This window comes from Sorex araneus, chromosome 6 (genome assembly GCF_027595985.1).
Source record: "Sorex araneus isolate mSorAra2 chromosome 6, mSorAra2.pri, whole genome shotgun sequence".
Lineage (NCBI taxonomy): Eukaryota > Metazoa > Chordata > Mammalia > Eulipotyphla > Soricidae > Sorex > Sorex araneus.
In genome coordinates this window covers 19217616-19288891 of record NC_073307.1, presented here as the reverse complement: position 1 = coordinate 19288891, position 71276 = coordinate 19217616, and the positions used below count along the sequence as shown (strand labels likewise).

Here is a 71276-nt window from a genome sequence, read left to right as displayed (position 1 = left end):
TTTGATGGTAAAGAGAGAGGGAAGCACAGCCATTGTGAGAGCCAGGGCTGCGGCTCAGAGGCAGGATACTTGCTTCGAATCTGTGAAGCTCCCAGCACTGCCATAATTCTCTGTCATGTGGAGAACTGTCTGTGTTGATCAGGGCTAGGTTGTATTATTGCATTAAAAAAATACCGTAGGAATGTAGTCTTCTCGGGACAGCTGGGAACCCCAAAGAAGCTCTTAAGGTTGTGCAGGATTGAGGATATTAGATGAAGAGAAAACACTGAATCTAACAGGTAGAGGAATTAGGGCGAGAAGCAGAGGGGATATATTTTGCTGGAGATGTAGTATCTAAAATGATGACGTGGGGTGGGGGGAACACGTAGAATGGGGATGAAAACCAAGGCCTGCCTGATTCTGAAGCCCCTGTTGTAAAGGCTTGGGTTTGTATGAGTTTTAAAGTATGGTTAAAATATGTGTGTTTGGAATCGAATGAGTCGTTCTTTTTGATAGCTTTTACACAGCAATAACACATATTACTGAATGAGCACTTACTGGGTGATTTTCTCTGTATTGATGATCTCATTTGGAAAATGACTTTTGTGCGTTTTGTAAAAGTCATTTCTTTTTTTTTTCTTTTTGGGTTATACCTGGCGATGCTCAGGGGTTACTCCTTGTTCATGCACTCAGGAATTACTCCTGGCGGTGCTCGGTCGACCATATGGGATACTGGGAATCGAACCCGGATCAGCCTCGTGCAAGGCAAATACTTTTCCTGCTGTACTATCCCTCCAGCCCTCATAAAAGTCATTTCTAATCATTGTAAAAAAAATTAACCTCCTCCTTCTCACCCCAACAAATAGACCTAGGAAGTATAAAAAAGAATTACAAAGACAAAAGGAAATCTCTAGAAGTCCCTTTTTCCAGGGAAAACCAAGGTGAACATTTTGTTAAATATCTTTCCCAGATATCTCCCTTTGAAGATTTATGTAGAAGAGATGTGTTTAATACACAGCGGGAACAGCCATATGTTTTCCTGTAGACATAAATTGTCGCAGCTAATCATCTGAACCACCCTATGGGGGAGGCTCATTATCTCCATTTTATAGGCTTAGAACTGGAGGTGACGTGCCCCTAGACACACAGTTAACAAGTGGGCAAATGAGGCTGGTTTCAATTTTACCTGAATGGATCTCACCCCAATTCCCTGGCAGAATTAGAACAGTCAAAGCAAAGGAGTCTCCATGGAGAATTATATGTGTGCTTGGACTTTTGCACGCAGGCACATGTGTGTGTGTGTGTGTGTATTATAATGTGGCATACATGATGGTCCTGCTAGTAAGACATGTCTAGCTTGATGCATTTAACAACTGTAGCCAGTGAAATAAAGCACTTTCAGTGCTCTAAGGCCACTGAGCTGTTGTTGGCTGGAGTCTCTGGGTGTTGATGTCACCCAGGGTGATACCTCTTGGGCTCTTCACAGTGACTGAGTCTTTTAGAACTGTCCATGTTTGCCACTTTACTTCACTGCAAGTCATCTTCCTTGCAGGCCTTTGTAAGTAATTTCTTCCAGGCTATACGCCACCCCCCACCAGCCCCAGATCTGTGTGTGCTTTGCTTGCTAGACGTATTTGCCAGCTGTTGCAGACCAAGCTGAATAATCTTTGGAGCTGCAGGATTTTAAATAAATTCTTTTTTTTTAAGGTGTATTTTTTTTTTCTTTTTGGGCCACAGCTAGCAATGTTCAGAAGTTACTCCTGGCTCTGCACTCAGGAATTACTCCTGGCGGTGCTCAAGGGACCATATGGGATGCCAGTGATCAAACCTGGGTTGGCTGTGTCCCAGGCAAATGCCCTACCTGCTGTACTATTGCTCTGGCTCTGTTGTTGTGGTTTCTTTCCCTTTGGGAAGAGTAAATTTTGAAAACATGCATGTGTAGATCTGGAGAGATGGGACATGAGATAGGGCACTTGCCGTGCCTGTGGCTGATAACCCTGGTTCAAATCCCTAGTATCACCTATGGTCCCCTGAGCACTGCCATGGATCACTACTGAGCACAGAGCCAGGAGTATCCCCTGAGCATTGCTGAGTATGGCTCAGAACACACACAAAATAAATATGTGCGTGCGCACACACACACAAACATACACACACAGTACTGCTAGAACCATTTAAAAACTATTCATAAGAGGCCGGAGCGATAGCACAGTGGGTAGGGCATTTGCCTTGCACGCGGCTGACCCGGGTTCGATCCCCGGCATCCCATATGGTCCCCCAAGCACTGCCAGGAGTAATTCCTGAGTGCAAAAGCCAGGAGTAACCCTTGAGCATCGCTGGGTATGACCCAAAAAGAAAAAAAAAACTATTCATAAATAATAGTTGTTATCATCAGGAGGGAAGAAACAAATTATTGCTTGCTATTTTATACTTAAAATTTCAGACTATATACATGTAATTGTGATTCCAATAACAAATAGCAAATTCCAATTTGTTATTATCTAATTTTATGGGAATGATCTGAATAAGGAGATTGTGGGTCAAGGGTTTTTTTTTTTCCACTGGACCTTTCAATGCTTAAAATATAATAAGGACCAGAGAGATGGGCAACAAGGTGCATGCAGGCAACCATGTGGCTCAGGTTGGATCCCTGGTACTGCCTGGTTCCAAAGCACTGCCACAAGCAGCTGGTTGGTATGACCCAAAAACCAGGGGGAAAAAAGCCCCCACACAATACCAGTTATTTATTTATTTATTTTGGTGAGGCTCAGCAGTGACTCGTGCCTCTGCACTCAGGAGTTATGCCTGGGGATGCTCAGGGGCCATATGGGATGCTGGGGACCAAACCCAGGCCAGCATCATTCAAGACAAATGCTCTCCCCCCTGAACTATCGCTCCAGACTTTGTTCTTGTTTTTCAATTCCCTTATCTTCGATTGCCTGTCTTCACTGCTTATTTTCCCAGCTCTGCGATTCAGTGTGACTCCTGATGGTGCCACTGCATCTGTTTCTGGGATGGAGCCGGGGTCGGCTGTGTGTGAGGGTTCCGTCCTGTACGGTTTCTCTTGCCCTTTATTGTCTTGTATACTGTGGTTGACCAGAGACTGGTCTGGAGCTGTGTTGCTTGTGAGGGGCCGGGGGGATGCACCTCTTTTTATGGTGCTCACACACTCCTGGCTGTGGCGTGCCACAGATGGAGCGTGGCCCCTGCAACAGCAGAAGTGCCAGGATCTGGCCGGGAGTGGTAAGGGCACCACAGGGCTTGAGCTCTTAAGCATTTGCTCTCGGACACATTGTTCTTCCTCCAAGCTCTGTAACTGTGTGTCTTTTAAAATGGTTTTCTGGGGCTGGAGCGATAGCACAGCAGGTAGGGCATTTGCCTTGCATGCGGCCAACCCGGGTTCGATTCCCAGCATCCCATGTGGTCCCCTGGGCACCACCAGGAGCAATTCCTGATCACAGAGCCAGGAGTAACCCCTGTGCATCTCCGGGTGTGACCCAAAAAGCAAAAAAAAAAAAAAATTAAAATGGTTTTCTGGGAGAATTTCTTTCTCCTTAAAAAAAAATAATAATAAGGGGTTGCCCGCCTGACTCCACCGTCTCAGGACGGACCTCACCAAGATATAACCTGCTGAAAATTTTCACTGGGGGACTAAGCAGTACCTCATCCTTCAGCCATGGCCCAGTCCAATTGGCTGAAACTCTCTAGGAGGGGCCCTAAAAAGAGGAGATGGGGTAGATTTCTGGTGTTGAGAGATTTCATGGAGCCTCCCTACATGGACAGGGCATGCCATCTGGGCACCAGAGCAACTGAATCCCACAGGGGCACAGATTGATTAATCCATTCTAATTCTTGGAATCGATCAGGCAGGAGTGCCAAATAGCGCCAATGAGGATCAATCACAGAGGCTGGTTGCACCCAGAACCACCCAAAAAGTCGTTTCAGGGCTGTGCTGTGTTGGGCACTCAGGTTATAACTTCTCCCTACCCTACAGTGGGGCCTCCCCCCTCCCCCCAGCATGCCTGCTCATCATATGCCCCCCATATGCTTCAGTATCCCAAAGGGGGAAACAAGTACTTATGGAAGCTAAGAGAACATGAAACCTGACAGGGCATGAAATTACCAGTGAATGCAGGAAACTGAATTCGCAGCATATCTGTTCCTGGACAGGCTGACACAATCTTTTCATTGGAATAGGAGCGAAAAAACGTGCATGCGTGTGTGTGTGTGTGTGTGTGTGTGTGTGTGTGTGCTTGCGTACCCACCCTGCCCATCAAAAAGCCCATCCTGCCTTTTCAGGTGGCCTCAGAGTCCCCCACTGACCTGGGGGTTTAGAGCCTGCTGGGCACCACGGCAAGGTCAGCTCAAGGTCATTGTGAGGCACCAAGGAAGATTAGCGAGTGGTGCAAAGGTACCTCTGCAAGTGTGAACTTTTACAAAGACAGGGAGAGAAGGTATCGCCTGTGGTGCATCTCAAGATTTAACTAACTGGGAAAAAGGGCCTTCTCCCAAACATAATTACCCCAAAGCAGAATGACCCAAATGTCTATCCACTGATGAACAGATAAACTCAGTGTGACCTCCACACTATGGGAGTGTCAACAATGAAAGAAGCTCATGTGCACCTTAGTGTGGATAAACTTAGAAAATGCTCTGGTAAGTGAAGGAAACCAGACCCCAAAGTGCAGATATCGTCTGAATCTATTTATCTGAAATGTCTAGACGAGGCAAATTCTGACAGATAGAGAAGGTGATCAGTGGTTGGCTTGGGGGGACGGGGGCGAGGTGGGAGAATGCAGAATGGCTGGTGCAGTCAGTTCAGAGTTTACTTCGGGAGTGATAAAATGTTTTGGAAGTAGATATGGGTGATGGTTGCACAACATAATGAAGGTAGTAAATGCCACTGGGTCATATACTGCAGAAAGGTTCATTTCATGTTACATGAATCTTATCTCAAATTTTCCTTTGGGAGAGAGAACTTTGGGTGGCACTGGTAGTATTGGGGCAACTTCTGGCTCTGTGCTTGGGGGTCACTCCTGGGAAGATTCCTCAGGGGATCATTCGGTTCCAGGGAAGGATCTGAGGTTCAATCTTATCCAAGGCAAGCACCTTAATTCCTGGGCTGTCTTTCTGTCCCATGTCTTGCCTCAACTTATAAACAGAAATTAAGGAGAATTTAAAGTATGGGAAGCTTTGAAAACACTCTGTTCAGTGAAGGAAGCCAGACATGAGACTACATACTGTCTGATGAACTTTCCAGAATGGGGAAATCTCTGTAAACTAAACTAAATAAATAAATAAATGAGCAACTTCTGAGAGTAGGGGAATTAGGAAATGGTGAAAGACTGCTAACGGTATGTGGTTTCTTTTGGGATGATGACAATGTTCTAAAATTTATTGTGGTGAAAGTTGCGTGCTGCAAATATAGTGAAAAACGCTGAATCAAATAATCCAACTGAATGAATTGTATGGTAAGAAAGTTATCTGTCAGTAATGCTGTCATCTATTAAAAAAAGATATATTCAGATTTAAGCTCTTGAAAAATTGAGTAATTTCAGTTAGGGCAGCTTGCTAACTGCAGCCTACAGAATTCTTTGTCCTTAGTTAATCAAATGTATATGTTTAGGTGATCGTAAATCAATTTTCTAAAATAGTAGGACTCCCAATAAATGTGAACAGATGATTAAAAAAAGAATTGGGTATCTGGAAATAACTACAAAGCATATGAGAAGATTTATACTTAATAAAGAAGACTTCTAAAATGATACTCAACAAATGGCATGATATCAAGCTAGCCATTAAAAAAATAGTTTTCTTACTCTGTTCCTTACCCCACTATATTGCAACTTGATCAAATATATCTATGTAAGAAAGAAAACCACAAAATATAGAAAGCAGATGCAAAAATATATTTTCATATCTTGGGGGTTGAAAAAGGCTTTTCTAAATTAAAGTCATTTTTCAAAAAAGACAGATTTGACTACATTTATTTTAAACAAAAGCACAGCATAGCAAATAGTCTTCCTCTCCTCTATTCACCCACTGTCTCCAGAATTGAGCTATCCTTTGGGACACAGCTAAATTTATCCTTCTTGGTGTCTTCCCCCCAACTACTCCAGCAGATGGATATTTCTCCCTCTCCTGAACTTCAATTGAAATTCGTAAAAAGTTTTCGGATGGAAAGAGGACCTGGAAAGATCATGTTTTAGCTGCCAGTTTTAGCTTACTGTTTAGACTGTTTAGCACTGGTGTATGGGGAAGGACTCTTGCTGTTTCATCAGGCATGTGGTTGTCGATTATTGCTGTCTGTGCTGGGCACAGGATAGGCCGCATAAGTGACACGCATTTTCCCCTGCCTTTGGAAATTCCATTTTAAGTGTTGAAAGACCAGATACCAAATCTTATACTTCTTATTCTTTTTGATATATGTATTTGTGTTGTTCTTGTTTTAATATCCCCCAGAATGTGTCATAAAGCTAGGCATATGAGTGCCCCATTCATACTATAATGATACAGCTTAAAAATAAGATTAGGGGCCAGAGCAACAGTACAGCAAGTAGGGTGTTTGCCTTGCATGCAGCCAACAAGTGTTCAATCCCAGGCATCCCCGATGGTCCCCTGAGCACCGCCAGGAGTAATTCTTGAGTGCAGAGCCATTAGTAACCCCTGAGCATCATCGGACTGGGTGCGACGTCCCAAAAGACAAACAAAAAGAGCAACAAAACCCATATACCCACATTAAAAGTCACTGATGGGACTGGTATCTGAGCACAGAGCCAGGAGTAAACCCTGACCACTGGGTGCCGCCCCAAAACAAAACAAGCAAAATAAATAAACAAAGAAAAGAAAATGTACTATTGCATTCTGAAAACAATGCCTTCCAGCGATGCAAGGGTTTTCAGGAAAAAAGTAAAAATACTTCCACAAACTGATGTCTAGTTTATGGTAGGGGGAGTGAGATTGGCAGGGAGTAGAGAGTGACATGAAAATAAGAACATCTCTAGATTTTGGGTTTTACTTTTTGTGTGTGATTTTTGGACCACACCTGGATAGTGTGGCTCAGGGGCTACTCCTGGTTCTCTGCTCAGGTGAGGGTCACTCCAGTTGGTACTCAGAGGACCAGCTGTAGTTCCAGAGATTAAACTTAGGTCAGCTGCATGCAAGACAAGTGCCCCAGCCGCTGTCTGTACTAGCTCTGTAACCCACCTCTACATTCTGTACTTAAGCATAACATTTTCACCTTTGAACTACACTCACTATGTAGCTGTTGTATGGGGGTAGAAAATGGGGAAAGTTTTGTGCTGGTTTTGGTTTTGAGGCCACATCCGGCAGTGCTCAGGGCTTCCTCCTGGCACTGTGCTCTTTGGATCATTCCTGGTGGTACTCCAAGGACCATATGTGGTGTTGGGGATCAAACTGGCGTTAGCCAAGAGCAAGGCAAGTCCCTTAACCCCTGTGCAATCTCTCTGGCCCCCCAAATGAGGAATTTTTTTAAGCAGAGAAAGTTGCTCTGGGAACCCCAAGAATAGCTCTGTGGCAGTGCTCCTGCCTGCTGGCCTGAGGCCATGAGGATCCCCCAGACTCTGGCACTGCTGTGTGGACCCTGGGAACCACAACCGGAAGTGTGTGATCTCTGGCGCCCCACTACCATGAGCGTGTGAGAAAGGAAGTGTGAGAGCCCAGGTAAGCACAGCAAACAAATGGGTGACACCCTCCCTTCCTGTCACTGTTGGGGTCACAGCAGCAAAAAGGAAGGCGGGGGAGGGGGGTGGCAAGAAAGCTGTCAGTGTAAAAATGAAGTACCGCCTTCTCAAATGAATGACAGTGTGACTGGGAGAAAAACGCTGCTCACATATCTCATGTGATATGGTGTTGCATGGTGCAGGCATGGAAGGAAGCCGACAGGAAGCTGAGAGATGGCGGAGGGTTTACTGGGACAAGGCTCTCTCCTCTTCTACTGCATCCTCTCGGCTGATTGAAACTTAACCTCCTATTCCTGCAGTCTAATTTAATGGTCACGAGTCCAGCTCCTGATCCAGTTTTTGCAGTGGTTCAATCTTGGCACAGAAGGAGGTACTCAGGCCTGTAGGAAAACTTCTTGGGTCTCTGTGGCTGGAAAATCTGTGTCACAAGAAGTATTTCCAGATAAGTCATTCTCCTCTTGCTGTAGGGATTTTTTTGGTCGTTGTTTCATTTTGTTTTGTTTGGGGGCTACACCCGGCGATAACTCCTGGCTCTGTGCTCAGGAATCACTTCTGGCAGTACCGAGGATCGAACCCAGGTCAGCTGCGTGCAAGGCAAGGGCCCTACCTGTTGAACTATCGCTGCAGCCCAGTTTGGGGGATGCAGGGTACATGTGGAGAGGCACGTGCTAGTTCCTGGCAGATAACTGTTGAAAAAACTGTTTTAGTTGATTCTCCAGCCCCAATGGAACTTCAGGAGATCAGAGATGAAGCTAGAGACCCACAGCGTTTTCTCTGGCATCAATCAGCATTTGCAAAGTTACATTTGCCAGAGTTTTTACAAAGGGATCAAGTCCTTCTCTTGCCACCCAAGAAGTCTGGGCTCCAGGTAGGAGAAAAGCTTGTTCTTGGGCAGCGGCTCCCTGGAAAGGAAGCTTCTTTTCTGGAGAGTGTTGTCTGTTTTGGAAGGGAGGAGGGGGTGGTGACAGTTTTCAGCTCCAGCCTTTCCTGAGACAGCTGGGGACAGGTCTATTTTTAGATGTCTTCACTGCCACGCACAAGGGACTCAAAAGGTAACCAAGCACCTGGCAGGGTTCCTGTGGGGAAAGTTGGTAAGGGTTGACGAGCTTACGAGGTTTGACGTCATCACCCTGAAGCTGGGAGAGCATGGGGCCCCTTCTCGCTCCTTTTTCCATCCTAGAATGAGTGTGTGATGTTGGTGTATCTGCAGATGGCATCAATCCTCAAGCCACACAAGGCTGGGGGCCCAGGAGACCAGAGGGTTGTGTGTCATCCCAAGGCCATACATTGTAGGATTCAGATTTTTTTTTTCTTTTTAGGTCACACCCGGTGATGCTCAGGGGTTACTCTGGGCTCTGCACTCAGGAATTACTCCCGGAAGTGCTCAGGGGACCAAATGGGATGCTGGGGATCGAACCTGGGTCAGCCACATGCAAGGCAATTGCCCTACCTGCTGGACTATTGTTCTGGTCCCAGGATTCAGATATTGGAAAGCACTTGGTATTAGTATCACCCTCGCCATTTCCTAGCTGTGTGATCATGGGAATGTGACTTAACCTCCCTGACCTCAGATACTTCATAGGTAGAGAGAAGGATCAAATCTAATGATTTCTGTAACCTGACAGTACTAATCTCCTACAACACACACAGACAAAATAATTAACCTGAAGGCGGAGTGATAGTATAGAAGTTAAGGCATTTGCCTTGAGTCTGGTAATCCTGATTTGAATTCCCAGCACCCCATACAATCCCTAGTGCACCTGTAAGGTAATGCTTGAGCACAAAGATAGAAACAGGCCCTGAGCTCACTAAATATGCACCCCCTCAAAAAAAATAGGAGAGATATTTAAGTAGGTAGTAAGTGCTTGTCTTGCTGACCTGGGTTTGATCACTGGCATCCCATTTGGTTCCTGAGCACCATCAGGAGTAATTCCTGAGTGCAGAGCCAGGAGTAAATCCTGATCACCATCGGGTGTGACCTCTCCCCTGAGGAAAAAAAAAAGATAATGAAGATAATTAACATTCGTTGACTTATTCCCACATCCACTGAAAGAGAAAGAAATAGACTACCTCATGTTTTTATTGTGAATGGTGGGAAAAAAATATCATGAATGTACATTGGCAATGTCCCTGGTGGCATCAAGGAAGCGCTAGGTCCATGTGAGTTATGAGAATAGCATTCTTTTTTTTTCTTTTTGGGTCACACCTGGCGATGCCCAGGGGTTACTCCTGGCTTTGCACTCAGGAATTACTCCTGGAGGTGCTCAGGGGACCATATGGGATGCTGGGAATCGAACCTAGGTTGGCTGCATGCAAGGCAAATGCCCCACCCGCTGTGCTATTGCTCCAGCCCCGAGAGTAGCATTCTTGAACCCAGTAGCATCCTTGAACCAGAAATGGCTCTGTTAGGGTTGTGGGCAATAAAACATGTACCTGAAAACTGATTATGATTTTAAAAAAACATGTTAGGGAATGGAAGCTGTAGTTCTGGATGACCTGCAGGCCAGGGTACAACACCCCTTATTCACACTCATTCCACAGGGATGGGCAAGTCAACGGGATGCTTGGCGCTTAGAGAGTAAGAAGACAGCTTTCGTTCATCCACCATCAAGGACAAGGACAAGTCCATCCCTTAAGGTTGGAATCTGAGACTTTGTGGCCTGCTCTAATTTATCACAATCCACTCTGACAGGGATGTGGTCCGAGGACAACACATCCGGGGGCCCCCAGTGAAATGACTGCAGAGGAGGGGTTTGTCAACAACGCTGGCTGCCTTTGCTCCGTCCATGGACTTTCATCACTGAGTGTTGGCATGAGGCAGAGCCCCACACAGCAGCAAAACTGGAGAGGATTTCTGGATACTGTGGGTTGGAAGTATAGCTTGGTTTACAAGCCAGGGTTAGGGGCCGGATAGTACAGTGGGTAGGGTGCTTGCCTTACATGTGACTGCCTTGGGTTTAGTCTCTGGCACCCCATATGTTCCCCCAAGTCTTCTCAGGAGTGATCCCTGAGCACAGAGCCAGGAGGAAGCCCAGAGCACAACCAGGTGTCACTCCAAACACCAAACACCAAAAAGCAAAGCAAACAAACAAAACACCGGGGTTATTTCTTGGTTTGGGAAATGTTACTGAAAACGGGAGAATTTCTCCCGCCCTTTGCTCTCAGCCCGCTCCGCCCCTGGGCAGCTTTCCCTGCAGTCCCCGAGGCCCCAGCCCGCCCCACATGCCCACAAGCTGCTGCCGAGTCCCAGCCAACACCAGCTGCCCCACAGGGGACCCTGCGGTGCCTTCCCTTATTGTCATAATTAGCCTGGATTGTTTCTCCCCTGGCACGTGCCAGGCGGTGCAGAGCTCCAGCTTTCCTAGTTCCCTTGTGTTATTCCGATTCTTTTTTTTTCCCCCAGGGTAGGTTTTTTGAGGGGACCACACACGGCATACTCAGGGGTTACTCCTGGTTCTACACATAGGAATTACTCCTGGAAATGCTTGGAGAACCGTATGGGGTGCTGGGGATCGAACCCAGGTCAGCCAAGTGCAAGGCAAATGCCCTACTCACTGGACTATCGCTCTGGTGCCTATACAAAATCTGTTTTTGTTTTTGTTTTGTTTGGGGGCCATACACACCAGTGCTCAGAGCTGACCTCTGAATCTACTCTCAGAAATCACTCCTGGTGGGTCTGGGGACCATCTGGGATGCCAGGGATTGAACCCGGGTCCGTCACTTGCAAGGCAAGGCATCCAGCTATACTATCAGTCTGGCCTTTATCTCGTTTCTATGCGACTTCCTTATTCCAGTAGGAAAACCACCAAGGTGGATGGGTGAGAAACCCTTTTGTTATTTTACCCACTAACCAAATGCTTAGAGGGTTCAGTACTTGCCCTGCTCCCCTTTCTGTCTTGCAGGTACCAGTGAAGTCAGTTGGAGATACACTGTGTCCAAAGCTGAAAAGTGGATCCTGAATTTCTTTGGATTCTTGGCTGACCCTCGTTCCTTCCTTGGCTGCCCGTTGAGTGAAGAGGAGAGGGATCATTCAGAGATTTTGTGGGGTCACCTCCTATGGTTACCCAGGCTGTGGATTGTCCACTTACAGAGTCAAGGATATTATCTGTAAGGACCACAATGACTCAGCTCCTCTTGAGGCAAAATTACACACAATTCACTTTCCTCTGTCCCCCAAGCACAGACCTGAAGTGCTTTAAATACCTCCAGTTCCCTCCAAAAATAAGGAGTAAGTCATCAAAAATGGAACTGCATGGTTCAGTAAAAGCCCGATAAATATTAGCGGGAGATAGGGCTGGAGAGAGAGAGAACAGAGATTAAGGTGCTTGCCTTGAATGCTGTTGATCCTGGTTCAATCCCCAGCACCCCGATAGTCCCAAGCACTGCCTGGAGTGAATCCCTGAGCACAGAGCCAGGAGTAAACCCTGAACACCATTGGGCGTGGCCCAAAGAACAAAACCATAACAAAAGAATGATTAGCAGAAGAAATGTAAGGCCACATATGAGATATTACAGCTAGGAGGCTTTGGACAAATATAATAAATCTTTCTAGGTTGTTTTGAGCTCTGTCCTGCATAGGACAGAACGTGAGTGTGTGTGTGTGTGTGTGTGTGTGTGTGTGTGTGTGTGTATGAAGGATAGAGGCATGAGCTATGCTGGTTTTGTTCATATTTCCCTTCTCTTTCAGAATGGATGATTCAGAGTCAGCGATTCATATAAAAATATTGCACATGGAAACTATTACTGTTATTCCATAGGGAAATAAGTTTCTAAGTGCAGCAATCTGAAATTAATAACTTTCTCAGTGGAAATTCTCTCAGCAGCATCACGGGATGAAGCCAAAGAGGGCAATTTTACGGCCTTGGATTTATCTTTGCTTGGTCGGCAGCAGGCATGGATCCATGAGTCAGAAATTCAGTGTTTTTCCTTCCCTCTAACTTTGCTCACCAACTGGAGACTTGTTTGAGTGATGGCTCCATTTCTCAGTTCCACCCCCCACCCCCTATTTATACATCCATTGAATCATTGAATCAAGACAAATAATCTTAATGCACTTATTCAACAAGTAATAAGGGAACTTTGAGGATTTTACTGTTAATACAGCACATCTGGGTGTCCTACAATCAGACAGAGACTAAGAAAGGGAGATTAGAAGCTGGAGAGAGAGAAAATATTTTTCTTTCCACAGAAAATATTCCCGTGAGAAAGCCTTGTGTTTATATTATGATAAATATTTGTGCCCATGTAGAAGGAGTGTAGAGTTATTGAGAAAGCACTTGAGGAATGAAAGACGAGGAAGGATAGTAACTTTTTCACAAAAGGTTACAGCTTTGCAGATATGTTCCTTATATATAAAAATGGTAGTTGCAATAATCATACAAGATGGAACAGAATTTGGTGTGTTTGTGTGTGTGTGTGTGAATGTGTGTGTATGTTTGTGTTTCTGGGGGGCCATGTCCAGCTGTACTCAGGACTTACTCCTGGCTCTGTGCTCAGGGATGACTCATGTGGAACTGAGGAGGGAACCACATGTGGTGCTGAAACTAGGGCCCTGATTAGCTGCATATAAGGCAAATGCCTTATCCACTTCTCTCTCTTCCCCGCGCCCCCCCCCCCCACCCACGACAGTTTTATTTATTTATTTATTTATTTATTTATTGCTTTTTGGGTCACACCTGGCTCTGCACAGGGGTTACTCCTGGCTCTGCACTCAGGAATTACCCCTGGCCATGCTCAGGGGACCATATGGGATGCTGGGATTTGAACCCGGGTCGGCCGCGTGCAAGGCAAACGCCCTACCCGCTGTGCTATCTCTCCAGCCCCTTATTTATTTATTTTTGTTTTGAGGCCACATCCAGCTGTGCTCAGGACTTACTCCTGGCTCCCAGAGAATCACTCCTCGCAGGGCTTGGAGGACCCTTTGGGATGCTGGGGATCGAACCCAGGGTCAGCCATGTGCAAAGCAAACACCCTCTCTGCTGTACTAACTCTCCAGCCCTGCCCCTGGGCAGCCTTTACAAAAATATTCCTTCTTCTAGTTAAGCTTAGAAAATCTGGACAAAGGAATCTGTATTTCCCCCAGACTTCTCACTGATGAGCCTTCCCCCCATATTAGACATGTTTTCCTCTTTTATAAAGACCATGGGTCAGGATATCCTGTTTGGACTGATTCTCCATACCTTACTCCCCTAAAGGTTGTTTTTCTGGATTAAAAACACCTGAGGGACAGCATGTACTACTATGAGTGCTCATTCTGGCATTTGTTGGATCTGTTCCCTGTCCCACGCAGAACCATGTGAGATCTGTACTTGGAAATAGAGACAGTCTGGACAGGGAGGAGTTTGGATACTGTTAGAGAACTCAAGTTCTCTAGTGAGAAAAAGAAAGATTGATAATTTTTTAGTGATTTATTGAGACTCTCCTGTATATGAATGCCAGAGTAGCTCCCAAACCCAGCTGCTTAAAAGTCTGTAGTTAACTAATATGAAAATTAGAAATTAAAACAATAATCAGATTGTTTTTTGGGCCACACCTGGCAGTACTCAGGGATTACTCTTGGGTCTGCACTCAGGGATCACTCCTATCGGAGCCTGGGGGACCATAACGGGTTTGGAGGATAGAACCCAAGCCATCTGTGTGCAAGGTAAGCTCCACACCAGCGCTACCACCTCTCCAGCTCCCAAACAATAATCATATTAATACCACTCCTAGACTTAGGAAGGCAATCAAGAAGAAAGGGGGATTGCACCAAGCCTCAAAGATCAAGTTTTCTCCTGTGTTGGTCATGGGTAAAAGCAATTTCAGATGGCAGTGTGTGATGGAAAGAACAGACCTCAAGTGCCAGTTCCTAGCTGTACTGTGTCTATGCGTGTATTTATGTGCGTTGAAAAGGGCTTCCCCTTCCAACTTTATCCCTACTAGCTCTGTGTGCTGGGGTAAGATACTTCTCATGCAGGCTTCATTTTCTTATCTGAGAAACCCTAGTCATTGTATCGCCTACAGGGCAGTTATGATCCTCCTTCTTAGTTCTTCCAGGAGGCAAGCTCCCTTCCCTCGCCGCTTTGGAGCGTTCCTGCTGCCTGGAAAACTCTTAGCATAGCTAAAATCTTTCAAGCGTTGCCTTTCAGGCCACCTCCTGGGAGAGCTTTGGTTCAAGCAGTCCCGTGTCTGTATCCACACACGACAGTTAAAGGACAGCATAAAAACAAGGGATGCTCTCATTGCCATCCATCCTGGATCGGGCGTGGACCTCTTCTCAGGAGTTGAAGGATTTGCCACCCACCAGAAACAAACGGGCGGCGTCCTGTTCACCAATAAAACTTTATGAGCATTGACAAGAAGATCTAAAAGTCCTTCCCAGGGGCCCAGAAGGACATTCCGGGTTTGGCCCACTGCCCTCCCTGTCCGATCCCTGAAGCGGACAGATCAGGGAGACAATCAGAGCCGAGATGCTAATACCAGAAGTCTCGGACCAGACCCGGCCACGGAGTCTCTGCGTCCCCTGGGTCAGCGTGTCCATGGGGAAAACTTAGTGCTGGCGACAAGGCGCTCCTCTCCAGCGACAACTGTCCTAAGCTCAGGCCTGCTTTCGGAGGGGACTAGGGCGGTGGGCGACATTTCGGGGCGCGGGAGACAGCGGCTTGCTGGGGGCGGCGGGGGCGTGCCCCGACTCTGGGGGCGTGGCCTGGCGTAGGGGGCGTGGCCTGACGGCGTGACCAGGCCTGACGGCCGGGCCAGGCCTGGCGTCAGGGGCGTGGCCCGGACTCGGGGCGTGGCCCGGAGGCGGGGGCGTGGCCGAGCGGCGGGGCGGGGCGGGCCCAGCGTCGTCGTCGCCCCGCCTCCTCCCCCGGGGCCGCGTCCCAGCCTCGGCGGCGGCGCTCAGAGCGGGAGGAAGGCGGCGCGGCCGGCAGCCACCGAGACCCACCCGCGGCGCGACCCCCTTCGGCCCCGCCGCGCCCCGTCTGCTCGCTCGCTCACCCTTCTTCCCTGCGGCCGGCTGCGCCATGGCGTTGGCGTTGGCGGCGCTGGCGGCCGTTGAGCCGGCCTGTGGCAGCCGGTACCAGCAGGTGAGCAGCCTGGGGGTCCTCGTCCCCCCGCCCCCACCGCCCCACCTCCGGCCAGGGACCCTCCCGCCGCAGACCCCCGGCCCGGACCTCCGACCTCGCCCTCGCCGCTGCCCGCTTCCGAGGCCTCTCCCAGCCCTGCCCTGTTTGCAGCCGGGCGCCTCGGCTCTTCCGGCCTGGGCTGGGCCCGGGCGGGCGGGCCGGGCCCCGGGCTCGGATTCGAGGGCCGCCGCGCCGCCCCGAACCGGACCGGACCTGGCGCGGGCGTTCGGGCCACGGGGCGGAACCTCCGCCGGGGCCGCCTGGCCTGCAGCTCCCCCGGGGCGGGCGGGTCCCCGAGCGCGAACGCTTCGCCGCGGGCCAGGGTGCCCCGAGGGGGGCTTGCAGGTCTGGGTCCCCTCCCCCTCCCCCTGTGGGTTGCCGCCTTTGGAAATAGCGGGTGGCGTGAAATGAAAGTGCAAACTGGGTGGAGAGGATACAAAAAAAAAAAAAAAGATTAAGATCGCTGTTCCTGGCCGCGGACGGCGCCCTGCAGCGAGCTGCGATTACTCAGGGCTTCTGTTTGTCCCCACCTCGTCCCCCTCCCCCGCCTCCCTTTGAAGACCGAAGTGAAAAATGGGGCGCGAGAGAAGCCTGCAGTTGGCCTTAGGTTTGCAAGGGGCGATGCTTCTCCCGGGCGAGCCCCCCCACCCCGCAGCCCCCGCCTCCCCCAAGGCCCAGCTGCGGCGAGCGCGGCGGCTGCAGGGCGTGTGCCTGGGGTGTGCGCTGCAAGGGCCGGGAAGGGACGTTCGGCCGGGCAGGACCCGGAGCCGGGGGCGGGGGGGGGCGGGTGGTGGTGACTGGATTATTTATCAGCCCCCCGGGTACGATCGATTCATTGGAGACCCAAGGGGGAACGAGCCACTTGTTTTCAGTCGCCACCGTCCGTAACCAGGCGGGCCTCGCGTTCTGCAGGGGGTTGTAGAGGGTTTTTTTTTTCTAGGCAACGCGTCGTAGCGGTGGGAACCGAGCCAGATCGTAGCTGCTGCTGTGGATCAGAACCGCCGGGAACTGTTGTTCCGGTGGGGTTTCGGATGCTTTCAGCCTGATTTTTTTTTTTTTCAAATCTGAATATTGGTCAGGCCGTTAGCAGGTTAAGTAATTCCTATCCGAGAAGAGCTACAGTTTTGTATTTTTTGGGGGGGCGGGGGAGGGAAACCAATTAAAAGATCTCAGATGAACTCAGATGCAGCCAATAACTGGTTTGTTTTGCTGTCATCGGTCCTGTGTTGTAATTTCCTCCCTCCTCCAGCTGGACTTCTGAAATGACTGGTTAAGAATTTCGCTTCTTGGTTTCATAAACATGCCCAAATTGTGGCAATGCAGTCTGGTCTTTCCATGGCACAGTCTGGGGTCTGCCACATGCTTTTTTTTTTTTTTTTAATGACCTTGGGCAAGGCTGTGGGTTCCTCCCTGCATTAATAAAATGTGAATGACAGGTGTCACTTAGCTCCTCATGGACGTGTTTGTAACAGTCACTTGGATGCACCCCACCGTGTGTGAGCTTACTCCCTTTCATCTTGCTAGGATAAGGCAGCCAGCCCTAAGCGCTGGCTCTTCTTTGTACTGCCATCTTCTTCAGCTATTAGGTAATGCTGACATACAGCTAGAATACAGAAATTTTGGTGGAGCTTCCAAAACGATGCATTCCTTTGTGTGGTTCTGGAATAGCTCTAGGTTTGCAAAGTTGAGGCTTATTAGGGATAAAGCATTTTTATTCTAAAATCATTATTTTGAAGAAATAATCCTGCCCCTAAAAAGAACAATATCTGTCTTCCTGGAAAAATTGTAAGAGACGAACGTCCCCCCACCTCCCCTCCACAAAAACAACCCCCACGCTACACTACAAAAGCCTGTCACCCATAGATCACCAAGACTGATATTTTGATGTGTATCCTCGTGGAATTAATAGCTATATAAATACGTGCAGGATAGTGATAGTATACATGTGTCTAGATAAGGAAGGCTAATATTGAGCATTTGCTCTGTGCCAGTCATGGTACAGAATGCTTTATAGCCATCATTTCACTTAATCCTCATCCCCTCTGCCCAGGATTTATTATATAGATGACAAAGTCATGATTCCAAGAGGCTTGGGACTTGCTCAAGGTCACAGCTTCTAAGTAGTGATTACAAGGATAAATACACACTCACCGACTTAAAACTCAGGCTTGTGGTCCAAATATAGGCATTTGCATTAGCGGATTCACACACGTGCGATTGTGTTCGCTCTTGCAGCCATACACACATGTTCACGCACTTCTGTGTGCACACATCTGCAATTCCACGAACCCCTAATTTGCACACGCAAAATTAGGGAGGAAAGTTTGATGATCAGGAAAACATACATAGATCTGCTTATTTGCTCTCAGACACTGCATTAAAAAGTTTGCATATAAAAATGTTTGCAGAGATGAGTATCTGTATATTTGTGTGTACAAAGGTAAATATGTAATAAGATGGGTTCAGACTTAAGTATTTTGTACAAAGCTTTCCTATGTGTGAATGCTTTTCTATCAAACATTTGTGACGTCTGCTGAGCACCTATGACTGAATCATAATTTAATCAACTATATTAGACACTAAGGGTGTTTATAATTTTGCTTTTCACTCTTGAAATTTTATTAGTCTATTTCCTTAGTAAAAACTTGGCTAGGGAATATACATATTTACCTAATTTCCCCCTGCCCGTTTTTTTTTTTTCCTTTGAGGGGCGGGTCCATGCCCAGTGGTGCTGAGTTTACTGCTGGTCCTGCACTCAGGGATCACTCCTGGAGGGCTCAGGCGACCTTATGGGACGGTGGCTACGGAACCCAGGTCTGCCACATGCAAGGCAAGAGTCCTACCCATTGGACTACTGCTCTGGCCCCAGGGAATATACATATTTAAAAGGCTTTTGAATTATTGAATGTTGGTGAATTGTCCAGGCAACTTGAGAGTAGCTTGATACACGGGTTGCCACAAAAGGCCATTCTGACTATTTGATCTGGTTAATCCAATTGAGCTGGGCTTCTGGCTAAGTAAATGTAATGGAACACTAGATGTGATTCCCATTGAAATTCATAAGTGCAGACGCCTTTATTATGGTGTTTCTATTGGTATTGCTTTATGTGCGCAACATGAACTTACTTTCCCCTCGTTTTTTATTTTTGAACTTTGAAATTGAGCTGTTGTATCCAAATATTTGGAAGTAGTTTGGGAAAGGTCTTGATAGGCCCAGTGTTGAGAAACGTGCGCGTTTGCCCAGTTTACATTCATTTTCGCCTGTGCCGGGTCCTCTTTGTTTCCTTAGAATCAAGATCTTTGTTGCTTGAAATGGTGTTTAGATGCCTGGATTTGAATCCAGTGTCAGTTGGTGATGCTGCCTCTGAGATGTATACAGGTTTAAACATAGACTGCAGAATGTTTAGCTTCTTATTTATTTCTTGCTTTGTGGGTCACACCCAGCGATGCACAGGGATTACTCCTGGCTCTGCACCCAGGAATTACTCCTGGAGATGCTTGGGGGACCATATGGGATGCCGGGGATTGAACCTGGGTCAGCTGAGTGCAAGGCAGACGCCCTACCCAATGTACTATTGCTCAGGCCCTAGGATGGTTACATTTTAGACTTGAATGTTGCCTGCTGAAGAAGTTACCATATGGAGTGGGGGCGATAGTGCAGTAGTTAGGGCATATGCCTTTCACATGGGTGACCGGGTTTAATCCCCGCCACCATGTGTATATGGGGTATATGGGAACCTTAAGCGCTGTCTGGAGTGACCCTGAGCTCAGAGCCAAGAGTAAGCCCTGAGCACAGTTGGGTGTGCCCTGCCCACCCTCTTCCCACCCCCCCCCAAAAAAAAAACCCAAGCAGAAAAGGAAATCAATTGCTTATAAACATCACTAATAAATTTATATTGTAGTCTGATGATACTGTAGAGTGGTTGAAGGAATGATACCTTTCGGGAAGTGTTGGGAGGAAAGTTTGATGATCAGGAAAAGAATTTTCATCTTCAGTAGAGCCAGCAGAGCTGTTCCAGGAATTTCTGTCATCACCTATCCGACGTCACCCACTGGTTTGCCTGCATATGACTTCACGTTGCTTTATCCTAGACGTCAGTCATATTAGTTGTATTACTTTAAGAAATTATATTACGTTACTTTGCCTTAAATTATATTATTAAATCCTCCATGAGAGCGGCTTGTGGGGCCGGAGAGGTGGTACAGCAGGCAAGTTGCTTGTTTCACACTTGGCTGACTTGGGTTCCGTCCCCAACATCCGATGTGGTCCCCTGAGCACCACCCGGAGTGATCGTGAATGCAGAACCAGGAGTAACCCCTGACCATTGCTGGGTGTGGCCCCCAAACTAAATAAACAAATACAAATCCAGTTGACGTTCTCTTTTGTTTTTAGCTTTAATAATTACTGGACTTCTTAATAATTTATCCTTTGGGTCAGACTCACAGGCTCAAAGGATTGAGCTCAGTGCTTTGCCGGCAGGTGGCCCAGTTTTGATCCTCAGCACTACGGGGTCCCTTGAGCACCACCGGTTATGGTCCCCAAAGAAAGCAAACACCAATAGAATTTACTCTTAGGCTATCTTTGCACAAGTACAACTGTTCAATAAATTTATATTCTTGCAGTAGGTGGTGTCTGCTTAGATCCTACGTGGCTTCTTAAATTGCAGGTTGTGATACTCTAGGAGACACGTGTAGCCAACTGAATGTGGGAGTGTAGAAATTACGAAAATTGGGCAACAGTAAACCATTTCTGAATGCTGCAACCAAAACGTGAATAAAAAAATCAAACAGAGAAGGAAGGAGTGTCGGGTATTTCTGGCAGGACGCACCCGTGTTGCATTTCATGGGTGAAAAGGGGTCATGAGTGGAAAAAGTTTAAGACTCCCTGATTCAGATAAAGCTACTTTTGGTTATAGTTTATCAGGGGTGGGGGACCTTTTCCGGATAGTGGTTGCATCTTTTGTGGGCCATTCAGTGCCGGCAGCCGATGAGATGTGTCTGGGTCTTGTCTCCAGTCCCAGGACCAGACCGCGAGGTCTCAGGGCACTGCTGACCCTAGGGCCAGCCAGCAATTCCTCTGCCCTACAGAGAGAGGTTCGTGCTGAAACGCGGCTGATGTTCTTTGTTCTCAAGTCCGTTTTGCCAGCGGACTAGGTGCTCAGTAAACCTCAGGCGTTGAAAGTATTGACTGTCACATACTCCAGTGGTAGGTGCATGTAGCTGTCTAGGTGAAGCCCTGTGAGTCTCCAGGCTGTTACAGTTGGGGCAACTCATTTTCTCTGAGTAACGTAGTGACAAATAGTAGCTAAGGATTGGTCGAATTTAAGAATGTTTCTAGAGGGGTGGGAGAGAGAGGACAGCAAACAGGGCTGGTTGCCTTGCACACTCCGCACCTGTATTTGGCCTGCATGATCCCCTGAATCCCACATGGTCACCCCCGCCCTTGCCCCCACTCCCTAACACCTCCAAGAGTGATCCCTGAGTGCAGAGTAAGCCCTGAGCACAGCTGGGTGTGGCCCAAAATGAGAGAGAGAGAGAGAGAGACATTTTAGTGAAAATATTCTTATTTATTAGAATTCAAAATGTATTTTTTTTTATCTCCACTCCCTGCAACCTAGTAGGGTCTTTCAGAATTTTTCTCTCAAACTTATATAAGGTAGTAATATCAGTTAATATTTAAGGGCTTAACTGTGATTTGGGAGTTTATCTGGAGATTAAATAATGTAGGAGAAATAGAAGGTATTATGAGATTTAATATTATGTTTATTTGTATTTATGCTTAATGTAGCATTTACAATTGAATGGCTTTTTAAATATATTAGTATACCAGTTATATCCTTGTTTTGTTTGCTTGGGCCACACCCTACAGTGCTCAGGCAGATTCCCATTCTGCCCGGGGATCCCTCCTGGCACTGCTCAGGGGTCTGTAAGTGGTCCTGGGGAATCGAACACCCGTAGGCTATGCTTTCACTGCTGTACTCTCCCCAGCCCCAATTCTGCTGTTACTCACTGCTTTGAGAAGTCATATTTTCAGAATTGAGTCTATCTCCTTACATTATTGTAGAAAACAGTGTAAGTGTAACTTCAGGGTTATCTGTGACCTTGGAAATCTTGTAAGTGATTGGGTGGGACCAGTCTCCCATAAGGGGTCAGATAGACTTTTCTCAGGGGTTACTTCTGACTCCGCACACAGGGATTACTCCTGGTGGTACTCAGGGGGCCATATAGGATACCAAGGATCAAACCTGGGTCAGCCGCCTGCAGGGCAGATACCTTCCTTCCTCTGCTACCTCCTGGCCCCTGGAGTCAAATAGATCTTAGAAGCTTACTAACAACAGAAGCCTCCTGCTTACCTGCACGTGCCTCACCTCTTTAGCTATGTTTTGTTTTGCTATATCACCCTGTCGCTAAATAAGACTTCATTTTAAAAGTTGACTTACCCTGATGGGAAATAAGGATTTAGTTCATTTCTGCACATTCTGATAGCTAGTTATTACGCTCACACATCCTGCCACTTCAGTTTTGTAACACAGTTGTGTCTGTAATGTGGTTAGGTCAGTGTTCAGTTAAACAGTAATCGCTAAGGGCCAGAGGGAGAGTACAACGGCTAGGATTCTCGCCTTGCACACGGCTGACCCAAGTTCAGTCCCCAGCATCCCATAGGGTCCCCTGAGCCCTGCCAGGAGTGATTCCTGAGCGCCGAGCCAGGAATAAGCCCTGAGCACCACTAGGTGTGGCCTCCAGACAAAACAAAAGGAAAAAAAACCCTTTAAAATATAATTACTATTCATAATTGACATTGTTTATATCTGATGCAGGCAGTTTACTATTCCCTTTCCTTGTCTCACCGATATTATCGCTTTTCCTGAATTTACTTTTGGTCTGCTTGGTTTTCTGGCTACGTGGCACAAGTCTGGTAAGGTCACCAACTGATCCTCTCAGACTTTTACCTAATGAATAGCCCTTTGAAAATGGCACGTTTTCTAATTATGTATTCAAAATAGAGCCTCCCCCGTTCCCCCCCTGGGGGGGTACGGAGGCCTGCTGGTTGGTGCTTGCAGGTCACGGAGGCCTGCTGGTTGGTGCTTGCAGGTCACGGAGGCTCCGCTCTTGTGGAATGTCACAGGCAGGCGCTCATGCCCTCTCCGAGGCCCTCACCTAAAATTCCTAATAGATTTTTGGGTATTTTTAGGCATTTCAAGCATTTTACTAATGGGCAGGGGCTTTCCTTGGCTTCTGAGCTATTGGAGAAGGTTGCTGTCAAGACATTCCATTCAGCTACCCTGCAAATTTACTTTCCTGTCTTTTTTAGTTCCTGTCTTATCTGGATTACAGCCCTTGTTTCACTCAGAATACCCTAAGGATGAATGGGTGGGTGGCAAACCTGCTTTTTTTTTTTTTTTGTGATAGATGTTTGTTTTCTGTTTTGTTTGGAGGCCACGCCCTACCATGCTCAGGAATCACTCCTGCTAGTGCTAGAGACTGTAGGGGATGCTGGGGTTTAACTGTGTCAACCACGTGCAAGGCATGCATCTCCCCTCTGTATAATCCCTCCAGCCCACTTTTTGATCTTTGCATATCTTTACACTTAGACATCAGAATTGTCAACATTTTCTTTCCTTCGGTGTTTGGAAGGCATTTATTTGCCTTCTGGTTCTGTTAAGAAACCTGAAGCTAACTGCAATCTTGGATTCTTTGGCTGTGGCCTGTTTTCAGTTCTTCTCCTAAATGAGGCTTTTAAAAGCCTCTGTTTGTCCGTAGGGTTCTTAAATTTCACTGTGTTGCACTTTGCTATAGATCTCTGATGTCGCACACATTCAGTTGGCCCTTTTGGTCTGTATGTTTATGCCTGTTAAGTTTGGGAACTTTAATTTTAAAAAAAGTATTTGATTTTTCTCTGCGTTGACTTTTTCACTGGAGGGGAGAGGCGGGCCACACCCAGTTGCATTCAGGGGTTCCTGCTGGCTCTGTGCTCAGGTCGTCCTCGTGCTTGCCACATGCAAGCAAGCATGCTTTCTCTCCAGCTGTGCTTTAATTTTTTTCCCCTTATTTTTTTCTTTAGATATTGGGTCTTTTGCACTGCTACTGTCAAATTTTAAAAACATCTCATGTTTTTTTGTATTTTCTATTCTTCCTGTGAGGTTTCCTGAGTTTGTCTTTGTTTTTTTTTTTTTTGGTTTCCTAGCCACTCCCAGCAATGCTTGAGGGTTATTCGTGGCTCTGCACTTAGGAATTATTCCCTGTGGTACTCAGGGAACCACATGGGATGCCGGGGATCAAACCTGGGTCCGCCGCCTTCTCAGCTGTGGTGTCATCCTGTGCCCCCCAACTGTCCCCTCTTTTTACATAGAAAATTTTATCTTCCTATAAAATTATTGTTTTCATGAATTTTCTGGATTAAACCCAAGATAGCACTACCAAGCAAATTTGATAAGCTTTCCCCCCAAGCTGCTGAGCGCCACTGCTGGGCCAGGGCACTGCCGAGGAACACGGACTGGTGCTTAGTTTCCTTTTGCTTAGTTTCCTTTCGGCTGTTTTGCTTTGAACCACACCTAGCAGTGCTGGGGTGTGTGTGTGGTTACTCCTAGCTCTGAGGTGTGTGTGTGTGTGTGTGTGTGTGTGTGTGTGTGTGTGTGTGTGTGTACTCCTAGCTGTGTGCTGGGTGTGTGTGTGATGTTACTCCTAGCTGTGTGCTTAGGGGTTACTCCCAGCTGTGTGGGGGATGGAGGGGTTTGACCATTGGCGCCAGGGCTTGAGCTGGGCCTCCCACGTGCAGAGCATGCACTCCGGTCTGGTTCGGTCTGGTTCTGATTCTCTCCCGTACGTTTCTCCGAGACTCCGTGTATTTCAGGGTTGGTGCTCGGGCTGCTAGTCCCTCTCTAGATACCGTTGGCCAGCCGGGCTGGGATTCTGTGTGGGGGCCAGAGGAGGGGCTGCTGCTCCTGCTCTGCTGTACGGGGGCTCTCCAGGCCATCCCAGCAGGGTGGGGGACCCTCCAGGGCTGGGCCAGGTCATGCTTGGGGGGACCATACATTCACCTGGTCATTTACATTTGGGCCCCTATTTATTAGATACATAGATCCCCCGCCCCCACACACGGTTCTCCTGCTCTGTGTTTCCTCTGCTTTGTGACTCTTCACTTTGCTTTGGTCTTTTATAGTCTCTAATGGTAGTGCACACAGATCTTTGCCACCTTGGCTAAAAGTTCACAGTCTGGGGCCAGGAGAGATTGTCCAGAGGTTAAGGCACTTGTTTTGTAGGTGCCCCACTCTGGTTCCGTCCCTGGCACCATATGTGACCCCTGGGCACACCAATTACCAGGAGTAGCTCCTGGGCACTGCCAGGGTGGCCTAAAAACCACCACCACAAAAAGAAGAAAGAAAAAGAAAAAGAAAAGGATAGGAAAGGGTGGGGCTGGAGCTAGAGCACAGTGAGTAGGGCTTTGCCTTGTACTTGTAGACCCAGGTTTGATTCCCAGCATCCCATATGGTCCCCTGAGCACCGCCAGGAGTGATTCCTGAGTGCATGAGCCAGGAGTAACCCCTGTGCATTGCCAGGTGTGACCCAAAAAGAAAAGAAAGAAAAAGAAAAGGATAGGAAAGGGCAGTGCATAATCTGGGGGGGTGGCAGAGAGGTGCTGGGCTCAACTGTGGTCTGACGCGTGATACCCTGTGTGCTCCTGGAGGGCCCCGTGGTCCCACGCACCCCTGAATCCTCTGGCCTGGTAATGTTTGCCACATCTTACACTTTTGTTCTTCTTCATCATCATCATCATCATCATTTGTTAGCATTAAAAGAAATCATAAGTATTAGAAGAGGCAATGACTGTAAGTGTCCTGTTAAAAGGAAATTTCTCATCGGATGATAAAAATGGAGGGGCCTTTGGGGCCACACTCGGCAGTGCCCAAGGCCTGTGTGTGGTGTTGGGAGGTGGGGCCGCGCCTGACCGCTCATAAGGCAGCTCCTTACCTCCTGTGCTAGACGCCTTGCATCGAAATTTTTTTTTTTTAACAAAAATGAAACCATAGGGTTTTCATTTTTATTATGAAATTTGGATCTATCCCGAAAGAATACATACGATGCACACTTACCCCACGAAGTACAAGGGAATCAAACAGTTGTGAGTTTGGAGATCAGGTCATAGCAGCCTTCTGTGGAAAATGCTTCGTTTCCGGTACCTCTTTCCAACGATGTAGTCCGAGGCTGCTTTTCTTTTTTTTTTTTTTTTTTTAATTTTTTTTTTAATTTATTTATTTTTAATTAGAGAATCACCGTGAGGGTACAGTTACAGATTTATACACTTTTGTGCTTATACTTCCCTGAGGCTGCTTTTCAAAGCCGTTTCTCCTCGGTTGCCGCCTGGGTCCATCGTGCTTGTGCTAAGTGCCGAGGGGCGTGGGCCTGCTCCTGGGCGCTCGCGTGGCTACCCACCATGCCTGTGCGTTTGGTTGGGGTTGGTAAGGTCTCCCGGATACCTCAGGGGACCGTGAGGGCTGCGTCTCCCCTCCACCTTGAGTCGTCTGCCAGTTTCCAGTCTCTGCTTCCTGGACTGTTGGTCACGTCTGATGGGCACCCAGAAGCACACACGAATCGTAAACGCACTGTTGGAGTTTTCACAGGCTTAAAATAGACGTATCAATTAGCACCCAGATGAAGAAGCAATATTAGCATCACTTTAGCAACTCCTTTCAAGTATTTCCTTCCTTTTTTTTGATGGGGGGGGGTTGTGGCTGGGAAGAGGGCTATCTCTGGTGGTGCTCTTGGCTCTGTGCTTGGGAGTTGATCTCAGCAGTGTTCAAAGGAACCGTGTGGTGCTGGGGTTTGAACCTGGGGCTCCTGTGTGCAAAGCAAACACTCCAGCCCATTGAACTATCACTAAATATTTGGTCGATTTTTTTTTTTTCTCCCTTCCAGTGCTTTCTTATTTACCTCCCTCTCGTGGTGGTGTCCTCTCATTGGCATAATAGGTTTGCATGGCTTTTACATAAATATAGTCAACAATAAATCATTATATCTGGCTGCTTTTGTTCAGCATTGTGAGATCACCTGTGTTAGTGTGCTTTTATGTTTTATACTTAGACATGGCTCTATGCTAGTCCACTGGGTAAAGAAACCATGGTTCACGCATCCAGTCTGCTGGTGATGGATGGTGAAGCTTCCAGTTTCATGACTAGTGTGGTTTGAACATCATGGACTGTCCAGTGCCAACAGCTGTTACTGTTGGGGTGTAACTGGGGTAGCGTTGCTGGGCCTGAGACATGTGTCGCTTCATCTTGAGTAGATGTCAATTTTCTAAAATGCTTTATAGAATTTTATATTCAGGGCTTGAGGTTTCTGGTTGCTGTGGATCAACATCTTTTTTTTTATAATCATTAAAAGTGGTTTTAATTAGTGTTCTTTTGAAACGTAATGAAATGGAGCACATTTTCATAAGTACTGGCTATTTGTGTATCTCTTGTGAGGTGTGTATTCACGTCTTAGTGATTTTTCACCTGGTTTCTTTTTCTTACCAATCTCTTCATGTATTTTGAATCTGAGTACTTTGAAAAATATGTCCTTTTCCCACGGTTTTTTTTTTTCCAATTCTTTAGCTGATGTCTACTCAAAATGAATAGGAACTATTAATTTGTGTAGCAAACATGGGTGACTATCTTCATGTCCTTGGACCAAAAAGCTGACTGTCCTGGCTAGAAGAGGCTCAGAGTGTGCTTCTCATGGACGCTGACCACACCAGCCCCCAGAACTGCAGGGTGTGACCCCCGGACAAAACCATAAATATAATTCTTGGCTCAATTTAAAAATCACATCTACTTTTTGGAATTCTTTTTTTTTCTGGTTAAGTTTCTCCTCAGAATCATTCATCTTACTTTTTAATGTCAGGGACACACATGAGGGTCTCGCAAATGAAGGAGACCCGAGCCACCTCACCAGTCGTTCGGGCCTCACTTAAAGTTTCATTACTTACTTTATCGCAGTTTAATAAAGAGTTGCTCTATAATGTGCATAATTTGGTGATGTTGGAGTACCGTGAAGCATCGTATGCAATTTAAAAAAGACAAGTCTGTATACAATGGGGAATTTAGAGTGTTTAAATTTAGCAGTCCTCACTAAATGACCATTTCTGAACCACAGAGCAAAATAGTATACTCGGTTGTTTACCTAAGGAAATGTGCCTGTTTACTTTCCAGTAATTATACTGTCCCATTGGGTATAATTTAAAGAGTAGAGAAGTAGTGGTTGACAGAGGGAGGTGCTGGGGCTGTATTTAGGGCCAGAGAGATGAGCCCTGGCACGGCCTGGCACCTGCACGTTCCTGAACACGAGTGGGTGTGGCCCCCCCCATAAAAACCAGAACCGAGCATCTCAGCTTGTAGGACACGTGTCTTTTAGACTGGTCACTGGTCACGTTCAGGTTGGCGCCTGGCAGGGCCAGAACTGGTTTTAGTATCAGAGAGCCTTGAAACTGTTGCTTCACTGATTTGTCCCAGAACAGTAGAAGAGACGAGAGCCAAAGGTCGCCTGCAGGAAAGATAGAAATTGCTTTATTTTGGTCACGACTCTTCTAGGCTAGGACATTAGTAACTCCTGCCTGTAGGTAAATATTTATGAAAATTAGTTGAGGGTGATCAAGGCCAAGTACCAGCAGCAGATTCTTTTTTTTTTTTTTTAATTAGTGAATCACTGTGAGGATACAGTTACAGATTTACACGCTTTCGTGCTAGTGTTTCTGTCATACAGTGTTCGAGAACCCATCCCTCCACCAGTGCCCATTCTCCACCACCAATGAACCCACTATCCCTCCCACCCCCCCAGAGATTCTTTTTTTTTTTTTTTATGAAGTGGGAATATGGGAAATTTTAGGGTTCTTTTGCGGAACCCTTGGCAGACACACACAAATCAGCTTCAGCTAGCGAGGAGCACAGGTAATCAGAAAGCGTCTTGAGTTTTCAGATGATTGGATTATTCCTCCCTTAGCAGTGGGGGACACGGGTGGTTTTGTGCTAAACTTGGTACATTATATGGCATGTGTGGATAATTCTGTAACTGGGGCAGGGGGTGCCAATTAAATCTTAATTGGAGGGTTGGAGAGATAAAACGGGGGTTACGGCAGTTAATTTGCCTTGCCTCCCTCCGACGCTGAGTGGAACCCCTCACACGGTCTGTGGTCCCTGGCACAGCACGAAAAGCCTGAACACTGCCCAGTGCGAGCCCCCTCCCCCGCCCCGCCCCTGCACAGAAATCTGTAGGTGAGTAAGATTGAGCAGAATCTCAAAAAATGACACGTTCCGTCCCAAACAACTGTGGATTATGTGTCACAGTAGCAGAGAATCCCACCACCTCCCCAGAGAACAGAAGTTACCCCCCCCCCCATCCCACCTGCCTGGCAGGAGCCCTTACAGTCTGGGTCTTGTGACAGTCCCTTGGGTCAGGCTCTCTCTGACCCCGCTGACCAAGATACTGGGCATCTTGCCAGTGCCAAGCCCACAGTGACAATGACACATGCTCTGTGCCATCCTCAGGAGAGAACTGCAGGTCCCCGAGCTCCGGGCTGCGGCACAGAGGGCTGCCCGGAAAGAGTTCCTCGAGACAGCCAAGGGGAACCCTTCAAAATACGCTTTGGGTAGCTGAGGTCTGGGGCTCCATCCCAGGCACCTAAGGGGAAACAGTTCTGGGACCCAGGAAATAATCTTCGAGCAAGCCTGCTGCCTTCCGAGTGCCCGCCACCTCCGGAGTGAATGCAGACTGCCGTGGAGAGCCAAATTAATAACCAGAGATGCCTCCAACATGTAAGAAGAGTGCTCGGGGGTACATCTGTTACCTAGCAACTCGCTGTTGCTTCAGATGGGGGCTCCTTTTTGGAAGATTGCTTTTCTTCCTCCTACATTGTTGTATTTTATTTTTATGTACTTATTTGCTTGGGGTTTTTTTTGGGGGGAGGGGCGTGGAGGAAGGGTCGTACCCATGGTTGCTTAGGGCTTACTCCTGGCTCTGCGTACCCGGATCACTTTTCTCGGGGCTCCAGGGACCATCTGTGGTGCCAGGGATTGAACCCAGGTCTGTCCCGTGAAGGCAAGAGCCCTATCTGCTGTTCTCTCCCTCCTGTCCCTGTGCGATTTTCTTTTAGACACCATTTTTATTTTTTTCCGGTTTGGGTTTTTGGGCCACCCCTGGTGGTGTTCTGGGAGCATCTCTGAGAGAGTCCTGGAGTGCTGGGGACGGGGGTGGCGGGGGAGAGGTATGCAGCCGGGGTTTCTGCAGGAAGCGCTTGTGCACCAGCCCTGCCAGCCACTTCCTTGGCCCCCAGATAACATTCTTTTAAAAACATTTTTTTCATTTTAGTTTTTTGGCCACACCCACTGGTGCTCAGGGCTTACTGCAGACTGCTGACTTAGGCTCAGGGATTAGTCCTGGCTGGGCTCTGGGACCATGTGGGGGAACCAACCCCACAGGCAACGGGGATTAGACCCCTTTGGCTCTGGGTGCCTGCAGGACGATCACCCCACCCGTGTGAGGTAGCTCCGGGGGTCCTGGGATAATGTTCTTGATAGGTCTGAACTGATCACTGGTATTAAAGAAATGAGCTGGCCTCGGGGGATCCTGTCAGCGAGCTCCTGGGGTATGTTGAGCCTCCACAGTCAGTGGGATCCCACGTTCTTGTTTCTGTTTCACTTGGATAATATTAATGTATGAACCGAGAGTGGTGATTTAAGGAACAAAAAATTGTGCCAGAAAATGTTTCTTTCTTTCTTTTTTTTTTCTTCCTAAAGAGAACAATGGGGGTTTTCAGAGGGTTGGAATGTCTTTGTTCTGTTATCTGTTACCTTGCCGTGGGATGATTAAATCTCACATTTCCAGCTTGCTCGGAGACAATTTATAGCTATGGGCATCTGAGGCCTCTTTCTTCTTTGGATTTCTGTAATTCTTAAAATGGCCTTTGCAGAGGTATCTTAATTACTTGACCTAGATTAAGAAATGTAAAATGTGTCTGAACTAGAAAAATCCCCACTTGTCTTTTGCTGTTCCTGCTAGCTTCTTGCCTTTCTTTTTGTGGCCTTCCCAGGGCACCAAAGAGGTTAGGCGGGAGTAAGGTGTCTGGAGCTTCAGGTGATGTTGAAAGTGTTTCAGGTACACCGTGGCCCCAGGAATTCTTCAGATAATTGCTTCATGTGGTGTCCCAGGAACATTGGGCTCTTCAAGCTACTTTACCCATCCAGCCTTCCTATAAAAAGGACAATTAGGGCTGGAGAGACAGTATAGCGGGCAGGACATTCGCCTTGCACTCGGCCAGCCTGGGCTCCGTAAGTGTTCCCTGAGTGTTCCCTGAGTCCGCCAGGAGTGTTCCCTGAGTCCGCCAGGAGTGGTCCCCGAGGGCAGAGCCTGGAGGAAGCCCTGGGCATAGCCTCAAGTGGACTTAAAAGAGGGGGGTGGTGGGAGGGAGGAGGTTCATCATGAGTTACAATGAAGTTATTTTGGGAATGCCTTGCATTTAACATTTTAGATTTTTAAGATTCAAAACATATACCCCCCAGATGGGAGGTCTTGCTGAAAATTGAGCACTAGAATTCATTTGAATCGGAATGCTTGGCAGCGTTAGAATAGTCTCTTGGCTTCTGCCTGACTGGCATAGAGATGGAGATCAAGATGCCGATTGGGTCATGAGCAGCCGTGAAGGGCCGAGTGTGAGGGTCCGGGCCCGCTGTTGCCTTGTCTTGCTTCAGGAGGGTGTTCTTTGTGGTGGCTGGTTTAGAGGGGCCTGTGTTTCACACAGGGTCAGTTGGCCTTTGGGATGGGTTGTGTGTGTGTGTGTGGGGGGGTCCCAGCCAAGGTCCCAAACACTTTCTACTGTGCAAATCGACTCCCAGACAACACCCCCCTCCCCAAACTGTAACACATTGGAAAAATGTAATGGAATGTCTGTTATTTGAAGATGAGTTTCTCAGGCTAGCAGTAACAGAAGAACATCATTGGTGTGACTTCCTTTTTGTTTTGGTGGGGGAGGGGGCACATGCCCAGTGGGGCTAGGGTCAGTCCAGGCTGGGCTCAGGGGACTTGTCCTGTGCTGCAGTTTGAATCCAGGTTGGCCTTAACGTGCTGTGCTCTCTCCGCCCCCGACTTCTCTTGAGAAGTCTTTGGAGCTGTCTGTTGGACCAGTGATCGAGGAAGAGGGAGATGATTCGCCGAGGTAGCATCCTGCCTGTGTCTGTAAATGTCTCAGTTATTTAAGGCTTAGTTTCTGTGCACACACTGAAAATAATGGAAAGCCTTGGTTATTTGTGGTTCATCTTTGTCTAACGGATAATTATTAGATTATATTCCTAATTATGCAAATGGTAAAATGCTCATTTCAAAAAATTAGAACATATATATAAACATCAAAAAGAAAGCTCTTCCTGTAATCATATCAGCAGTGTAAATTAAAGGTGTCTTATCATTGTGGAATGTCTTTGAATCATATCTTTTTTTTGTTGTTTGTTTTATTTTTGGGCCACGCCTGGTGGTGCTCAGGGCTTACTCTTGGTTCTGTGCTCAGGGATCACTCCTGGCAGGACTTGGGGGACAATATGTGGTGGTGGGGATCCAATTTGCTTCGGGATATTGAACCAGTTACAGAATGAGGAAGAACCACGCCAACTGCAATGGAAGCACTGTGCCCGCTGTTCTAGCTCTCTGGCCCTACCCACCACTGTACTCTCTCTCTGGCCCCTACCCGCTGTTCTATCTCTCTGGCCCTACCCGCTGTGCTATCTCTCTGGCCCCTACCCACTGTTCTGTCTCTGGCCCCTGGCCATTGTGCTATCTCTCTGGTCCACTTTTTTTTCCCCCATCCATCTGTTTCTCAAAAGCAAATTATATGATGTATACTCTGATGAACAGTTTTTCTCATGTAGCAGGACGCCATGAATACCTCTGATCAAGCAAGCTAGTCTTCTTGCTTGCTTGTTTGCTTGCTCTGGGGCTGAACCAAGCAGTGCTCAGGTTCTCAGGGATAACTACTCCTGGTTCTCAGGGATAACTACTGGCTGGGCTTAGGTCACCATATGGGGTGCCAGGGAATCAAACCCAGGTTGGCTGTGTGCAGGGCAAGTCCCTCACCCACTACCCTATCACTCCAGCCCCTCAAGTTACCATATCTTCATTTTCTTTCTTTGTGATGGCTGCTTTGTAATTTTTGTGAAATGAGCTATTTTTTTCTTACAATTGGAATTTGGGCTGTTTCTTTTAGGGAGGGATGTTGTTGTTTTTTGTTTGGGGGCCACTTCTGGCGGTGCTCAGGGCTTACTCCTGGCTCTGCACTCAGGAATTACTCCTGGCAGTGCTTAGGCGACCATATGGGATTGGGGCCAGGGGGATAGAACCTGTGTCAGCTGCACGCAAGGCAAATGCCCTCACCACTCTCCTGTAGCTACGGCCTGTTTCTAACTTGTCGCAGTAACATGTACGTAGACGTTTTAAAGCCTTTGAGCAGATTACGTGAGCAATTTTCTTTTGGTCCATTTTCACATTTTTTAAGCATCTTACCAAGTAGCTTTTTCAGAAATGCCCCTTCACTTACTTCCGTCTGTCATCTTTGTACACGCGTTAAAATGTGGCGTTTCTTTCATTTAGTTGCAGAATGAGGAGGAGCCTGGAGAACCCGAGCAGGCCGCAGGCGACGCTCCCCCGCCTTACAGCAGCATCTCTGCAGAGAGCGCAGGTAGGCCCCCCGAAACCTGCGCTTCATTCGCTGTCTGTCTGTCTGTCAGGGTTTGCTTTCGCTTCAGCCTTCCTGAAGACGTAAGTCCTGATGACTCTCAGACTTTGTAAGTTGTCACCCCCCAAAAGAGGGCTTTCCACAGGTGCAGCAAGAAGGCCTCAGGTTGGATCCCGGTACTTCATTGTCTCTGAATAGTTGCGGGAGTGACCCCTAAGCATAGAGCCCCCAAACCAAAAGTAGGCCTACAAAGATTTTACATATATATATATATATATACATATATATATGTTTTATATATACATATATAAAATCTTTGTGTATACACACACACACACACACATATACATGGGTCAGGGGTCACTCCTGGCTTTGCACTCAGGAATCACTCTCGGTGGTGCTCGAGGGACCATATGGGATGCTGGGAATCGAACCCGGGTCAGCCACGCACAAGGCAAACACCCTACCCGCTGTACTGTCACTCTAGCTCCAACAAGATAGTTTGTTTTTGTTCTGTTTTGTTTTGTTTTTGCTTTTTGGGTCACACCCAGCGATGCTCAGGGGTTAGTCCTGGCTTTGCACTCAGGAATTACTCCTGGCAGTGCTTGGGGGACCATATGGGATGCCGGGGATCGAACCCGGGTCGGCCGCATGCAAGGCAAACGCCCTCCCCGCTGTGCTATCACTCTGGCCCCAACAACAAGATAGTTTTTAATTGAACAAGATTTACTTAGACTTGAGGGGAGAAAAAGAGAGAAAACTGTGTTTAAGAGAGAACATGAGCTTCTTAGAGTTAACAGAGGTGGGGGAGGGAGGAAGGGGGAGAGAGGGAGAGAGAGAGAAGAGAGAGAAGGAGGGATTCATGTTCAAGGGAGAACATGGGCTGGAGCAAGCAAGCCTCACATTATTTTTAATATATAGCCCAAGTTGAAAAGATTCTCATGTGACTGTTCTGAAAAGGTAATGAAAAAAAAATTTTCAATGTGATCTTGTTTCTTTGTGGGGGTGGGGGGGTAGTTGATAGCGCGGGGGCGGGCAGGTTCGCGCCATGGGTTCTGGGTTCTGAGCTTCTGCCTGCAGAGCTGTGCTCTGGCCTCTGCGCCCATCCCCTCGCTCATTGGCGTCTCACCTTGAGGTGTCAGTAGAGCTTTTTCACATGGGCTCGATTTCATTCCCGCAGATTCTAACACAAGTAGAAATTCAGAAACCAGTGCCCACTTTGATGGCACACAGACTAAAGTTGGAATGCGAAAGGAAGATTAGCATGGCACTGTCCGTGGGTTACAGGCAAATTCAGGAGACCTTCCTTATTTTACTTTATTATCCGGGGGGCTTTGGAGCCACACCGACGGTGCATGGGACCACTCCTGAGCGCTCAGTGTTCCTCCTGGTGGTGCTCAGGGACTGTTTTGCTAGGGATTGGATTAGATCAAACCAGGCCTGCTGTATTCGGGGCAACGCTTTAACCCCTATCCCATCTCTGTGACCCTGTGTCTCAACATTACACACACACACACACACACACACACACACACACACACACACACACGTGTTTTAAACTTAAGAACTAGGCAGAAAGATGGGACAGGGTTTAAGGAGTTTGCCCGGCATGAGGCTTGGCACCACATATGGTCACTGGGCACTGCCAGGGGTCCCCATGGATCACATAACCAGGAGTAACCCCTGAGCGTAGCAGGCTCTGCTCCCCCAAAATAGCTTAGCATCCATGAGAGAGGGAAACTATTTTTTTTTAACAAGGAAATTTTATTCATTCTATAGTATACTCATAAGCTGCTTTACTCCTTTGTGATTCTAGGAACTGTGACTTGGAATATAGTTATTATAATAATAGATTTCTCTCATGCTAGTAAGTTCTTAATGAAAATAAGACCAGAAGTGTCCCAATTCTTTCAGCCTGTTCTTCATAGCTTTAATGTTCCTGGTAGCTTAAGAGGGACATTCAGTAACCTTTTGCCAAGTTATCTTTGCATTTGACATATATTTGAAGAAAGAAAAATCTCAGTAGTTAACATTTGGTTACAAGTCTTTTCTTTTTTCTTTTTTATCTTTTTAGTTTGGGGGCCACACCCAGCTGTGCTCAGGGGTTCCTCCTGACTCTGCACTCAGGAATTACTCCTGGCAGGCTCCAGGGACCAGAAGGGATGCTGGGGATTGAACCCAGGTCAGCCATGTGCAAGGCAAACGCCCTCCCCCCTGTACTATCACTCCAACCCCTGATTACTAGAGTTTTTGGATAACCAGTTATGTTCAGTTGTTGAAAACTGATCAGTTTTGGTGGAGCATTTCCCATATTCTGTTACACAGACTGCAAGCACATGGCACTTCCTGTAGACAGTAGACCCATGTTCTCCCCTATCACAAGCCTCCAGATACTTTCCAATACCGCATTTCTGGAAGCTCTTATGTTAGTATGAATAAATCTGCTGGTAGTCTCTGTAACCCTGAAGCTGCCTTTGTAATCAGAATGTCTCTGTACCCTCGGTGGCTTCAGATTCTGAACCCCGTCTTCTTATATTAGTTAAGATTTTTCTGTTTCTAGATATCACAACAGTGCTACTTAAAAATTTTGGAAGAATTCTGTGTTTTCTTGTGGAATCAGATTAAGATTAGAACACGTTTTGAAAAATCACTGTAATTCCGTATTCAATTAATCTCTGCCTGGACTATAAATCCTGGCCTTCCACTCAATATAGTGAACGTCCAACTGGTTAATTAGAATTGAGGGCTGGATAGATAGCACAGAGGGGTAGATTCTTGCCTGCCACCCCGTAGGGTCCCCAGAGCCCTCCAGGAATGATCTCTGAGCACAGGTCCCTGTTTAAGATAGAAGTCTTAACTTTTTTTTTTTTTTTTGGCTTTTTTTGGGTCACACCCAGTGATGCTCAGAGGTTAGTCCTGGCTTTGCACTCAGGAATCACTCCTGGCGGTGCTCGGGGGACCATATGGGATCCTGGGATTATACCCGGGTCGGCCACATGCAAGGCAAATGCCCTACCCACTGTGATATCGCTCCAGTCCCAGAAATCTTAACATTTAACTCCCAGAACCAGTAGAAAGTAATTTCCCATTGAATATCTGTTGTCTGTCATCTTCTAGCCATTATAGATAGAAATTAACACTCTTCTCCGTTATTCCCTTAAATCTCATATATTTCAATTTTTTTCTTTTTGATTCTTAATTTCCCTCAGTTTAAAGCACTAGGGATTGATTAGGTAACCTACGTATTCAGAATTCCCGCGGCAATGGGCTAATTTACATTGTGTGTTTCCATTGTAGCAGAATGGCTGGGGGGAAGGGTGTTGAGCCTCACTGTGACCACGCCCAGGGACTGTTCTGGAGGCTCTGGGCCAGAGGAGGAGCTGTGGATAGAAGCAGGAAGCAGAGTCAGGCACGGGTGGGAGGGGGGGCAGATGCTTCCACCCCGTCCTTTCTCTCTGGCCCCTGGAACAGGACTTATCTGTGTGAGTTTATCAAGAGAAGTTGTGGCCAGGCTCACCTGACCGGAACACATGCTTTTTGCCTGCGTTCCGCTCCCAGCACCCAGTGGTCCCCTGAGTGCCATCTGGGCAACCGCAAGCACCAAACTGGGTAAAGCCCCTGAGTGTGGGCTGAAAAAAAAAAAAAACAGCAAAAAAAATTATTGAAAGTTATATGTAGGGGTCTGTGGCGTAAAGCAGGAGAGAAGGGGCCAGACGGTGGCTCAGGGGATTACAGCTCTTGCCTGGGGGCGCAGGCAGAGAGTTCGAGCCCTGGCACCGCCACACGCAGTGGCATTGATGTGTGTTGTAGGCTTCCTGCTACAGGACACACAACACAGTTAATTTTTTTTTTTTTTTTTGCTTTTTGGGTCACACCCAGCATCGCACAGGGGTTACTCCTGGCTCTGCACTCAGGAATTACTTCTGGCAGTGCTGGGGGACCATATGGGATGCTGGGAATCGAACCCGGGTCGGCCGCGTGCAAGGCAAACGCCCTACCCGCTGTGCTATCGCTCCAGCCCCAACACAGTTAATTTTTTATAAAGTTACTTTGGACGTTTGTCAATGGAAGACACCATGGTACCGATTTACAAACAAATGTTTTGAAATAAAATGTTTTCCACTATGTTATTCATATTAAATTTTGTGAGCGTTCCACATTAACGTGGAAAATGTATACAGCAGTACTTGGAAGGAAGGGCCAATAGGTATTAAGTTAGTGTATATGTATTTATGGTTAATAATAATCGATTAAGTGGAATTTTACAATTTGTTTTTTTTTTGTTTTTTTTTTGCTTTTTGGGTCACACCTGGCAATTTGAATTTAAATTTCTTAAAATGGACATATTTAAGGCTTGCTCTTCAAGCCCATGTTCTCCTTTAAATATGTAGTTTGCTTGCTTGTCCTTGTCTCTTTCTGTCTTTTTTGCTTGCATTTTCCACTCTGGAGAAGCACATGTTCTCTCTTGAACGTGTATTTTCTATCTTTCGCTCCTTTCACATCTTTCTTAGCAAGTTTAGTTCAACAAAAACTATCTTGGCGCCAGAGAAATAGTACAGCAAGTAGGGCACTTACTTCCCTTGCACACTGCCGACTCGGGTTCGATCCCTGGCCCTATATATGGTCTCCCAGGATCACTGCCAGGAGTGATCCCCGAGCACAGAGCCAGGAATAAGCCCTGAGCACTGCTGGGTGTGTCCCTAAGACCACAACCAAGTACTCTGTTGCTTCACTAAAAAAAAAAAAATGTGTGTGGGGGCTGGAGTGATAGCATAGCGGGTAGGGCGTTTGCCTTGCAGGAGGCCGACCCGGGTTCAAATCCCAGCATCCCATATGGTCCCCTGAGCACCGCCAGGAGTAATTCCTGAGTGCAGAGCCAGGAGTAACCCCTGTGCATCACCAGGTGTGACCCAAAAACCAAAAAAAAAAAAAGTGTGTGTGTTGGGGGGGGTCATACACTAGATGCACTGAAGATTTATTCTCACCCTAACGTTCACCTGCAAATATTGTTTAATGCCATTTCTTTACCAGGTACCGTTGAGGAAATTACTGGGTTTGGTGCCAGAGTTAGTAGAGCTCGTTTTTCCTCAGTTCTCCCCAGGTAATTGTCAACTTCCCTTTTGTCTCTGCAGCTTATTTTGACTACAAAGATGAGTCTGGGTTTCCAAAGCCTCCCTCCTACAACGTGGCCACCACACTGCCCAGCTACGACGAAGCCGAGCGGACCAAGGCGGAAGCCACTATCCCCTTGGTTCCCGGGAGAGTAAGTGGATCCAGCGTGGCGATTGGTGACTGCCTTATGGGAATTTCGTTCTTCTCATTTTCCGGGTTTGATGTATTGATTTGTAAAAGTGCAGCTAATTCCGAGAACAAGGATGTTTTTATTGGGAACACGAACTCTTATAATCTCTTCCTGAAAAATGAGGTTGGAGCTGGAGCAGAGCAGGAAATCGCCTGGAGCCGGCTGATTCCCTGTAGCCGGGCTGTCTCTGCGGCCGAGGCAGTGCCTTGGCTCGGGGTGGGGGCGTGGGGGGTGTCGCGCACACTTTCATAGCATTATTATCAGGGATCTTAATCAGAAGCCCCCAAACTTATTTGGCCTGCAGCCCCCCCCCAAAAAAAAATGCAGCTGAGGGTACTGTGGCAGCCTGGATTGTCTCGAATGCCCCCACGGAGGGTGGTAAAAGCTTCACCTAGATGAACTCGGTGCCACGGGCAGCCCTGTCATGCCCTCTGTGGCCGCATTGTGAATTCTGCACCCAGTGTGGCCACATGCGGACTCCTGGGTGTGAGGGGGGAGTCGGGCGGAGTCCCGATTCTTCCCGCCACCAGCCCTGAAAGCGATGTTGCTTCTGAACAGCTATCCAGCTGGCGCTGAGGCTCGGCAGGGCGTTGGGTCAGGTGTTGGGAGGAAGGAGAGTCGAATCCCGACCGCCCGACTGTGGGATGCTCGGGGCCACAGCTCCTGCTTTCCCTGCAGGCTAGACAGGAAGACAGGACGGAAGCCCCGAGTGCGCAGCGTGACAGCACAGGCCCAGAACTCTGGCCCTAATGGTGGGCCGTTTGCAGGCCATGCCTCCTTGGGGGTTGAACGCTGCCCTCCCTGCCCCCCCCAAAGAGTACAGCCTCTCAGATGGGTGTGGGCACTGCTCACAGGCACTAGGAACTTTAATTTTTGTCAGAGGGGTTTGTTTTTGTTTTTTACCCAGTTAAACGGTTATACTGGTGTTACCTTTATGGTATTGAGCACAGTTACTGTAGCCCCTCCCCCACCAAAGTGCCCGATACCCTCCTCTGCCCATCCCTTTCATCCCTGTCGTCAGCTCCGGCCTGTCTCTTCAGCCCCTGCTCATTCATTGTTTGGCCTTTCTCTGTGCCGCAGATGAGTGAGCTCATCTGTTATTTGAGTGGTTGGACTCTGAAAACTACTACTTAACATAAATGGTAGTTTCTGAGCCCGGTCTCGGCTGGCTGGATGTGGTGATGTGCGTTCCCTTCCCGTCGGTGCCAGAGAGAACCTGCTCGTTGCCTGTGGGCACAGTACAGCATAAGATAATGCCCGCTGGGAAATAGTACAGCGCTTTCATGTGCTTTGAAGTCCAATATTCGCAGTTACCATAAAAGACAGGAACTGTATCACTGTATCATCTTTCTTTTACAGACGCTAACATTGAGACTCAGAGAGATTAAATAATTTTCCTGAAGTCATACCCCAAATAAGTAGGATGGGTAGGAGTCAGACTGTGAGAGAAGAAAAAAAAGCATTTTTCCAAATGATGGCCTTTACTTCTGAGACGGTGCAATTTTAAAACATGTTCTGAGCTTTAATGCTCATCGAGTTTTTTTGAATCCCGTTTCCTTGATTTCCTGTTGGTTTGTGGCATTGGATCATTTCAGGGGTGCAGCCTCACCCCTGGTTCGTCTGGGAGCTCCACAGGGCTAGTGCAGCCCCCAGCCCCCAGCCTCTGCCTGGCCCTCTGCCTCACCTCCCCTTCCCGAGTACCTACTCTGAAGAAGCTACTGGGTAGATTGGTATTGTCTTTTGCACTTAGTGTGCTTTGATTAATTTTATTTCACGTAAGAGTGAAATCAGCCAGTGATTTTTTTTTCACTTTCTCACTCACTTTGGCTATCCATGTTGTCTGAGAATGCAAGATTTTATCATTTTAAATAGTGGTTTTATTCCAGGAAGTATATGCACAACTTTAGTCATGGTCTAATTTGCTTTTACCGCAAACAAGGCTGCCATGAGCATTGGGTGCATATATGCTTTAAGATGAAGTATCTTAGATATCCTTCAGAGAAAAAATTCAGGGTTAGGTTTTTTAAAATATTTTAAATTTATTGCTAGGTGATAGATATTTCTACTTTCAGGGCTTTTGTTTGTTTGTTTGTTTTAAGATATCTCCATTCCATTTTCCATTTGCACAATTTACATTTCCATCCACAGTGTGTGAGATTTCCTTTTTCTTCACCTGCGTGTCAGCACTTCGTGTTTTGATATAGGCCTCCCTCACAGGTGTGAGGAGATCACTCACTGTGGGTATTTTGGTTTGGTTTCGGAGGCTACAGGCAGCAGTGCTCAGGGGACCACGCAGTGATGACATTGAAATTAGGGCTCCCAGATTCTGTGAAACTTGTGATTTGAACTGTCTCTTGGGTCCTCATTGTGGTTCGATTTGCATTTCCCTAAGAGGTTTGGTTAATTCTCAGTTTTGATTCAAAACACTATTTCCTTCTTGATACTCAGTATTTATTCCTTTCTTCATGTCTAAATGTTTTTCCTTTACCTGGAAAGAGTTTCTAAATTTACCTTTTTCTTCCCCTCCCTCCCCCCCGCCAATTTAGGATGATGATTTTGTGGGTCGGGATGACTTTGATGATGCAGACCAGCTGAGGATAGGGAATGACGGGATTTTCATGCTGACTTTCTTCAGTAAGTATGTACATCACCATAGAAACCCTTTCCACCAATGGGAGTGCTTGGGGTTAAGTGAATCTGACTGAATTAAAGTGACTACTGAGTTGAACTAAGGTAAAAATGCATTTTACTGAGATGTGCCTGGCTGAGGACACTTTTTTTTTTTTTTTTTTTTTTTTTGCTTTTTGGGTCACACCCAGCGATGCTCAGGGGTTACTCCTGGCTTTGCACGCAGGAACCACTCCTGGTGGTGCTTGGGGGACCATATGGGATGCCGGGGATCGAACCCGGGTCGGCCACGTGCAAGGCAAACGCCCTACCCACTGTGCTATCGCTCCGGCCCCTGAGGACACTTTCTTCTAGGTATCCCTCTTTGTTGTCTTTTGCTTCTGTATCTATATGTAGAAATAACTGCATTGAAGGGGATTCTGCATTTTCACATGAGGTAGACCTCATCTTTCAGGTCTGCAGGGCCTCGAGTACTCCAATTCGTACTGACAGAACAGGAATTAAATACCTTTGATGAGGTTTCCTTCCCTCCCTCTCCCCTTTCGCTTCCTCCCCTCTCCCTCCCCTCTCCTTCCCCTCTCTCTCCCCTCTCTCTCCCCTCTCTCTTTCCCGTCTCCCTCTCCTTCTCTTTCTCCCTCTCCCTCCCCTGCTTTTCTTTCAGTTTCTGGGCTGCACCCAGCAGTGCTCCGGGCTTCCTCCTGCCTGTGCCCTCAGGGATCGCACCTGATGGTGCTCAGAGACCTTAGGTGGTGCCTGGGGCTGCACCCGGTGCCAGGCGAGTGCCCCAGCGCCTCTGGCCCTGCCCGAGCTTCTGTTCTCCAACACATCAAAGCCAGCCTGATATAGCCCCATGTTAATTTGCATTTCTCTTTCCACTCTCTAATTTTAGAAGTGAGCAACCATTTTTAAAAAAAAAAAAAAATTGGACTATCACAAAGATGTTAAGAAAATCCAGTGCTTTTAGAGATGACATTATGTAAGTGTCAAAACTCCGTAGGTGCTTTGCATGCGAGAGGCCCAGGTTCAACCCCAGGCACTTCGGGAAGCACAGGCCCCCAGCACAGAACCACCAGTTGCTCCCGAGCACTGCGGGGCGTGGCCCCCAAACAAAAACACGCAATGGTTAATAGGAGCAGGAAGACAGTGGCCTGACTCGATGGTTCGGGGCCTCCAGCTTAGTGTTCTGCAGGGTTTGGTTTTGTTGTTTTTTTTTTCTCACAGAAGTGAAACAGGTAAAGGACGCAGTGGTAAGTCTATAGACTAGAGACTGTCACGGCATTAATAGTGTCACTAACCGCTGGTGTTCATGTTCGCCTGTGGGAAGAAGACAAGGTGAATGTTTGTGGGGTGAGGTCAGAGCTGTGCGGGCCGGCCCTCTTCGTCCGTGAGAAGGCCACTTGACCGAAGCTCAAGGGCCCTCTTGGGGCTCCGTGGGCCGCAGCCCAAGCTGACGCTCCCCTTCCTTTGCAGTGGCATTCCTCTTTAACTGGATCGGCTTTTTCTTGTCCTTCTGCCTGACGGCCTCGGCTGCAGGAAGGTACGGGGCCATCTCTGGATTCGGGCTCTCTCTCATCAAGTGGATCCTGATCGTCAGGGTAAGTCGCACACCAGACACAGCAAGAGCACTGACTTGGTGCATCTGCTTTTGCGTTTGCTTTTTGTGGTCATTGGAACACTTAGAAGGATGTTCAGCCTGTCTTCCTTTTTGACAAACTGAAATCATTTACAGTCATAAAAGCTTTATAATCACAGCGAGTGGATCTTTGTCTGAGGGACATTTTGGGGCTGTTGTTTGTTTCTTGTGGAGGGGGCAGGGGCTGGTTGGGGGCCACTCCTGGCAGTGCTCAAAGAGTCCTATATAGTGCCCGGGGGTAGAATTGGGCTTGGCCCCACGTGGCAGTATGCGCCTGGCTCACTCTCTGTGATGTGGTTTGCTCACCAGCTGCTTCTGGGGGTTTTGTTTGTTTGTCTTTGTTTTGGGGCCATACCTGAAGATGCTCAGGGCTTACTCCTGGCCCTGCACTCAGGAATTACTCCTTTTTTTTTCCTTTTGTTTTGGGGGGGGTCACACCCGGTTGTGCACAGGGGTTACTCCTGGCTCTGCACTCAGGAATTACTCCTGGCAGTGCTCGGGACCATATGGGATGCTGAGAATCGAACCTGGGTCGGCCGCGTGCAAGGCAAACGCCCTACCCACTGTGCTATCACTCTAGCCCCTCAGGAATTACTCCTGACACAGGGCCCAGGGAACTGTCTGTGGTGCCAGGAATCAGCCCCGGCCGGCTGAGGGGGAGGCAGGCACCACAGCCGCTGTACTATCACTCAAGGCCCCTGCTTTCGCTGTTTTTAAAATTTACACTCTGTGTTTGTTCTAAGGTGAGTTTTTATAATAGAGGAATATCTTTAGTGCCTCATGGAAAGCAGGCTTCTCTCATTGTGTGGTTTAATTCCAACTCCTCCCCCTCCACCCCCCCACAATACTTCTCTCCTTTCTTTTTTCTATTTTCCCTCACCTCTTCCCTGTGTGCCAGGATTGGTTCTCATAATTAGCCATTAGTTATGCCAGAATGTTAGGGAGTGCCTAGAGAGATGGCACAGTGACTTAGCACTTGCCTTGCACACAGCCAAATCAGGTTCAATCCCTGGCACCACATGTCCCCCTGAGCCCTGCCAGGAGTGATTCCTGAGCACAGAACCTAAAGTAAGCCCTGAGCATCCCCAGGTGTGCCCCCACCAAAAAAAAATAATAATAATAATAAAAAGGGGGATTTTCTGGGAGCCAAACCTGTTTCACAAGTGATATTCTCATTAGTGGTCCTTATTTCTAAAATAAATTAAGAGAAATTGTCACTGACTTGGGAATTATTAATTTGAATTAAATGAGATTTAAAATCTTAGATGATGGTCCCCTGAGCACCGCCAGGAGTAATTCCTGAGTGCAGAGCCAGGAGTAACCCCTGTGCATCGCCAGGTATGACCCAAAAAGCAAAAATAAAATAAAATAAAATCTTAGATGATAGGGGCTGGAGCGATAGCACAGCAGGTAGGGCATTTGCCTTGCATGTGGCTGACCTGGCTTCAATTCCCAGCATCCCATATGGTTCCCCGAGCACCTCCAGGAGTAATTCCTGAGTGCAAAGCCAGGAGTAACGTGCATCGCCGGGTGTGACCTCAACAAAAGCAAATAAATAAATAAAATCTTAGATAATCTACCCTGCAGATGTCTTCTGATTTCACGTTGGTTTTTTTTTTCTTGCTTTCTCCTGAAAACCAGTCTGTTCATCAGAGAGAATAATGCATTATTACTGATAATGCATTAATTAGTTGCATTACTAACTAATAGTATTGACTGACCCCTGGAGGTTTTTTGTTTTTTGATTAATTATTCCAAAGCAGCTGATATTTTTAGGATTCTCAGTTCCTTTGAGAACCTGATAAGAGTTACGGGTTTCCTCTCTGCTGCTAATAACATATTCCCCTAAAACATGAACAGTCGGTGAAGAACCCAGGTCCTGAGGACGTTTCCCTTTCCCTTTCCAGACCTTAGCTTAACATCGTACTCTGGCACGTGTGGCTAGGGAGCAGGAGGGGCACTGGGCTCCCCATGAAAACAGGCCCGGGGGGTGGGCGGGGTTGTGTCCGTGGGTGCCTGCTGTCATCGGTGGGGACAGGCCTCGGGCTGCAGCGTCTCTCGGGGCTCACAGACAGCAGCAGTAGGTCCTGAGCCACGTCAGAAACAGCTCTGCTCGGCAGGAGAGAGAGGGCTGACTGGGCACGCTAGAGTCCTCCTCATCCCTGCACGCCCCCGGCACTGCCAGGAGTACCCAGCACAGGCACCCCCCTTCAGGCACTGCCAGGAGTACCCAGCACAGGCACTCCCCTTCAGGCACTGCCAGGAGTACCCAGCACAGACACCCCCCTTCAGGCACTGCCAGGAGTACCCAGCACAGGCACCCCCCTTCAGGCACTGCCAGGAGTACCCAGCACAGACACCCCCCTTCAGGCACTGCCAGGAGTACCCAGCACAGGCACCCCCCTTCAGGCACTGCCAGGAGTACCCAGCACAGGCACCCCCCTTCAGGCACTGCCAGGAGTACCCAGCACAGGCACCCCCCTTCAGGCACTGCCAGGAGTACCCAGCACAGACACCCCCCTTCAGGCACTGCCAGGAGTACCCAGCACAGATCCAGGAGAAGCACCTGAGCTGCTGGGTGGGTACAGCCCAACAGACAAAAGGGGAAAAGGAAAAACAGGCCTGAGGGGTGGCTCAGGCCCCCCATGCAAGGCCCTCGGATTCCATCCCCGGTAGCCAGAGTCAACCCCTGCAGGCAGGTTCTGAGCACTTCCAGAATAAGGATTTTCTAAAGTAAAAGCTGTTATGTTGCAACGTTGCTTTTCCATGAAAAGAACAATATTTGCATATATCAGGACCGTTTCAGATCAGAAACTTTTTTCCTTATTGTAAAAATGGAATAATTATAGAAAATAGAATCTTGTGTTTCGTGTATCCTTATGTTACGAGAAGAAGCCGCGTCCGCTAAGTCGTGTCTGCTTTGCCTTTCAGTTCTCCACCTACTTCCCTGGATATTTCGATGGTCAGTACTGGCTCTGGTGGGTGTTTCTGGTTCTGGGTAAGTGCTTTGATCACAGACAAAGAAGAGAAAAGGTTAGGCTCAATTTTAGAAGTAAAATTACTGTTAATGAACCTTCATCTTGCTTACTATTTAGCAATAAGTATAATCTAACAACCATTTCTCTTTAATGATAGAGATGTCATCATCAGAGTAAAAAGCTTATTAATAAAATACCTCTTTGGACTGGAGAGAGAGAGACGAGTGCCCCCAGGCTGAGTGCCTGCTTTGAATGCAGTTCCCAGACCACGTGGTCTTCCACGCACCCCTGCGTGTAGCCCAAACATCAGTCAATAAAAGGTCCTTTAATGGGCTAGGGCTGCTTTTTTGCCTTTTTTAAAATTCCACTTGTGAGTTACTGCCACAGAGGGTTCACAGACTAAACCCCCAATTGCTGCTTCTTTTTTGATTGTTTTGGGGCCACACCTGATGATGCTCAGGGACTACTCCTGGCTCTGCACTCAGGTATTACTCCCAGGTGTTTGGGGGACCATGTGGGATGCCGAGGATTGAACCCCGGTTGGCCGAGTGCAAGGCAAGCGCCCTCTCCTTCGCACTTCTCACTCGGCTCCCGATTGCTGCTTCTAAAGCGACTGTAACCAGCAGACTGCTCAGAACTGTGAGTGGCCCATCTTCAGCTGAATGCCAGTAGAAAAATGAACATTTCGGAAGCTTTTAACAAGAATTACTATTAAGTTTACAAAATTCTTTACCTCACTATTGGTGAAAGGAAGAATTATTTTGCTCTGGGCAGAAAGGAAAGCCCCCCCAAAAAATTCTTTTTTTTTTTAATGTACAAGCATATTTTAGATTATTCGGACTTAAGAGCGTATTTTTCTAAATAATTCTAAATAATTATCTTAAAAACCTTTCCAAGACATCTGACTGCCAATAAATGAACCAGGCTACTTCATTCCTTGTAAAGAAAACACATGAGGCAAAAATCAGAGGCCACCAACTCGCCACCGAGGGCCACAGACAGTAGCAGGGCCCTCACATAGCCGCTGCAGATATGGCATCACATGTCCTGCCCGCCGGTTTGCCCCCTAATACCGCAAATGGGCCCCGCAAGCCCAGGGCAGTTTCCCAGTGGGTGCCCAGTGCATCCACACCTCCCTGCTCTGTGGAGCTGGCAGAGCCGTGGCCCGACACGCCACTCCCCAGCCCCCGTCAGAGCAATGCTTTTGAAAACAGCCTCTCGGAGTCTCCGAGCCAGCGCCCCCTCCAGCTTATCCCGTAAACCGTTTCTCGAAGAGGAAAGTGGACTCTTCTCATGCCGAAAAATCCCGCCGCGCCCTAAGTGGCCCAAGGACCAGCCATTAAGTGTGTTTGCAGGTTGCTTGTTGACAGCGTAGATAATTTAAAGAGACTAATGGACTGATTTTCTTTCTCTATTAAAATTTCATGGGGTGGAATTTATAATACTTGATAATTGATCAGCCGTGCTCTCTTACTGCTTTACTAGGAAGCAGAACATAGCGAGACTTTGGACTTTGGATACGCTTATGCATGTGGAGCCAATGTTTGGCTCATGTTTCCACTTCTTTTGCATAGATAATTGAGTATTTTCGGAGGTTTCCCTTCAGAGGGCGGGTCTGCAGAGCTCACAGCTGCATTTAGCCTAGAGTTGGGATTGGTTTATTCCACAGTTAGTGTCAAGATGGTTCCTCCTCCTCGTCCTCTTTCTTCCTCCTCCTCCTCCTGCTCCTCCTCCCCCTTCTCCCTTCTTTTCTCTCTTTTTTTTAATACTAATCCAGGGTTTTACACGAAATAGCATTTTTTTGTTTGTACGGAAAAATTGCAATGTTCAGTGATTCCCACATAATTCCAAAAATTGGAATGTCCAGTCTTCCCACATAGCACCGTGCTGTGACTGCGGCTGAGTGCAGCTCACCCGCCCACATAGGCCATTTGCACTCTGGTTCTCAGAGATCCCCGCCGCCCCCATCCAGAGATGGACAGGATGACCCCTGCTTTATAGTCACTCGTTCCTTTTGGTGCCAAGCAGGATAGTACGCACTGAGCTCAGTGCCCATGAGACTCAGTTACTGCCCAGTCAATTTCACTGCAGTACAAAGAGTTTCCCTGTACAGAGTGCATCTTAAAATGTGTCCAGCAGGGCCCTGGAGCAGTACGACGGGGACAAAAAGGGTCCAACAGAAAAGGGGTTGTTTCAGACAGCAGTGGGAGCAAGCAAGCAGAGCTTACTGAGAAGTACAGATGATTTTAGGTGTGCTAAAGCCTTCTGAAATAGTACGGTGATGGTCATACGGTTCTCTAACTATATTAAAGTCCACTGAATTATGCATTAAATGGATGAACGTCTTGGTATGGAAGTTGTAGGTCAGTATTGGTCGGTATTATGTCAATAGAACGAGTAGAAAATGTGCATTTCAAAAAAAACAAAAAGAAGTGCCTAAGACTCAGGGGCCCCCAGAGGAAGGGTCCCCCTTGTGTGGTGCTCACCATGCACTCAGCAGGTCTGAGGTCAGTGAGCGGTGCCATGGACTGGTCCAGAACTGTGTTTTGGGGTGTGGCCTCTCCTCTCCCCACCCCCGCCCCCTACACACACAAAACCAGGAAGCGTAGAGAAACAGTGGCTAAGAATTCCTGTCAGGGGATCCTGACATCTAGTGGACGGTGCTGTGTACTGTCCGTGCGGGAAGGTTAGTGTTTCAAGGACACTTGGGTTTTGTTTATATTTTTACTAGAGAAACTCTCCCCCCCCCCCCCAGACCCCCAAAGAGATGTTTGTCTTGAAATCGTTTTTCTAGAATTTGTTTCCTAGTTAATTTTGATTGAATTTAGGTTGGCTGCGAGCAGGACAGGTGCCCTGCCTGCTGTACTGTTGCTCCAGCTGGCCTGTGGAATACTTTTTTTTTTGCAATTTAGATGGTTGATTTAGATAATGTTTCTAAATGTCCGTGTTGGACCTTCTGTAACTATTAACTTCTTTATGTGCAAGAGAGACTTTCATTTGACTCTTTTTGAGCTCTTGTGATCTCACTGAGAAATTAGAAATTTGGCATGGAAATCCTTGGGAAATGTTGCAGGAGTTGCTCATGTGTCTGTCTTGTAGCAGAAAATCCAATCAAGAGGAGTATTTCTGCAGAGGGGGCTTCACATGGAAACTGTAAATTCATTCTCGACTTTTCTTTTTTTAATTAGGCTTTCTCCTGTTTCTCAGAGGATTTATCAATTATGCAAAAGTTCGGAAGATGCCAGAAACTTTCTCAAATCTCCCCAGGACCAGAGTTCTCTTTATTTATTAAAGGTATGAAGGAAAACAAGCCGATCTGCTTCCACTGAAACCCCGTGCAACTTTCTGTCCGGGGGTGAAGGCAGCTCGGGCCCTGCTGGTGGGGCGGGGGCGGGGAGGGGAGCGTCTGCCTAGCGCTGCTGGGAACGGCCAGGTGGAAAACCTGCCACGGAGCCACGTGGCTGCATGATCGGGGAGGGCAGCTGGTGGCCTGGATCTCGGGATTGTCAGTCCTGAGTGCCCGGAGCCCCTCTTTGCCCGGGCACCGGCCCCTGCAGACAGTTGGCGAAGGGGCCGGGCGGGCCTGACGCCTGCTCTGACCACGCAGGGGCCTCGAGCCCAGCACGGGCGGCTACTGCAGACGAGCCAGGGCAGCCTCCGGGGCCTTATTGCCATGCACAGCCTGGCGCTGTCCCTCAGTGGGACACCGTCTGCTCTTGCCACTAGCAGCTAGGAGGGTCGGACCCAGGGAGTGGAAGCAGAGAAGAGCCTCTCCCGGGCCAGAGGAGGCCTGAGTCCACGGGGCACTTCCATCCCTAATTGTTCCCTGGAGCCCGACTCCGCCTTCCGGCTGGAGCTGCACAAAAGGACAAGGTGGGAAAGCTGGGAGAGGGCTGGACTGGCAGAGCACAGGCTGCGCACGCTCGGGGTCCGAGTTCCTGATACTGCATCCCCCAGCCCCACTGGAGGCGACCACTGTGAAATCATTGTGGGGTCAGAGGGACGGTCGAGCAAGGCCGGTAGGGCACTTGCCTCGTGTACTGACCCGGCTTCAATCCCCAGCACCCCGTAAGGCCCCAGAGCCCGCCAGGAGTGATCCCCGGTACCAGCCAGGAGTAAGCCCTGAGCACTACCGGCTATAGCCCCTAAAACAAACCACTGGAAATAAAATGAGAACTTACAGATAGAACAGGTTTTTCAAGCACTGTATAATTTTTCCACATATTAGATATCACTTTATTTGTACTTTACCATATGTAATTAAATGTACTCCTATAAGTAACATTTCAAAGTAACATTTTTAAAAAATGTTACTCATAGTGATAAATGAGCATAGATATACTATCCGCATGATGTGGCATATCCATAAGGTATTTATTTTTCCGGGGGCCTGAAGCTGTGCCTGGATAGTGTTAGGAAGTGAATCTGGGTTCCCGTTTGCAAAGCTTGTGATCTAGCCCCTTGTACCATCTTCCCAGCCCACCAAAATCAACTTTTTCATAACCGACTCCCTTAGAGATTGAATTTACAATAAACTACAATAATATATAATAATAACAAAACATGTTTTATTTAGCATAAAATAGAAAAAAGTGGGTTCTGTTTATTTTGTTTTGTTTGGGGAGCCACACTAGGCGTTGCCCAGGGCATACTCCTGGCTCTGAGCTCAGGGATTACTGCTTGGGGGGTCAGGCAACCCTCTAGGATGCTGGGAGTCGAACCTGGGTTGGCCACATGCCAGGCAAACGCCCTACTTGCTGTATTATCACTGACCCCACAAGAAAGGCATTTTTTAAATCTTTTTTCAATTACTTGTTCTTTTTTTTTTTTTAATTTATTTATTTTTATTGAATCACCATGTGGAAAGTTACAAAGCTTTCAGTCTTAAGTCTGTTACACAATGCTCAAACACCCATCCCTTCACCAGTGCACATATTAGAACAATTAAAGAATACCAAGCACCTGAGTTTGTATTAAAGTTGGTTTATCAAGGGAGAGTGTATCTGAAAGGTGTTCAGCCATGAGGATGTGAACGGGCTCAGTGGATAGAAGTGCCCGCCTGGCAAGTGCCCGGGTGAAGAGTCCCCCAAGGCTGCTTGCAGCACACGGAGTGATGCCCGGGGCTCTGCCAGGAGGAGGCTGGGCTGGTGCCCAGCCTGTGCCACAGTGATCAGACTGTCCCACCCTTTGGCCTCCCTGGCAGGGAAAATATATTTTAAAAAAAGATTTTCATCTGGACCAGAGATAGTGCAAGGGTTCAGATGCTTGTCTGACCCCCGCCAGGGCTGGCTCTTGAGCACCTGGATAGCCCCTAAGCTATCCCCCCAGTCAGTGTGCTCCCAGGACAAACAAGAAAGCGTTTCGATCATCAAACTTGTGTTTATCACTTACTTATTTTTGTGGGGGAGAGGGCCACTCTAGGCTGTCTGGCAGTGGCTCAGGGGACCTGTGGGATGCTGGGATTGAACCCAGGTCAGCTGCGTGCAAAGCAAACGCCCTACGCACTGCACTGTCGCTCCAGCTCAGTGATTTGTTTTTAATTGAGGGTAACACCGGCTCCCTGAGGAAAACACGGCCTCAGAGTCCCCAGTGGACTGAGGGAGCAACTCTGTTCTCTTCATCCTTCACGTAGGTGGAAATTTCTAGCTGGTTAAGGGTTTGCACACCTTCCTCTTTCCGCTCCTACAGGACAAATCAGAACGTGGTGGAAGGAGAGCCGAAGCGTCACACGCTGCTTGTATCGTCAGGGGCTTTGACTGAGGAGTCCCCTTAGTTTTGCGGGTTTAGTTTGTTTGTGCTGTTCTGCATTTCTAACCATGACGCAGCACATCTCCCGGCTTCCCTGTGAAGTCGCAGCCCTCGGGACCAGGCTGTGGGAGGAGTGAGCGCAGGTTCCAGGCGCCCGTTTTCTGCACTTGGGGCATTTTGCACTCAGTAGCCATTAGAGCTTCAGAGACGTCCTCAGAGGCGCTGAGGTACATCAGGAGGCGCAGTGCGCTGCTTCGCCTTTTCCGACGTTCTAGTTGATCTGAGACCGTTCCTGACGTGCCAGGGGATTCCGAGTCCTAAATTAAGGGTTTGGAGACGAAAAACAGCGTTTAGAATTCTAATGACTTCCTCACTAATTTCCAGCAGACCCAGAGGAAGCTTGGAAAAAGCTGGAGAATCCTGTCAGTCCAGATTTCCTCTGTCCATCGGAAGCGGCAGAGCTCTCCCTCAGATTCAGATGTGCCGTGTTTTCCTTTTTTTTTTTTTTTTTTTTTTGCTTTTTGGGTCACACCTGGCAATGCACAGGGATTACTCCTGGCTCTGCACTCAGGAATTACTCCTGGCGGTGTTCAGGGGACCATATGGGATGCTAGGAATCGAACCCGGGTCGGCCGCGTGCAAGGCAAACGCCCTACCCACTGCGCTATCACTCCAGCCCCCTGCCGTGTTTTCTTGAGAGAAAATCTAGTTCAGGAAAACGTCCATGGGAAGGATGAAGGTTCTTTCTCCATCAGACCTTTTTTTATGCTTCAGGGAGATGGCATCGGTTGGGAGAGACCTGTATAGGCTTATCGTTTTGCCTCAGAAAAAAACTTTGCCATAATGTAAGAAAAACTTAATTCCCGTGTTAGACTAAGATGTTGGCATTTCAACTGGAAAGTGTGTAAGAATAGTGATTTCTTTTGATTCTTTTTTTTTTTTTCTTTTTGGGTCACACCCGGCGATGCACCAGGTTTACTCCTGGCTTTGCACTCAGGAATTAGTCCTGGCGGTGCTTAAAGGGACCGTATGGGATACTGGGAATCGAACCCGGGTCGGCCACATGCAGGGCAAACACTCTCCACTGTACTATCACTCTAGCCCCAGAATAGTGATTCTTGTCATTCAGGCTACCTCAAATCTAATACAAACATACCAGCTAACCTTGAAATCACCCCAGGAGGCCTCTTCTCAGCCAAAGCAGACACTACAAATTCCAGCTAGCAGGGGGGCCACTCTTGAGCTCATTTAAAGTTTCCCTTTCAGGGGCCAGAACAATAGCACAGCGGGTAGGGCATTCCCCTTGAACGCAGCCGACCCAGGTTTGATCCCTGGCATCCCATATGGTCCCCCAAGCACTGCCAGGAGTAATTCCTGAGTGCAAAGCCAGGAGTAACCCCTGAGCATCGCTGGGTGTGACCCAAAAAGCAAAGTAAATAAATAAATAAATAAAGTTTTGCTTTCAAAAAAAATTAAGGAAAGGGGTGAGGGGAGAGAGGGAGAGTCTGGACTACCTGCTTTGCCTGCAGGAAGCCCAGGGTCATTCAGGCCATTTGCACATCCCCTGAGCACAGAACTGAGAACAGTCCTTGAGCATCTCGAGGTATTCACTCCCCCACCCCCACCCCCAAAGAAGAATCTTGGGTGGGCTGGGGAGTGTGGCTCAGCTGGTAGGCAGAATCCGTGCCTTGCGTGTAAGAGACCTGCATTTGCTCCCCATTCTTGTGTGCCCCAGTACTGCTGGGGTGGGCCCGGATGGCCCCCGAGCACCAGCAGACCAGGAACGGCGCTGGGCTCCAAGCACTGTCAGGTGTGGCCCCTGCCTTGAACAGGAAGGGCCGAGGGACCAGAGCGATCACACAGCAGGGAGTGCGCTTGCCTTGCATGTGGCTGCTGCAGGCTCCACCCTCGGCATCTCTCATGGTCTCCAGAGCAGCCCCGGGAGCGATTCCTGAGTGCAGAGCCAGGAGCAGCCCCAGAGCACTACCTGATCACCTAGTTGTTTTTTGTTTTGTTTTGTTTTTTGGGTTTTTTTTGATTTTTGGGTCACACCTGGCCATGCACAGGGGTTACTCCTTACTCTGCACTCGGGAATTACTCCTGGCGGTGCTCAGGGGACCATATGGGATGCTGGGAATCGAACCCGGGTTGGCCATGGGCAAGGCAAACGCCCTACCCACTGTGCTATCACTCCAGCCCCACGATCGCCTAGTTTTGCCTGAAAACAGAACCAAAGAACGAGCGGCCTGTCCTGAGTCCACCCGGCTCTCACTGGGGTCGGGGACCACAGAGTAGTTTCTTGGCAAATTCCTGTTAGGTAGCGGATACATCTCTTGGCTGTTTCTTTCGCCACCAGAGACAGGGAGTACCCTGTAGTGTTTCTCAAGTTCTTTTCACAATAACCGAAATAGTTTGCCATGGTATGGGCTGAAACTGCATTTAACAAACTATATGGTCATTATTGTGAAAGCATTTATTCCAGTCTTTGTATTTCTCCTGTAAAAGTAGCTTCAGGACTGCCTTTTGTGTGCCTCTGGCTTTTCAGCTACACCGTGTCTCACAGTGTGTTGACTTAAAGAATTCATTTATGATGCCTGTGAGTTTACAGTCATTTTTAAACCATGCCATGCTTCAAGTACAGCAGGAATCATTTGACACCCTCATTGGAAACCTTCCCTTGCATGACAGCAGGCAGAATTGACAGGATAAACATTGCTTCACATGTTTTGGTAATGATCTATATACTTGGAAGGCAAGAAGCCTGCCCGCTGTCCTGTCGCTCCCCGTCCCCCCCCCATATACATATATATATTATGGAACACACAACACACACACACACACACACACACACACACACACGGATCCTGCTGTCTTGTCCCAAGTTTCAGTCATTGCTGCTAAGGTGAAGCGTGGGGTGAAAGACAGACTACTTGGGTTTCATTCTTCTATGAGGAGGTCTGGAAAGTTCCTCTGGCCTCAAGGATTTTCAAGAAAGCAAGCATCCAGATTCCTTCTAGCTCGAGAATGCTTGGTAACTAAGAACCGAAAATGTTGATTGAAGTGTGTGATGTCAGTGGAAAGTCATCTTAGTGCTGTGTTAAAATGTCCTCCTGTCTGCAGACATCCTGCCGCCTTTTGTGGCTACATCCTTCTCTTAGCTTCTCAAAATAACACACTAACTGGAGTCTCAATATTCAATATCCTTGTCTGGCAGATGTTTTCTGGCAAGGACCGTCCTGCGCTTATGACTTCTCTCTCAAGAAGCAAGAGAACACCTGCAGGAAGTGAATCAAGATGCAGAACACAGAGGAATAATCACCTGCTTTAAAAAAAATAAAGTACTGTTGAAAAAGATCATTTCTCTCTATTTGTTCCTAGGTGTAAAAATTTAATAGTTAATGCAGAATTCCGTAATCATTGAATCATAGTGGTTAATGTCTGAAAAAGCTCTCGCAATCAAGTCTGTGATGTATTAATAATGCCTTATCTATTGTTTGTAGTCATTTTCAATAGCATGAGCCTAGTCCCCGCAGTCAGTAGGGGGCAGTCTTGCTTTATTCATCTTCCATCTCAGCAAGAATTTGGAGTTAAATATTTTAGTGTAAGATATGTATAATGCTGGCCATTTTAAAGGGGTTTTCTCCAAAGTTAGAACTTCGGTTATGACTGCATTTCTGCACATCATCCATATTTGCTGTTAAAGTTAACCTAGAATTATTCAGTTGTACTGTGAACACCTGGAGACAAAAATCATAGTGCAAAATACATTTAAAGTGTGGTCAAGAGTATGTTCTTAATTGGTAAGTAATAAGCATCGATTTTTTTTTTTTAACTTTTTAGCCTGTACCCTCAGTCTTGCAGTACCTTATTGTTCTGTGTTGTGTACCTAAGGGATGCTAAAGGTGTTATCACTAAAGTAGAAGGGACAGTGACAAATGCAGCTTAATTACTAAAATATAATTCTCCAGTGATAGGAGTTCCTACTCCTTTTCTTTCTTTTTTTTTTTTTCCTTTTGTCTCCCGATGATTAAACCAACAGCTGGGAGTAGGGAGGGGATTAGACCGCAGGAGCAAAGAAGCAAAGGAAGGATTAACGCCCGCAACCTTTGAGAGGATCCCTAACATAGGATTAACTCGAACCTTTGAGATGATCCCTGACATACTGTACTACTTGCTTTTATAATGTGTTAGCAGAAACCCATGTGTTATAAATGTAGACTGATGTGCTTTCTGCCAAGTGGTAATTCACCTTGGTTTGCTATGTCAAAATTGTAAATACAACCGAACATTAATAAACGTCTCTTGTGTAGCAACTTTTGCTGTAGATTCAGTGTGTAATTTCTTGTTTTGCGTCGTTAATTGCTAGCATTTAATCTTGTGTCATACATATGAAAATCATACAGACTCATTCAGTAAATATTTAAAGACTTGGACAGCAAAACCCTTCTTTCAGATCATATTCCGTATATCTCCCCCCACATTGGTGTTATGAAAGATAATGGGCTAAAATCGGGAGGAGTTACAGAAACTTTTACATCGTGATTTAAATCAGACCTTTTAATCACCAGTTATGCCTCAGAGTTTAGATACAATCTTAGGTGATTTATTTAGAAGTCTGTCTGCAGGTTTATTTTTTATCTTCTCAGTTCAACACAAACACCCAGTTAAGGCGAAATATAACCCCTCACTCCTGGTTTCTGTTCTTTCAGCGGGGTTTAGAGATTAGTGGCTCTTAGAAGCCATTGAATTTTTTTCCCTTCTCCCCTTATTCAAATAAAATACTCCCCCCCCTTAAAAAAAAAAAAAAAGCAAGATGGTAAAATAATTACCTAAATCAGCATTACTGTACATGTTCATTAATCTGCTACCTGTGGACAGCCAGGGTCCGCTTAGGGCCTCTGAGTGTCAGTTTGGAATGTGAGAGCCTCTTCAGTCACACTTCATGATTATTCTAGAAGGATTCTTGCGCGGAAGAATATAGCATGTTCTTATTCAGAAGCTGTATTTTGCAACAGCTAAATGAGGTTTTATGAAAGCCCTTGAAGACTATTTGAACTGGATTATACCAACAACAGAGTTTGGATGTTTTTATAGTCTAGAATGTTCCAAGTTTCCGAACGAATAGATCTCTTAACAATCTGAACCACTGTGACCGTTCGTGTAACAGAGAGTGCTATTTAAATTATCTTACGGGACAAAATACGAGGGCTCTAAATCACGTAAACCCAAACACTGTAGGCTCACTTTGTGTTTATCCTTTAGGTCCACGTGCCTTATTTGGTTTTGTATATTCAGAGAACTGGAATATCTGGAATTCTTATTTCTGCATATTTGGTAAGTCCATGAGGCTTTGTCAGACATAAACCCTGAGTTTCAGATGCTTTAAAAGTACATAGGAGGAGGCTTCCTTTTATATTGAAGTTCTAAAATTTAACGTCTCCATATAAACAAAGTCGGTACCATAAGTCACTTGGTGTTTTTACTATTTAAGGTGGAAATGTTTATGTGCACTGTTTTCAGCTCATTTTTCTTTCTTTTTATTTTTTCAAGTTTTAATGTCTCCCTCTGATAGGTTTATTATTAATAGCCCTCTGGATGGGAGGTGCGGCATCACGGCGCGCCTTGAACCATCCCTGCACTATATGAGTAACCCCGTGGAATAAAGTATTTGAGAAGGGAGAGCTCGGGGCCACTGTTACCCCCCAAAGTTTATGGGATGAACTGACTTTGACTGTTAAAACAGCCGGGACTCACTCAAATCCACAGGGACCCTGTTTTCTCGTTGCCATTTGGAATTTAAAACTATGTTTAGGGACTGGAGAGGGCACAGGAGATAGGTTGCTTGCCTTGCACACAGCAACCCAGGTTCAATCCCAGGCATCCCTCAGGTCCCCCAAGCACTGCCTGGAGTAATCCCTAAGTATCGCTGGGATTATTAAGACCCAAAAGTCTTAATAAAATGTTAAAAAGCTTTAACACGCTCAGTGTGGCCATTTATTTTTGCCCAGAATAGTTAAAGTGTTTTACGAGTGAAAGGTATTATTTAAATTGTTTTTTAAAAATGGCAGTGAGGAGCTGGAATACAGCAGGTAGGGCGTTTGCCTTGCACGTGGCTGACCTGGGTTCGATTCCCAGCATCCCATATGTTCTCCTGAGTACCACCAGAACTAATACCTGAGTGCAGCGCCAGGAGTAACACCTAAGAATTGCCAGGTGTGGCCCCCTAAAACAAAACAAAAGACGGTAATCATGGGGTACCATTGCACCACCCTTGCACGTGGCGGACCCAGGTTCCATCCCCGGCGTCCTGTATGGCTTTCCTGAGCCTGCCAGGACTAGCCCTCAAGCATGGAACCAGGAATCAACCCTGAACACTCACGGGTATGGTCTAAAAACAAAACTTGCAGTGAATAACTACGAGGAAGAATAGGTGAAAATGAATATTGAGGCTAGAAGGATGGTGCTGAGAACTACCATGGACGGCTTCGGGGCATTAGTGAAGCCTCTGGTCTCAGTTTCCGGGCCAAGCACCCGCAGTGTCACATCTTTGGAGCATTCATTAGAACACGGGCTTGCTGCGTTCTAGAAGTTCAGTGTGACTGATCTGAGATGAACAAAGGGAGGATAATGCTACAGTGCTCTGTGTGTATGTGTGTGTGTGTGTGTGTGTGTGTGTGTGTGCGCGTGCACACGCGCACATCAAGAATATCACCTACAACTTTATAACTTACAGAGTTAACTAACTCCTTCCGTCCTCCCCTGCCTGGTGCATGTGATGGATCCCAGGGCCTTGGATGTACAAGGCATGTACTCCCATGTCGAGCTTCACACCAGCCCAGAAATCAGCTGCTCTTCCAGAAGAACCTGTGAATAGAGAGCTGTGCTCCTAAGGACGGTTGCCCTGTCGGTAAAACTTGGAATAGTCCCATTTGTGGCGTAGCTTTAAGCTTCTCCATGCTCAGGCTTCCACTTTGTAGAATAATACGTTACAGGTGTTGGCTTTATACCTGTTTTTATTTAAAAGTCTGGGTTTTGTTGCTTTTGTTTGTTTGTGTTTTTGGTCGGGGGGGTCTAGGAGGCTTGGAGGTGTTTTTTGTTTGTTTTTATTTTTTTTTATTTTTATTTTTATTTTTTTTTTGCTTTTTGGGTCACACCTGGCGATGCACAGGGGTTACTCCTGGCTATGCACTCAGGAATCACCCCTGGCCGTGCTCAGGGGACCACATGGGATACTGGGATTTGAACCCGGGTCGGCCGCGTGCAAGGCAAACACCCTACCCGCTGTGCTATCTCTCCAGCCCTGTTTTTATTTTTTTTGGCTGGACTATACCTGATTGTGCTTAGGGCATACTCCTGGCTCTGTGCTCAGGCGACCACAAGGAGGGATGTCACATGGGCTCATACAGTTGTCTGTGTGTAAAGCAAGCACCTTGCAGTCTCTCCCGCCCAAGTCTGGTTTTATTGTTTTGCAAAGAGCACTGTTTTCAGATTTGGAGGGTTTTAATTCTGAAGTGCAATTGTTAGAATTTCAGTTCTCTTACTGGTAGGTAAGAGAACACTATGTATGAAACACGCCAGAATTTTATCCAGGTTTGGGACCAGAGCAATAGCACAGTAGGTAGGGTATCTGCCTTGCATGTGGCCAATGCTTGTTGGATCCTCCATATCCCATATCGTCCCCACTCCCAACCCCCCCCCCCCCAGCACTCCCAGGAGTGATTTCTGAGCACAGAGCCAGGAGTGATCCCTGAGTATCTCCGGGTGTAGCCAAAATACAAAAACAAAAAAGAATTTTATTCAGGTGAGAAATTCCGGCACTCGTGCATGAAATAGATGTCTACTCTAAAAGGCTCATTTTAATCAGTAAGTGGGAAATGAACTTTTCTCCGCATGTGAATGCAGAGCCAGCCGTCGGCAGCCGCGTTTGGGAAAGACTCACACATCATACTCGTTCTTGTTTGTTCTTGGTTTGGGGGGAACCACACCCAGTGATGCTCAGGGCTTACTCCTGGCTCTGCGCTCAGGGATCACTCCTGACTCCATGCTCAGGAGACCAGATGAGGTGCTGGGGATTGAACCTGGGTCGGGTGTGTGCAGGTCAAGAGCATTGCTTGCTGTACTGTATCACCAGCCTCGTAAGAGGATCCACTGGAGGGCTCCAACGAAAGGAAAGTGTCTGATAGGGTCACGGCGGTCTAACATGGCCTTGGAGACAAGGAAGAAAGTGAGCCCCACCCATGTCTGAAGAAGCCTCTCACGATGAGAAAGCAATTCCTAAATATGAAGTAGTATCAGCCAAACCCTCAAGCCGACGAAATGGTGCCTCTGCCCAATTCAAATGGTGCTGGCCCCCCCCCCCCCCACTGTAGTGTTTTATCTTCTGCAGAGCTGGGGTCTGCGCTCAGAGCTCCCACCCAGCAGTGCTCCCCCCATTTTAAGCCAGCAACTTCCTGAGCTAAGCAGAGGATCGGAACAACCTATTATCAGAACTCATCTAGTGTTATACTTGATGAAACATCCTTTTTTTTCTCGCTCGCGGAACACTCAGAAATGCCTAAAATCTTCCCTTAAGTGAGGTTTTGGAAAGAATTTTGCCATCTGCTTCCTGATGCCACATCTTTATTTTGACAGAACATTTCACAAGACCGTATTTGGCAGTCGCTCGGCCCAGATGTTGTGATCATTTTAGTAGATTGTTACTTTCTCTGATTGTCAACATCGGGGATCTCTACATCCATGCTTTATTTCCAGTTTATATTTAATTGGGATTACAGATAAGTTAGTAAAGTGAAACACAATATTCACCGACCCCTTTTTCACTAGCGTCATTTGATACTATGTGATTGGGGATTTTTAAAATTTTGTTTTGTTGGGTTTTGAGTCACACCCAGCGATGTTCAGTGTAAAGTCCTGGCTTTACACTCAGGAATGATTCCTGGCAGTGCTCAGGGGACCATCTGGGGTGTCAGAGATAGAAAGTGGGTTGACCTCATGCAAGGCAAATACCCTGCCCACTGCACTATCTCTCCAGCCCCATGTATGATTTTTTTTTTTTTAATGGCCTAGAGAAGCAAATCTTGGGTCTGGGAAGTAGCTCAAAGGGCTGGAGCACATGCTTTACATGGCAGAAAGTCCCTGGCACCATATGGTCCCTGCAAGGAGCTGGAAAATGAGTAAATTTAACAGATTTCTTTTTCCTCCAGCAATTCTTTCTTTTGTTTGCTTTTGGGTCACACTGGTGATGCTCAGGACTTAGTCCTGGCTGTGCATAATTCCTGATTGGAATTATGCCTGGCAGTGCTCAGGGGACCACATGAGATGCTGAGGGCGAATGCGCTACCCACTGTGATATCTTTCTGGCCCCACTCTCCAGCAACCTTTCAGTGCTAGAATTGTGAGCCTGTGGTCATGTATGCTTGTCTCTATTGTTTGCCACATATGTTAGTACGAAACGGGGTTGCTCTAATGTAGGTCCCCATTATTTTGACAGCCCAGAGTTCCTGCCCGCACAGCTTATGCTCAGCCCATTAAGCTATTTCTCCAACAAAGCGACTGGAATCATTATTATTATTATTATTATTATTATTATTATTATTTTCTTTTTGGGTCACACCAGGGGTTACTCCTGCCTCTGCACTCAGGAATTACTCCTGGCAGTGCTCGGGGGACCATACGGGATGCCGAGGATTGAGCCTAGACGGGCTACACGCACAGCAAACACCTTCCCCGCTGTACTATCGCTCAGGCCCCGCGGAATCATTATTTTTGTCCTGTCAAACACCCACAGGTCGAATTATAAAAACGGTCAACATCTATTTCTGCAGCTTCCTGCGCTTCTCATTTAGGCCATGGTAAGTGCTCAGCTTCTGTCCTCTCATGCCCTGAAAGTCGGCTGTCGTGGGGAAGTTCAGAGCAAAGTACCATTCACAACTGGGAGTTAGAACATTTTCATGGCACTGGTTGTTGAGGACAGTTTTGTTTCCATCTAGATCTTCTCAAACCTCATGACTGCAAGACTTTCTTTGGGGAAAGGTGGGGGTGGGTGGGGGAGTCACACCAGGGGTGCTCAAGCCTTACCCCTTGCTCTGTGCTCAGGGGTCACTGCTGGAGGAGCTTGAAGGATGCTATGGGCTGTCAGGGATCGAATCAGAGTCAATCGCCTCCAGTTAACTCCTTTTTTTCCCTTTTTTTTAAATTTTTTTTTATTTTTGGGTCACACCCGGCTATGCTCCTGGCTCTGTACTCAGAAATTTCTCCTGGCAGTGCTCAGGGGACCATATGAGATGCTGGGAATCGAACCTGGGTCAGCCGCGTGCAAGGCAAACGCCCTACCCACTTGTGCTATCGCTCCAGCCCCCAGTTAACTCCTGTTTCTTTGGTCTTGTTCTTGAAGGCTGCGATGTGTATGCAGGTCACTGAGGAGAGAATCCTCGGTGCTTGGCTAAAAGTGACCATGGACTTGTCCTTGAGATCTATACGACTCCTGCCTGCCTCTGTTTGGAATGTTTAAGGGTACAGGAAGAAGAATGGGATTAGCAGGCCCCTGACAGTCCCCACGAGCTCTTGAGGTTTGTATGTGGCCCGTGTCAGTGACAGATGGGGCAGTAAGTTCAGCAGATGTCACGTCTGCTGTTCCCAGGCTCTGCTTCCTTTCGTGTTGTGACCTTCCGGGGTCATCGTCCTAAGAATCCTGCGAGAGGGAAGGGAGCGGCAGCCTTTCGCTTTCTGCGGATCGGAAGGACGCGCTTCCAGCTTTACACCTACAGCCGCATTTCTTACTAAGATCCAGGAAACCAATGAAAACAAAAACGTCGCCCTAGGGTGAGAATCTCAAAGTGAGGCAAGAAGCACCTCATCTTCCAGTTTCTGCTGCTGTTTCAGCCCATGTGTCTAAGCGGAAGGAATTTTGTTTAGGTGCATGTCCTACGGTTCCCTGGGAGAGTCCTTCCCTTCAGAACTTGTGTGGGGGAGGGGAGAGGGGGGGCGGGTAGGGGGAGGAGACTGGATGAGAAAGGGGAGCCCTAGAGAAGCGATGGACGGCTTGGCCCCGCAGCCTCGGATGGGGTTGCCAGCTAGCTGCTCGCAGTGCCTAGCTAGGTGGCTCACAGGGAGGGAAACAATGCACGGCGACTCAGTGGCTTGTTTTATCATCTTGATTCAAGTCCCTACCTTCACACAAGGTTATGTCTCTAATCCTGACGCCTGCTCGAGAGGCTTTTCAGAGGTTTTCGTTTCAAAAATAGAAGGTACAGGGCCAGAGGGATAGCACAGCGGGCCGGGCGCTTGCCGGGGATTGACCCGGGAATCAAACCCAGGTCAGCCACATGCGAGGCAAGCACACAATCTGCAGTACGATCCCTCCGGCCCTCCACATGGTCAGTCCCCTGAGCCCACCAGGAGTGAGCACAGAGCCAGGAATAAACCCTGGGCAACCCCCTGGGATGGCCCCAAACAAACAAAAAACTTCCTTTGGGGGCCCAAGAGGTAGATAGGACACTTGCCTTGAATGTGGCAGACCTGGGTTCGATTCCCGGCTCTGAACACAATTGGGAGTGATCCCTGAGCACAACTGGGTGTGGTTCCTCCCCAACCCCCACAAAAACGAGAGGAGGAAAAAACCCTGAAACTCTCAAGACACCTCTCTCCCTTTGCTGTCGTGTTTATGTAAGAGCGCGAGGAACTGAGTTCCCTAGACTGTAATTTAAACATAAAAAGAATAACAATAATAATGCGTTTTATGTTGGCATTTTTATACAAGTGAGTCATTGGTAGAAGTGAATTGACCATTTTAAAGCACAGTCTGATCTTTGGGGGGAGATATTTAAATTCTCTGTACAGACAGTGTACTTAGGACAAATTATAAGATTTGTACCTTGGTGCTCATTCCTGTCAGATACTCGTTGGGTGCTTAGTTGCAAATAATACCTAATCCGTCCAAAAACAGTATGCTAAAAGTTGTCATTAAAAACATATCCAGTTTTAATAGCAAGCTGTGGATACTTTACTGCTTTTTATTTATTGCTGGTGTGTTTTATTAGAAGGAAAGGTAAATAAATGTGTTTTGCAGAAAATATGCCTTGGAAACCAGCTCCAGTAGCTACTCACTAGGTTATTATTATTTTTTTTTTAACTGGATGGGGGAGCATTTACACACTCAGTTTATGAGTGACCTTCCCATAAAGTTCTTAGTGGCACAGGCCAAGCTGAGGTCACCCATCCGCCCAAGCTAGCCCCCTCGAGACGTGCTCTGGGGACATGGGCAGGAGATGGAAGCTGAGCCTCCTTGCTCCAGCTTCAGCTCCCAAGTGGCCTTGGCTCTCCCCCAGCTTCATTATTTTATTCCTTTCAAGAAGGAGCTAGAGGCGGGATTGGGCTACCCACCTGTGTTCCAGCAGTAATATTCTAGCACTGTAGCACTCTCCTCCTTTTGTTCATCGATTTGCTCCAGCGGGTACCAGTATTGTCTCCATTGTGAGACTTGTAACTGTTATTGGAATATCGAATACTTCACGGGGAGCTTGCCAGGCTCTACGGTGCAGGTGGGATACTCTCAGTAGCTTTCCGGGCTCTCTGAGAGGGACGGAGGAATCAAACCCAGGTCGGCCGGGTGCAAGGCAAACGCCCTACTTGCTGTGCTATCGCTCCAGCCCAGTAATATTCTACTTCTGAAAAACAGTGTCCATCTGGAGGAAATTCCTGGGCTCTGGCTTCTTTCTTAATTTTCTTAGGGTTTTTATTTGTTTGCTTTGTTTTTGTTTGGGGGCCATAGCTAGCAATGCTCAGGGCTTTCTCCCGGCTCTGTGCTCAGGGATCGCTCCCGGTGGGGCTCTGGGACCTTATGGAATGCCGGGGATGGAACCCAAGTTGGCTGTGTGCAAGGCAAGCTCTTGTACTCTTGCTCTGGCCCTGGTTTTCTTGCTTTGCTTTTGTTTGGGGGCCACACCCGGCTGTGTGTGTGGTTACTCCTGGCTCTGCACTAGGGAATCACTCCCGGAGGGACTCGGAGAGTATATGGGGTTCTGGGACTCAAACCCAGGTCTGCTACATGCAAGGCAAGCACCTCAGCCACTGTATTATCTCTCAGCCTCTATCTGTCCTTAAGTTACACCATTGGGAGGGGCTGTACGCAGAGAGCTGTGCATAATTAAAATGTACCCGCTGGCGAACGTGGAGCCAAGTGTCCATCCTGGAACCACCCTCCCACTGCCTGGAAAGGCTCCGCCACACATACACCCGGTGCTTCCTTTTCCTCAGCATTTATTTTCTATTTTGGAAAAAAGCACTTCCATCATATCCATCCTCTTAGTCAATTTGAGGGCCACACACATCAGTGCTGGGGGCTACCCTCAGCTCTGCGCTGGGAAACCGTGCAGTGCCACCCACCAAACCATGCTTGGCTGCATGCCAGGTAAGGTCCTTCCCCGAAGCCCCTGTGCTAGCTCTTCGGCCCCCTCTTGGGGACTTTTGAGTCACCCACAGAAGTACCGTGAACTGTGGGTATCACGGGGTTCTCTGTAGTTCCCCAGACTTCAGCATCTTGCGTAACTGAAATCCTCTGACTTCTGGAGCATCGTTCTCTGCAGCCATCGTGCGATAAGCAATTGTTTTTCTGAGCTGAATAGGATGCGTCTGACCCGGGCAGATAGATGCATGAGGTGAGATGTAAACATGACACCGGAAGTTCTGGTCAAGGGAAGGGTTTGGACAGGGTTGGGCAGGGCACAGGACAAAGTACATTTCTAAGAAAACTTAACCCATCACATCTTCTGGTGTAGGAACTTTTTCTAAGTTGATTCTCTCCAGAAGAGCACTACAGACCTCATTTGACTTCTCTGGGGCCCGTGTATGCTCTGCACCTGGGAATCACGGGTTCAATCCTCACCCTAGCCCTAGCTCTGCCCGGAGCAGCCCTGAGCATCAAGCAAAGAGTAGCCCCTGAGCACTGCTGGGTGTGGTCCCCAAGCCAGTAAATACTGTCACTGTCATCCCATTGCTCATCAATTTGCTCGAGCGGGCACCAGTAACATCTCCATTGTAAGACTTGTTGTTACTGTTTTGTGCATATTGAATATGCCATGGGTAAGCTTGCCAGGCTCTGCCATGCGGGCAGGATACTCTCGGTAGCTTGCTGGGCTCTCTGAGAAGGGTGGAGTAATTGAACCTGGGTCGACCACATGCAAGGTGAACGCCCTACCCGCTGCGCTGTGGCTCCAGCCCGTAAATAAGGCTTCACAAAACCAAGGAAGAGAGGACAGAGCGGTGGTACAGTGGGTAGAGCATTTGCCTTGCACACGGCCGATCCGGGTTCGATCCCTGACGCCCTATATGGTTTCTCGAGCGCCACCAGGATTCCTGAGTGCAGAGCCAGGAGCAAGGCCTGTGCATTGCCGGTCATGGCCCTCCCCAAAGCAAATAAAACCAAAGGAGAATGACCTTCCCAGGTGCTCCCCCCACCCCAAGGAAGGAGGAAATCCAGCCCTGGAGAAGCTGCCTCTGAAGAACCGCCAGCTGCCGCCAGCTCGGCTGCCGAGCGCCCGGGAGACACCCCCAGAATCCTGCGGAGCGGGGCTCACTTCTCGCCCTCCACTTTCTAGCTGTGTGGTTCTGGGTCCTTTGCTTGCCCTATGAAAACTTTCCTTTCCTAATCTGAGGACCGGATGATGCCAGCAGAGCGCCTGGCACCAGGGGACAGTTCTGTAGCTGCCCAGCATCAGGCCCCACGGCTCCTCCAGGCTCTTCCATTACCTCCTCAGGTCCCGCAGCTTTATTTATTGAGACTGTTTGGGTCACACCCAACAATGTGCAGGGGTTACTCTTGGACCATATGGGATGCCGGGAATTGAACCCAGGTCGGCCGCGTGCAAGGCAAATGCCCTACCCGCTGTGCTATGGCTCTGGCCCCATCTCCGCAGCTTTGGCTTCCCTGCTAGTCCTGCCCTGTGTTTCTGTGGGACCTGGTATTTATATCATTTACGCATATTTATATACATGTCCGTTTGATCCTCACGGATTACTATAAAAGGGATTATTTTGTATTCTTTGCCATCAAGCCACCAAAGCCGCCGCCTCCTGGCAAATAATTTTTCAGCACTCGGTCCCATCAAACACTCGATAAATCCAGTAAACTCTGGTTCTCCCTTCCCTCCCTCCAAGTGGAAACCCAGGCCCTGCTTTTGCCTGTGGCCGTTTGTGTGATACCGGGAGACTCCTGTGCATTCCCTCTGTGTGGCCTGGGGGGTCTTCAGCGCAGCCTTTGAACCGCAGCCATCTCTGCCTCCTCTCTCTCCGCACACGCTGCTGTTCTAGCTCTTTCTTCGCCTCTCGCCTCCCCACCAAGTCTCCACAACTTCTTTCCTGTACCCCCATCTATTTTTTGGTGTGTGAGGGATAACACCCAATGATGCTCAGGGCTTACTTCTGGCTCTGCTCTCAGGAATCACTCCTGGCAGTGCTCAGGGGATCATATGGGATTCCGGGGCTCGAACCCAGGTTGGCCGCGTGCTATGCAAGGCAAATGCTCCACCCGCTTTAGCTCTATTGCTCTAGCCCTTCCTGTGTCCTCTTCTGGCCTAAATCCCAACATATCTGTAGGGCATTTGCCTTGCACGTGGCCAACCGGGTTTGATTCCTCAGTCCCTCTCAGAAAGCCTGGCAAGCTACCAAGAGTATCCCGCCCGCACAGCAGAGCCTGGCAAGCTACCGTGGCGTATTCATTCGATATGTCAAAAACAGTAACAAGTCTCACAATGGAGACGTTACTGGTACCCGCTCAAGCAAATTGATGAACAATGGGACGACAGTATTACAGTGCAGTGCCCACCTCCCCACCTCTTGTCCTGCCCTTTATCCCACTCCAGGAATCAAACCCAGGGCTTCCCCCATGGACAGTTGCGTTGGAGCTCTGAGGGGTCTCTAGGCTGGCCAGTGTATTTCCAGCTGTGCGGCTTCCCCTCCCGCTGGCCCAACCCCACGTGACAGTCACATGCTTGCTTTTCCTGTCTGAAACTTTCTCAGCAGTTCCCCAGAAACCCGCATGTTGATGTAGATGTGCTGTGAGTGTATGGGCATAGGAGTCCCAGTGTGTGTGTGCATGTGAGTGCGCCTATATGAATGTGTGTGTGTTAGTGCACGCATATGTGTGTATGTGACCAGCACGTGCCTGTATGTGAGTGTGTATATGGGTGTGTATGTGTGTATGTCAATGAATGAATGTGCATATGAGTGCATGTGTGTATGTGGCCAGAGTGGTGTGAGTGTGTATGTATGTGTATGTTTATGTGCCCAGTGTGTGTGTGCATATATGAGTATGTGAGTGTATGTGTGCCCTGCGTGTGAGTTTATGTGTGTGAGTGTATGTGGATGAGCATATGTGAATGAATGTGTGGCCCAGCAGGTGTGAGTGTTGTGTCTCTCCTCTGACTTTGTCACATTGTCCCCTGCTGATCTCTTCTCCAGGACCTGCACTGTTAGTCTGGTTTTGGCCTCCAGTTAGCAGGGAACTGGGGGGTCCTGAGCTCCTTGCTCTTTCCTTGCTATGGGTGAAATCTCTTCAGTATGAATGTAGGACAGACTTTGGTTCTGTATCGAAGGGCCCCAGGCCAGGGGAAAGCTCCACCTTCTAAATCTGCTCAACGTTTCTGAATTCTCTTCCTAGGACTTTTTAGGCCTCACAGGAGGCAATTCTTGCGGGCAGAAAGGGGGCAACGTCTGGCAGTGCTCAAGGCTTACTCCTGACTCTGTGCTCAGGGATTACTCCTGGCAGGATTTGGGAACTTTATGGGTTGCTGGGATTGAACCTGAGTCAGCCACGTGCGAAGCAAGTGTCCTAAGCACTGTATATTGCTCCGGCCCTGGCAATTCACGTTTAATTGAAATTTTATCTTCTGGAAATACATTTAACCATTAAAAAAATATCATAATGACTTTATTCACAGGATTCTTCAACCTGTCTAGTGATTTGTGTTCTCCCAGACCGAATTGGACCCAGAATGAAAATGAGCCACATAGATTGGAGCCTCAGATTATTTATGAAAAAGATGTTGAAAAAGATTTGAAAGTCACTGTCTCAATTCCTCTCTCATTTTTCCAGAACCCGTTGGACCCTCATATACACACTGTCCGCCTTGGTCTTACAGGGTTTCAGAAATGCCCTGGGCTTGAATAAACTAAAACGGGACAGCAGAAAAACCTGCCCAGACGAGGGGATGTGTGGACCTTTCATGAACCCGTTTAATGGAAAAGCATAGACATACACTGGAGGTATGTCATGGGTAGCATTTGTACAATTTTATTAATTTTTTTAGTCGTTTTGGGTCACACCCAGCAATGCTCAGGGTTTACTCTTAACTCTGCACTCAGGAATTATTCCTGGTGGTGCTTGGGGGACCATATGGGATACTGGGGATCGAACCTGGGTCAGCTGTGTGCAAGGCAAACTCCCTACCCACTGTGCTATCAGTCTGGCCCCAGAAGGCACCTTTTATGGAGCATTTACCATGTACTAAGTAAGCACCTCACTTTGTTCTTTATACAGATTGACTTGTTCCTATTCGGCAGGGAAGCTGGTGGGGTGGGGAGAAAGGAGCGAGTGTGAATGGGCGGTCACCCAGCAGCCCTTGTGTGACAGCTGCTCTGTCCTCTCGGTTAAGCTTCAGGCTTAGATTCAGGCTCTGCCAGCGCCAGCCCCGCTGGTCTCGGCCCCCACATTCCAGAACTGCAGAGAATCTCTCCGAGCCTCCCCGTTTAGTACTAAATGAACATCTGCCACAATCCACCTGCGAGGTTTGGGGTGGTTGGGGTCTTCCCCCAGTCGGGAGTCCTGGCCTTGCACTGGTTTCCAGTAGAGACCACCCACCCCCGCATCCCACTGAGCCTGCCCCTTCTGTTCTCAGCCTCCCCACTCTCGGCCACTGGAGCAGCCTCCATGAGAAGGTGAATCTTTGTCTCTGGCTGTGCCTCCTGTGGGGATGTCTACACGCCGGACAGAGATCCAGGTGTTTTACCCTCCCAAATTAGAATTTATGTTTACAGTTTTTAGTATTTTATATGTGTGTGTGTGTGTGTGTATGTGTGTGTGGACTGGAGCAATAGCACAGCGGTTGGGCATTCGCCTTTCACATGGCCAACCCGAGTTCGAGTCCTCTGTCCCTCTCGGAGAGCCCGGCAAGCTACCAAGAGTATCGAGCCCGCTCGGCAGAGCCTGGCAAGCTACCCGTGCGTACTGGATATGCCAAAAACAGTAACAATAAGTCTCTCAATGAGAGAGACGTTACTGGTGCCCGCTCGAACAAATCAATGAGCAATGGGATGACAGTGATGTGTGTGTGTGTGTGTGTGTGTGTGTGTGTGTGTGTGTATAAACATGCCGAATGTAAAGAGAGGGGTTCGGCAGGGTAATACCATTTCACCGAAACTCTTCAGTGCCACCCTCGAGAACATCATGCAACAACTGGAATGGGAAGGAATGGGAGTGAAGATAGATGGTCGTCAACTACACCACCTCTGCTTTGTTGATGACATCGTTCTCATAACGCCAAACATTAGCCAAACGGCACAAATGCTGGCCGACTTCAACCGCGAGTGTGGAAAGGTCAGACTGCATCTGAACCTCATGAAAAATGAACTAGTCCCTGACGCTCCATTTGCTCTCAATGGAATGAACATCTCCGAATGCAGCAGCTATGTGTACCTGGGTCGAGAACTCTACATGAGGAACGACTTGGTGCCAGAACTGTGCAGGAGGAGGAGAGCAGCGTGGAATGCCTTCAAGAGCGTCCAAGAAGTGGTTAAGAGGATGAAGGACCTCCAACTCCGGGCACATCTTTTCGATTCCACCGTTCTTCCTGTGCGAACATACACCTCAGAGACCTGGGCCCTACGCAAACAGGATGAGAACGCTATTCAGGTATATCAAAGAGGAATCGAAAGAGCTATGCTTGGAGTATCACATCTCACTCAAGTGAGAGATGGAATCCAGAGTTCTGACCTCCGTCGACGATCAAGAATCAGGGATGCTGTCTCGTTTGCCAAAACATCAAAAATCAGATGGGTCAGACATGTAATGTCCGCTGGACTAGAGCTGTTACCGACTGGATTCCACGGGACGTCAAAAGACCGCGTGGCCACCCACCAACGAGATGGTCAGACTTCTTTGTTAAAACCCTGAATGAACGGTTTGAGGCTCTTCCTGTTCCTGGAGCGAGCAGATGTCATTGGGCTACACTAGCACGCAACAGGGACAAATGGAGACGTTACTGGCGCCCACTCGAGCAAATCAAAGATCAACGGGAAGACAAGTGATACAAGTGATTTATAGTTTTTAGTATTACAATATGATTTTGTTTTGTTTGGGGGCCACACCTAGCAATGCTCATAACTTACTCCTGGCTCTGCAATCAGGAATCACTCCTGGTGGTATTCGGAGGACCATAAGGGATGTTGGGGATCAAACCTGGGTCTGCAGCATGCAAGGCAAGTGCCCTACCCACTGAACTTTCTCTCTAGCTCTG

At 47.8% G+C, this 71276-nt stretch overlaps 1 protein-coding gene across 1 annotated transcript; it reads left to right on the top strand.

Moving 5' to 3' along the window:
* Nucleotides 1-15509: 15509 nt before the first annotated feature.
* Nucleotides 15510-56092, top strand: NDFIP1 (Nedd4 family interacting protein 1). The gene is made up of 8 exons (XM_055142809.1): nucleotides 15510-15748; nucleotides 33395-33482; nucleotides 38612-38742; nucleotides 41328-41415; nucleotides 42880-43004; nucleotides 45974-46040; nucleotides 49209-49314; nucleotides 54983-56092. Exons 1-7 carry the CDS (start codon nucleotides 15686-15688, stop codon nucleotides 49310-49312), a joined length of 666 nt encoding a protein of 221 aa, XP_054998784.1. The 5' UTR covers nucleotides 15510-15685; the 3' UTR covers nucleotides 49313-49314; nucleotides 54983-56092.
* The last annotated feature ends 15184 nt before the right edge of the window (nucleotides 56093-71276 follow it).

Bases quoted from the DNA above. Each gene is read 5' to 3' on its own strand.
- NDFIP1 (XM_055142809.1), top strand. From the start codon at position 15,686: ATGGCGTTGGCGTTGGCGGCGCTGGCGGCCGTTGAGCCGGCCTGTGGC. The intron at 41,416-42,879 runs GTAAGTATGTAC...CTTCCTTTGCAG, and splicing joins TTTCATGCTGACTTTCTTCA to TGGCATTCCTCTTTAACTGG. The intron at 46,041-49,208 runs GTAAGTGCTTTG...TTTTTTAATTAG, and splicing joins GTGGGTGTTTCTGGTTCTGG to GCTTTCTCCTGTTTCTCAGA.